This window comes from Papaver somniferum, chromosome 9 (genome assembly GCF_003573695.1).
Source record: "Papaver somniferum cultivar HN1 chromosome 9, ASM357369v1, whole genome shotgun sequence".
Lineage (NCBI taxonomy): Eukaryota > Viridiplantae > Streptophyta > Magnoliopsida > Ranunculales > Papaveraceae > Papaver > Papaver somniferum.
The window spans coordinates 45,613,956-45,685,953 of record NC_039366.1 but is presented as its reverse complement, the minus strand read 5'-3'; the positions used below and the strand labels follow the sequence as shown (position 1 = coordinate 45,685,953).

The 71,998-nt window shown below is 36.4% G+C and overlaps 4 protein-coding genes and 1 long non-coding RNA gene across 5 annotated transcripts; 2 read left to right on the top strand and 3 right to left on the bottom strand.

Moving 5' to 3' along the window:
- The first annotated feature begins 18,708 nt into the window (after window positions 1-18,708).
- LOC113309532 (1,4-alpha-glucan-branching enzyme 1, chloroplastic/amyloplastic-like) lies at window positions 18,709-26,879 on the top strand. Its single transcript, XM_026557962.1, has 23 exons — window positions 18,709-19,020; window positions 19,963-20,105; window positions 20,201-20,445; window positions 20,644-20,742; window positions 21,215-21,257; window positions 21,374-21,433; window positions 21,832-21,912; window positions 22,051-22,167; window positions 22,294-22,377; window positions 22,460-22,581; window positions 22,878-22,997; window positions 23,097-23,226; window positions 23,341-23,451; window positions 23,935-24,063; window positions 24,404-24,507; window positions 24,692-24,836; window positions 25,055-25,202; window positions 25,291-25,391; window positions 25,477-25,554; window positions 25,696-25,851; window positions 26,018-26,092; window positions 26,188-26,323; window positions 26,542-26,879. Exons 1-22 carry the CDS (start codon window positions 18,879-18,881, stop codon window positions 26,272-26,274), a joined length of 2,520 nt encoding a protein of 839 aa, XP_026413747.1. The 5' UTR covers window positions 18,709-18,878; the 3' UTR covers window positions 26,275-26,323; window positions 26,542-26,879.
- Window positions 26,880-27,050: 171 nt separating this feature from the next.
- On the bottom strand, window positions 27,051-29,473 carry LOC113309533 (growth-regulating factor 3-like). Its single transcript, XM_026557963.1, has 4 exons — window positions 29,179-29,473; window positions 28,892-29,083; window positions 28,156-28,555; window positions 27,051-27,675 (listed from the first exon to the last, which is right to left on the bottom strand). Exons 1-4 carry the CDS (start codon window positions 29,417-29,419, stop codon window positions 27,231-27,233), a joined length of 1,278 nt encoding a protein of 425 aa, XP_026413748.1. The 5' UTR covers window positions 29,420-29,473; the 3' UTR covers window positions 27,051-27,230.
- A 962-nt stretch (window positions 29,474-30,435) lies between these two features.
- Window positions 30,436-33,607, top strand: LOC113311905. The gene is made up of 6 exons (XM_026560694.1): window positions 30,436-30,457; window positions 30,890-31,081; window positions 31,197-31,345; window positions 32,007-32,863; window positions 33,067-33,225; window positions 33,280-33,607. Exons 1-6 carry the CDS (start codon window positions 30,436-30,438, stop codon window positions 33,605-33,607), a joined length of 1,707 nt encoding a protein of 568 aa, XP_026416479.1.
- Window positions 33,608-35,712: 2,105 nt separating this feature from the next.
- Window positions 35,713-37,087, bottom strand: LOC113311904 (centromere-binding protein 1-like). Its single transcript, XM_026560693.1, has 4 exons — window positions 36,441-37,087; window positions 36,244-36,330; window positions 36,017-36,163; window positions 35,713-35,917 (listed from the first exon to the last, which is right to left on the bottom strand). The coding sequence occupies exons 1-4, from the start codon at window positions 37,085-37,087 to the stop codon at window positions 35,713-35,715; spliced, it is 1,086 nt and encodes a 361-aa protein (XP_026416478.1).
- Window positions 37,088-57,634: 20,547 nt separating this feature from the next.
- Window positions 57,635-61,251, bottom strand: LOC113314212. Its single transcript, XR_003342325.1, has 7 exons — window positions 61,014-61,251; window positions 60,624-60,675; window positions 59,990-60,153; window positions 59,098-59,234; window positions 58,919-58,990; window positions 58,723-58,801; window positions 57,635-58,071 (listed from the first exon to the last, which is right to left on the bottom strand). It is a non-coding gene; the product is annotated as an uncharacterized LOC113314212 (long non-coding RNA).
- Window positions 61,252-71,998: the final 10,747 nt, after the last annotated feature.

Genomic DNA, 71,998 nt, shown 5'->3' with positions numbered 1-71,998 from the left:
ATTCACGTATGTTTGCAACTCCGAACCCAAGACGCGTATTATGTGGCATTTCCGGATTATTCGCGAATTGTTCACGAACTTTATGTATCCCGAATGATACGTCCGCTTAATTTGCCAGAAATTCTTTAGCTTTCATATTTTCAAAGGTCCTATCTTTTGGGTTTTACTGCCTCCCAAACATACACGGCTCAATATTAGACGTTGTTGTAATTTTTATGAAACAAAAATGACAGAAGAGATTTGAAGGTGAAGGTGAGAGAGATCTAAACCACTATACCACGTCCTCTTTATGACTAATGTTGTATATATTATTAATATCATTATATTAAGTTTATTTTTTCTTTAAATAACTCACATGTATGCATAAAAATTAGTCTATGACCTTATAAATATTAATTATTTATTATATAGATACCGAATTTTCATATCCGAACTCATATTTATAAATCGAGTTATACACGTACGTATGCTGTTCCGAATTATTGACGAATCACGTTCCGTTGACCGAATTTTCGATAATACTCGTACGTTTGCCGTTTCGTACGTTTGCCGAATCCCGAATTGCTAACTAGGAACTGAACGAAGTCCCTCTGTACTTTGCACTTGGAGCCTACGAGAACAACACATGCTAGCTAAAACACAAGAGAAGTAGCAAAAATGTTGTGATAACGGTGGGACCAAAGGGTAAGAATATCTTGGGATTTTTGCATTTGACTCGACCTTTGCTAAATCATTCAGAACCGTCCTGTCACTGTTAAAATCAATAAACAACCAGACTAGGGGCCACGCAGCTCTGGATCAATCAGAGGCGGACACTATACAAACAGCTCATATTAAACTTCAGGTTACACTGGGTTTACACTGCCCGCTTTGGGCATGTGATGCTCATGTACTAGTCTGGATTCTTGAAATATCTTGGTTACTTGGATTGTACTAGCATACAGATGTACGCCCGTGAGGTTCCTTCCATAAAAATAAAAAAAAAATCTTGGTTCCTTCGAAATTTGTACAACAGAATACAGAGCAGGAATATTCGGATCCATTTGGTAATTTCTACTAAAAACAAAAATTTGGTCCAGAAACCGATCACAGACGAACAGACTAAGGTGGTGAAGCGTGACCATTTTCCAGAAGGACCAAGAGGCTTGAAAGTTAGGACTCAAAAGGCAAAATTGAACGAGGAATTGATTTCAAGGGTCGGGATAAAGTTTTTAGTTCAAATTCAGAGAATCCACGTGGATGTGCCATTGCCGTAAAATTCGAAAAGGAAAATGACCGATATGCAAAATGGAAACGGAAAAGAAAATGACGATATGCCGATTGGCAATGGAACTGCCTAGCGGCAAAACCGCTAAATGTCTATATTGGCGACGACTATTTTTCCAATAGCTCTATTTAGTAATACTATTTGTGGGAATCATATAATTGTCCCTCCTTTTCATGGACTTCACAAATAACCTTATCACACAATAAATATATATCTCTCAATCCAAAGCCCATCGGGGATCCATTAAGGATTATACAACATTACGTAATTACTCACATATACATATTTAGTAATCTAAATTAAACTTCAGTTAATAATGGAAAGAAAAACGGAAAGAAAGAGAGAATTCTTCTGCCAGAGCTTGAGATCGCGAAAAAAATTCGAAAAAATTTCTGAAAATCCGGTGTTTGTTTCGGACATTTCTTACTCTTCTCCTTCTTATACTTTATGTGTATTCATAATTGAAGCAATCTGTAAATCTGAGATCTGTCGTTTATTCATCACCAACGGAATCGACAGAATTTACGAGATTTGATTTTGTTTCAACAAATTGGTAATGTTGATTCCTAATTGAAGATTCGTAGATATCTATGTTTGATTTGTATGCCCATATTTTGAATCTTAACTTGACGAGATCTGATCTTTGATTTGTATGCCCATATTTTGAATCTTAACTTGACGAGATCTGATCTTTGATTTGCATGTTTGATTTTTGAGTTTGATTTTTTGTTCCAGACATCGTTAACTTGTGTTCATTCTTCCAGATTGATTCGTCGATTTGAACTCGAGATCTTGATTCATCTCTTAAACAGGTACTTTTTTATTTTTCTCATTTTCTGATTTTTCTTGTTCGTAATGTGGTTTGCTTACAACATCTCATGAATCAAATTTATGTTTATAATTCAGAAATTTAGCTTTGATTTGTGTTCATTGTTGATGAATCAGTTCTATTGATGAGTGTTGATCCTTGTGTTTACACAGATTTATTGGATCAACTGTGATTGTTTACACATATTTATTAGATCAACTTTGATTGTTTACACATATTTATTGGATCAACTGTGGTTGTTGACTCAAAAAAATGTGATGACTTTCAGTACATTTGTGTAAACTTTGGTTGTTGATCCAAATTTCTGAGCACCACTATATCTTATGGTTTTTGCAGGCCAAAGATGGTTGTTGCAGAGTTCACATTTTGCAATCTGACCGTCTCGCATCCTGTTTCGGAATCAGCTACTCTCAATGAGATGATTAGTGTGGTGAAACAATACTGGCCTTATGTCCCTGAATACCTCATACTGTTTGGTTATACTATGGATGGGATCTCAAATGTCATTCATCATGATTTAGATTTGAGGTTTTTCATTCACTAATGCATCACGGAAGGGATTGATGTGTAGAAGTTTATTCACTACAGCATTTTTTTGCATTTTTTTTAGGTTTCACATTAGTTGGATGTTCTTTTTTTAATGCTTTTTGGTTTGGACTTGTTATGTTTTTAATGACATACATTCTGATTTATTTTATGAATGTTATATTTGTGTTTCTTAAGGATATGTCAGTTTGCAGTTTCCAGGTTTATTGGTTTTCACAATAAACAAACTTATTAAAATGTATCAACTCCTGATCTCATTTTTTGTGGATCAACTTCCATCGTTGATCCCACTTAAAGGGATCAACTTTGGTTGTTGACACTATAATCTGGAAAATTGTTCCTGGGTTCCACCTTTTTGGGTCAACTTCCATTGTTGATCCCACTCAATAGGGTCAACTTCCATTGTTGACACTCAAAAATAAGATAATATTTGCATGGTTGTATCTGTATACATAAGTGAACTCTTCCGGATATACATACCTGCAATCTTCAATGCTAACATTTATTCACTTCATAAGAAACCAACACCAATCATTCATAATAGATAGCGGTAACAAGTAAGTTTTTTTTAGTAAACCAATAATTTGTAACAAAGCAATTAACTTGTTCAGATCTTAGACAGACTTACATTTACTTACTAAGATATTTTTCAAACTACACTAAGATTTTCTTTTCAAACCATGAACAAACTATATTAGCTAGCACTTACAGACCTACACTAGTCTAATTGTTCAACTGTGTCTTGCAATTGGTCCTTGAATACAGTTAGTAACTAAACAATGAAGTTGTTTCGACTTCCATGCACCCGATTCTTTAACTTTCTTTAGCTTTCTTAATCTCTTGCGGGACATCTTCTTCTTGATGCTTCTTTTTTGTCCTTGGTGATCTCCTCAACATTATCTTTTCTCAACCAGAGTTCAACAACAATTATAGTTAGCATTCATATTTTCAGATTAGCAAATAATTTCTTGTATCAACTTAGGTTGTTGATTCCACTTATTTGTTTCAGCATTTCAGTTTTATGGATCAACTGATGTTGTTGATCCCATAAATTGGATCAACTTCTATTGTTGATCATATTTTATTTGGGTCAACTACTGTTTTTTACATCATTTTTTATTGGATCAGCTACTGTTGTAATAAATTGTTATGTATTCTTTGCTCTCAACTCAAACCTCTTTCTTACACAAATTGATTTTAGAATTTTTTTGCGTATATTTCAAATTTATTTTCCTTTTATCTTACTTTAAGTTAATCTATTATTTTTTAGAATTTTACTTCTCCTGACAAGGGGATCGAGTGGATATAGACCACTATCATGAACAACAACTAAAGTGTCTGCAGATAATCGAATAATAGGATGAAAAGTCAGATGAGGCTAGAAGAAAGAGAAAAACCATGTTGTATTATACGGGGAAAATACCTAACCCTCTGAAGCCAAACTAGTGGAAGAATATTATCACCCGAAGTTGATGCACAATTATTTCAATCATAGATGTGTGTATTCAAATCAAGATTTCCAATGTCAATCTGCATCGATCACAACTTGATAGTAAGATCATTATAGGTCTATGTTGGGTACCTCCTTTATTTAATCATCAGTATGATGCACAAAATGTTCAACATAGTCTTGAACAAAAGATTATTGTAGGCATTGGGTTTCTATATTTTTTTCATGTGGTTACCACTGCCGAGTATACTCGTATATGTAAAACAACATCATTTTATAATGTCAAAATGTTTTGTGAAACATTAGTCAATCTTTTTGGTCTAGTTTTTTACGAAGATTAGACCTAGAATATGTTAACCGATAACATGATAATGTTTCCGATAAGAGAAAGTTTGAAGAAGTTTTCTTGCTCATTGGATCAACAAGGCAGTCATTTGTTCGTATAACACAAAGTCGTTGTGTTATATTTACAGGAAAGAGTTGGCTCATCACAACATTTTTCTTGCCTGAGAGTTGGACAGTTAATACTAGTAATATGAGGAACCAGTTTGATTACTTCCTTAGACGTCCTGATAAGAATGTTATGAAGTTTTTCATTTCGTAAGCGAAAACGACATCTCCTCTCAAGATGACCTTTGTTGCCACAATAATAACAATTGCATGGAGAGTTATTAGCTTTTATCATATGACTAGTTTTAGGAGGGAGACAACCTTTGTTTGTTGAAACTTCTGCAGCCGAAGGTAAAGTTTCACTTTTTCCATCAGCGGAACTCTTTTGCTAGAGGTTTTCATTAATCATAGACAAAATTGATCATACCACAGCTTGGAGCGTCTGTTCCTTCATATCCCAAACCTCGTGTATCACGATGGTTTTTACATGCTCCCAGCATAGTAGATAATTTCGTCGAGCTAGCATTGAATTTTTTTAAGTTTTCCTCCAGAGATTTCACCTTATCAAGAGCAGCTTTTAGGTAAGTCTCTAATTGTTTTTCTTTAGTGAGAAAAACGATTTCTCTGCCACTATAACAATTTTGTTGAGAGTCATATCTTGCTTCAGATTCATCAAGTTCTTCTTTAAACTTGGAGAGATTTTGACGAAAATTTTCATATTCAGAATTCTTTGAACGCACATATTCTTCTCGGTCTTTAAGAATGGATTGTAAGAGATTATATCCACAATAATAACCTTTAAAGAGCTTTCTCATTTTCTTGCTTTCTAGACGGAGAGGAGTTAGAAACTCATCCAAACAAGATGTTGACTTATTTTTCTTTATGAGATGGTAAAAAAGCTTGATATATTGAGAGACTTCCTCATTAACATCGTATCTATATTATGAATCACTTTCATCTGATATATCATCCAACTGTTCATCCAGGCGTATTTCTCATTTATACACAGTTTCCGACCATGGAGAGGATGCGGAAGATTTCTCAGGAGAAGCAGAGCTTTGAACCAAGTCAAAACGTTTCTGGGATGCGTTGCTTGAGATAACACAATTGTCCATAGAATCAGATTGCTACAAACACAGACTTATGAGGTCTTAAACGTGTTTTCCTGCTCTGATACAAATTGAAAAACCATGGGTCTAACAACCACACCTAATATTTCGTTTAGGCAATCTGTATGGATAACTCCAATATATTTCCAAGAGAATCAACTAGACAGTCAGACTCAATCAAGGAAAATACATCCAAGAGTTATATCTCGATTTCTCAAATCAATCTGCAATCGAACAGATAGAAATCTGTGAGCCGGATTAATATGAGAAATAACTTGGATGGTACCAAAGATCAATATCCAAGTGTCACTCAATTTATATCAACAACCGAAGGTTGGATTATCTAATTGATTTAACTATGCATAACCTGTGATATTTCAATTATATAAATATATAATGCGGAAAAGAAATAACACGGACATCAGAAATTTTATTAACGAGGAAACCGCAAATGCAAAAAAAAAAAAACGGGACCTAATCCATATTTGAACAACATACTGTATTAAGCCGCTACAGACTCTAGCCTACTACCAATTAACTTCGGACTGGAATGTAGTTGAGCCCCAACCAATCTCACACTGATTAAGGTATAGTCGCGTTCCTTACGCCTCTTGAGCCACGTCGAATTATGCACACTTGATTCCCTTAGCTGATCTCACCCACAACTAAGAGTTGCTACGACCCAAACTCGATGACTTGATAAACAGATCTGTCTCACACAGAAAAGTCTATTGAGTAGATATCCCACAGAAACACATACGAGTTTTGTCCTGTGTTTTGATAAATCAAGGTGAACAAGAACCAATTGATATACCATACTTATATTCCCAAAGAAAAACCAAGTAATATCAATCACCTCACAATAATATTAATCGTATGGAAGCGAAACAAGATATTCTGCAATCACAGACGATGAGACGAAGATGTTTGTGACTACTTTTTATCTTACATAACGGAGATTAAATCTCGAGCAAATCTTAGAGAAGATAGTACTCAACATGATAAAACAAAGTAAGATCAGAACATGCAACCACATAGAAAATAATCGGGTATGGCTTCAGAATCTCAATGAAGTCTTTAAGTCGTTAACCTGTAATGGTTTTAGGAAAAACCTAGGTTAAAGGAGAATCGACTCTAGTCGCAACTAGTGTCACACGGGAGGTGTGGCGATTAGGTTTCCTAGTTGGTAGAGTTCTCCCTTATACAGTCTTCAAATCAGGGTTTGTAATCAACGTTACCTTAGTAACAAAGCATTCAATATTCACCGTTAGATGAAAACCTGATTAGAGTCAAGGTAATATATTTCAACCGTTAGATCGAACCTAGCTTGTTATACACAAATGAAATGTGACTTCATTTAGGTATGAGTAACCGTACCCAAACATGTGCACATAGTTGGCTCAACAATAGTTAACCGAAGTTAGCCATATGAACACTTTCATATCAACCTTGTTCATCTTAATCACAACTAGTTCATATGACTCAAATGAAACTAGTTATGGAGTTGCTCAATTGTCTATATTCTCATAAAGTATATATACAAGACACAATTGAAGCAAAATCTATTTTGATTCACATGAATCAATTCATGAACATTATAGTCACGGTTTGCAAAAGATTGCATTCCTTAATATATAAATGTATTGGTTCATGAACGAATCGATTTTAGAAATTAACCCACTCAAGCATGCAAACGGGTACGCATACCTAAGTGGTCGGACATAGTTTGGGTTCTCCAGTATGCGAATGGGTAAGCATACCTCCAGACTCAGTTGAATTCCCAGACTTGGACTTTACTCCGGTATGCCTACAGGTATGCATACTAAGTTCCCGGACTTTCAACTAACTAACTAGTATGCATACGGGTATGCATACTATGGTTCCCGGACTTTGAATAACTTGCAACAGTTAGCATACAAGTACGCATACTGTGATATATTCAAACAATGGTTAATCATTCTAAACTCCATCTTAATCATTGAAACATTCTTGAAAGACGGGAATAGCTGTCTCACACAAACTATTAGCTTCAAAGCAATTTTTAAGTGATCAATAGATCAATACGAAATATTCCGGGACTAGATCAAATGACTGTCTCACACAAATCATGTAAGATGTTATCAGGCGATTTTCACATGATCATCTTTTGACTTTCGTCAAGAATAAATATGAACTTGGTTAAAGCGAAAGCTTGCCAACACATATTTCGAGAAATATGTAAGCGAGTTAAACTCAGGTCGAAATATCAAATATGTATATTATAAAGTCTATATAGTTATACGAATTCTGTCTCAATAGGAGATATAATGGAAATAAACTTCTGAGTGATAGATGAGTTCAAGTCTCTGCATACCTTTTGTTGATGAAGTTCCACAAGATCCCCTCAGTAGTTATTCGTCTTCAATGGATGAACGCTGTGAAGTCTAATGCCCAACTACACATTCTATCATAGTCCGAGACATAGATATAAGTAGACTAGAAATCAAGACTTATAGTTTTGGAAACTAAACTTGACAACAAGCTTGAGATAACAACGCTTGCGAGTTCGACCGAGCAGTGCTTCTGTTGGATACTGGCTCGATTTTTAGGAAACATAGTGTGGTTTCCTAAATCAGTTTTTACTGATTTTTGGAATGTGTTTAGACTTCTATCTAAACAAGGGTTTCCTATCTTAGCTAGTTTGGATTTCCTAAATTAGAGTAAAGCTTGATTTCCCATTTGAAGTATTGTAAGCCTATAAATAAAGGCATAACCTTTAGGTTATAGGTATCTACATCATCTACATAAATCTTTTCTAAACCCTTAGGTTGTGGACATCTCCTCACAAAGAAGAGAAGTAATCTCTCCATTAGCAAGATGTAGATCCTCTCATGGCTTTTGGGCTGGGATAGTTGGGGGAGATTTGAAGGTGAGTTGAGAATGTGAAGAAGAAGAACGGGTACTGAGTGTCATGTGCATTGCGTATTCTTTGATATATGAATGAAGTGAATTTATGCTACCCGTGGACGTAGGCCATTGCCGAACCACGTAAATCTCTGTGTCTTGTGTGCTCTATGTGCATTAGCTTCGGTTGAATGTTTAGTTTTCGTTTCTGATGACGGATCCTGGAATGCCTTGAGGAACAATATGAACCTCTCAGCACAACAAACTGGTATCAGAGCAAAGAAACAAGCCATGACACTCAGCACCCGTTCCGTTTGAATGTGCTTGTTTTGCAAGCCAAGTTGCAAAGAAACAAGAGTGTTGTGTTGGAAGTACAAGTTGAATTTTTGTACGTTGAGAGAGGTAAAGATGCAAAGTTGAATCGACAAAGATCCTTAGAATTGTTCGAAGTACCAAGGGGAAAATTTGTGAATGTTACTAGTTGTCATTAGCTCGATCATGTGTCCTCTCGACTTAATCGAAGGAATTGAAGAAGAAGTTAAACTTAAGTTTGCCTAAATTGCATGGTGTAGTGAGGATTGCAGAAACGTATTAGTAGGTTTCGTGTGAGAATTATCGACTATTAGAATATCTTAGTGTTGTGAGAGCACTGGTGGAAGGTTGATAAATTCTGGTTAAAGAGTTTGATTTCACAAAGAAGTGCTTGAAGCAGGTGGCTATAAGCATATATTGTATTGTTGATGATCGATTAAAGACGCGGTAATTGGGTTTCCTATATGGAGATATTGTGTGTGGTGGATCTGTAGTTTCTTATTCTGTTTTGAAGAGAAACGATTGAAGATGAAGTCGACACAATTTTTTGGAACATGCACCTTGGGCATATGATTGAAGAAGGGTTTTCTTGAATGTGTTGAGTGTGAAACTTACTTGAAGAGTAAGCTTATGAGCATTGAATTTTCTGCAGGCTTTTGTTGTTTACACAACAATGTAGGAGTAGAGATTTTCGTACCGTTGAACACCGCAAATATGGTACGTTTGAATCATCCATTCAGATGTTTGCAGACACCTCTTTCATTTACTGTTTTTTGAATAGGAGCTAGGTGGTTTGTTACCTTTGTTGTTTTGATGATATTTGGCGGAGAATGAAGGTGTTTACCTTTTGAAGTCATCAAGTTGAAGAAGTGCAAGACCGTGGTGGAAAAACAGGTTGGTCATGTGGATACATTACGTTTTTTGAGGCGAAAACTTGGTTGCAAGGAACAAGGTATCATTGTGGCACTTCACAGTTATAAGGTACAATACTACATGTGAAGAATATAGTTAAGCGAAGAAATCGCAAACTATTTGAAGAATGTTGTATGTGGATTGAATTGAATTGAATTGAATTGAATTGCTTTTTGTCATAAGAAAATCATTAGAAAATAGGAAAGAAGTTTCAAGTTCAGACGTGGATGTTGGAACATGAAGATCTGATGTTGATGAAGAATATGTGGAAGTTCTCGAGTGTTTGAATGTTTATGTATCATGTACATCCTCTAGAGAATGGTTTCTGACTTTTAGGAGTTGGGGTTTGAAGTTGAAGATATTAAGCATTCGTTTGAAGAACTTAGGTGCAACTCGAGAAGTTTGAAGTTATTCGGTGTGTACCGAAGTTTGAATAAGAATCAAAAATCCATTTAACTCTGTGGGGTATAAAGTTGTTTAAACGGTGGAGTATTGAAGAAGTTTTCCAATGCGGTTGCAGTGATGAAAGGATTGAAGAATGGAAATCTGTATTGCTGAATATGGAAATAGAAGTATTAGATAGTGTGCTAATACATTTGAAGACTAAATCATGAAGTTAAGGCATGGAGTTGAAGAACGTATAATCACGCAGTTTAGAATTTTGTGAACATTGTGTGAAGGTGGAGAAAGAATCAAGCTTAGAGTTGGAGCAGAAAGTTCTACTTTTCTGAAGATATGAAAATATCATGAATATGACCACATATGGAATACTGGAATATGTTCACACATATGTTTGGGAACTTACTTTGTAAGGTATGAATTATTTCATCTTTGAAGAGAACTTTGTAGGTATGGGGGTACACCATACATTTGCATGTGATGAAATATTGAACTCCGCATTGAAAGACGAAGTGTTGGAATTTGAAGAAGTAGGATGGAGGAAGAGCTCAAATTTGACAAGTGAAGTGGTGAGTTGAAGTCAAAGACTATATCCTACAAGTTGAAGTAAATGTGCAAAGAATTGAATCTTGCAAGTTTGAAGAATATGTGCATGTGAAAATCTATGAAGTTGAAGATGTGTCAAGAACTCATAGATAATTGGATTTGCTGAGAAATTAGAAAAGTAGCAAAAGAAGTGGTGGAATTAGGGTAAGGACTTCCTGGACTTAATCATGTCTTTTGAGTTTGTTACACCGTTTTGGTGTATTGGTGTCTTTAGACACAATTGCAGCCCTGTCATGGATTGAATTTGTGAAGTACATGTTGAAGCACATTGTATCCTTAAAAGGGATTTGAAACACCATACGGTGTGCTGGTGTCGGTTGACACATTTGAACCTTAGACAAGGATTTTGGAAATTGTACAAGTGCAACGTCTTCGGATGAATGAAAAATTGAAGCCCATTTGTGGGAGTGCAGCATCTTTAGGATGATTGAAGTATAAAGGCATCATTAGATGATTGGAGAACTGAATCCCTATGAGGGATTGAAACATCTTCGGATGGGTGGCACCTACGGGTGTGTGAAGTATTGAAGTCCTTTTTATGGAAGTGAAACATCTTCGGATGGTTGGAAACTATGGGTGAGTGAAGTATTGAAGTCCTTTAGTGGAACTGAAGCATCTACGGATGATTGGAACCTCCGGGTGATTGAAGGCAGTTGAATATGAAGGCGTGGAAGGTGAATGTCGAGATTTCATGCCAAGGTGGAGAAATCAGAGAATAGTGAAGTTGAAGTTGTCCTGGAAATCTTGCCAAGGTGGAGAATTGTTGGATATTGGCTCAATTTTTAGGAAACACAGTGTGATTCCCTAAATCAGTTTTTACTGATTTTTGGAATGTGTGTAGACTTCTATCTAATCAAGGGTTTCCTATCTTAGCTAGTTTGGATTTCCTAAATTAGAGTAAAGCTTGGTTTCCTATTTGAAGTATTGTAAGCCTATAAATAAAGGCATAACATTTAGGTTATAGGTATCTACATCATCTACATAAATCTTGTCTAAATCCTTAGGTTGTGGATATCTCCTCACAAAGAAGAGAAGTAATCTCTCCATTAGCAAGATGTAGATCCTCTCATGGCTTTGGGGCTAGGAGAGTTGGGGGAGATTTGAAGGTGAGTTGAGAATGTGAAGAAGAAGAAGAACGGGTGCTGAGTGTCATGTGCATTGCGTATTCTCTGATATATGAATGAAGTGAATTTCTGCTTCCCGTGGACGTAGGCCATTGCCGAACCACGTAAATCTCCGTGTCTTGTGTGTTCTATGTGCATTAGCTTCCGTTAAATGTTTAGTTTTCGTTTCTGATGACGGATCCTGGAATGCCTTGAGGAACAATATGAACCTCTCGGCACAACAACTTCAACACCTTTAGATCAAAAATCAAGGCTTGGAAATCTGTTTGCAATATACAAAGCTAGCAAACCTCACAATATGGAACACTTACACTCAGTTAGCTGAGAAGCCTGGATCTTTAACCACCTCTTAAGAACAATCTTGAACTAATCAATTAACAAAAGCTTTCAGATATCTACTAAAGGAATCACAAAGTCTGAGACGAAGAGAACTTTGATTTCTATATACTTTGCCTCAAAGAGATTACGAAAACTTCGATAACATAAAAACCAAGATCAGGATTCACAAACTGTCAAGGTAAAGATAGTCAGACCTGGTTTCAAGAGTCTCCAAGTGAAGCTTTAAGTCGTAGACCTAATTATGTTTCTCATAGGAAACCTAGGTCAATATAGGATGACTCTAGCTATCAACTAGGACACAAAGTGTCAATGATTGTATTTCTCAGAACATCTCTTTCTATGGATGATCAAGGTTGAGAGTTGATTCAAATTCAAGCTAAGATAACTTTAGATTCAAGTAAAAACTTTCTATGTTTAGGTGAAACTCTAATTAGGGTTTCAAGCAAGAATGTGAGAAGTTAGTCTTGTAAATTATGTATAAGAATATACATAATGGTCCGGTTACGGAACCGTGTATAATGACCGTTCTTGGCAAATATGCCTTATGAACGATAAGTTATTTGATGTTCATCTAAACACTTAAGAGTTTACTCATGATCCACATACATAAGTGTTTTATTGATCAATGATGTCTTAAAGATGTTTCCGAGAGTCATATCAATGCTAAACGTATTTAAAAAAAATAAGTCTTTGAGCATCTGCTAGATTTTACTTGGACCATTGATAAAACGGTTGATGAACCGTAAGGCATAGCTCACGAGTCAGGGTGCTACAGTTCGTGAACCGGGTTTTCCAACCCTGCTGCGACTCGTGAACTCAGATGACAACAATTTGTGAACTGGGTTCGCCAACTGTCAACCTTTTTCATTAATATTTAAAGTTCAGATCACCATGCTCCATGAACCGGGTTCGTGAACTGTCATGTTCTGAACTTAAGGTTTGCAAACTGGCTTGTCCACCTTCACGTATTCTTGAAACTCAAATATCTATGATTTGCGAGATGGTTCACCAATCTATCCTTAGTCGAAATAATAAAAGTTCTGAATTTCTCTCTTTTATATTTTGAAACATCCCCAAATGTCATTGCTTGGGAAATTTTTTATATTTTGATATTAAAGGACCTTTGACCTTCCAATGCTTGAATCATATTTCGAGATTTTTAACAAGACATGCTTGACTCGAAATTTCTTGTTTGCAAGAAGTCTACTAGAATTCTCATAAAGATAGAATGGTAAAGCTTGTGAGTAAATAAAATGGTTCAGTCTTCACATTCCTGGTTGATGAATTTCTCCAAATATCTTTACCGATCTCCAGTCTTCGAGAGTGATGTCTGATATTCGACTACCAACTTCTATACCTAGTCCGAGACTTGACTTTATAGATTAGAAATCAAGATTGATAAACTAATATTGACAAGAAGCTTGAGATAACAAAACTTGTGGGTTCAGCCGAGCAGTGATCCGACAACTATTATACTAGTTGAACATAGACCTAATGCGCATCCAAGGTATTTAATACACCATTAAATAAAGAAACCTAATTTCGCATCAACAATGAATATTAGCACAACCGGTAGTCTGCCACTTTGGTGACGCAACTAGCGTTTAACAAATTAAACAACAACATGTTCATAAGAGAATTTATGCTAAAGTATTAGGCTTTCAGTCTCATGTTTCTTGGGCAATGATTCATGGTATTAGCCTATTAGAATTTCATCATATTGGAGATACATACAATTGAGATCAACACAAAACCAAATTACAATGTATCTCTTACCAATGTATAAAAGAAAAATTTATACCGCAAATGCTCCATGCTCGAGTTGAGCAAAGCCGATTTTAATTTGCGACTTTGCTAAACATTTTCCTAAACAATGGTTCTAGATGAATCATTAAAATATCCATCCCCGAACTGCATTTTTTCTAAAATATTTCTCAAAAGGAGAATGACGATCCTTTTTGAGAAGTGGTAGGTCTCAAACTGAATGTCATGGAACCTAACTAAAAAACTGTTGTGCGGAACACTTTTGGAAGATTTTGGTGGGACAATTCATTTAGACTTTTGTTTTTAAATACTAATAAATTTCGAGCTCATATCATTAGCATCATCACTCAATAACTTAACCACTTTACCACAACAATATGCGCAAATTCTTAGAGCAAATCCTATGGGTAGTGTCACTCTTTCAAATGAAGAAGTGCACTACCAATTTGAGCAGATTATAGGCTCCTACGGGTAGTCTTTACCCCCTTTTCCGCCAAACACGTTCATGCACTCGTTCAATTGAACGAGTGGTTGGTAGTGAAACATTAGCGGGGGACGGTCCCCCGTCAAAAAAGTTGGAACTTTTTGAACTAGAAGGGGAAAGTCCCCCGTCTAAGTAGTTTTTTTAGTTTTTTTTTTATTTCGACGGGGAAAGTCCCCGGTCTAATTTGGTTTTTAGTATCTCATGGGGGACTGTCCCCATGAATGTTTAATTTTAGTTTTTTTAAAATCAAATTTTCCCTCCAGTTGTTATTTTACTATAAAATTTTCAATTTTTTTTATAAACGGGGATAGTTATCCGTCTAGTGTTCTCTTTCATTTTTGTCCATAGTAGCTTCATTTGTTCATATGAATGAGTCCTTTCTTGTATGAAAAAGTTAGTCTTCATTTGGGGACTACTTAAAGGATACGCTCTTATTTAGAGCAACTGAGCAAGTCTTACAACATGTTTTTTTTCCCCTCTATATAGGTAGAGAGGGTTCTACATAGAGGTTTACCTCTGTATCTATATAAATATCACTATATAATGTCTCCTAAAATCATGTTTGTTTGACCACTATCTAACAACTCTATATTGTGTAGTCAATTTTATATATTTCTCATTTTACCCTTATAAAATTCAAAAAATCCATGGAGATCCATTACAACCAAAGATGTTCAAAAATTCTAAAGAAAGATATATATTAGAAAATACAATCAAAGATGTTCTCTTTTCCTGAAACGAGACAAAATATCACTTTTTCTGAAATGGGGCAAAATATCACTTTTTTTGAAAAGAGGCGAAAATATAAATTTTTTTGAAACAGAGCAAAAATATCACTTTTTCTGAAAAGGGCGAAAGTATCACTTTTTATGAAACAGGGTAAAAAAAATCACTTTTTCTGAAAATCATTTTTCTGAAACGGGGCAAAAATATCACTTTTTTCTGAAACGGAGCAAAAATATCACTTTTTCTAAAACGGGGCGAAAGTATCACTTTTTCTGAAACGGGGAAAAAATATAACTTTTTCTGAAACGGGCAAAAATATAACTTTTTCTGAAACAGGGCAAAATATCATTTTTTCTGAAACGGGGAAAAATATTACTTTTTATGAAACGGAGTAAAAATATCACTTTTTATGAAACGGGCGAAAGCATCACTTTTTATGAAACGGGGCGAAAGTATCACTTTTTCTGAAACGGGGCTAAAGTGTCACTTTTTCTGAAACGGAGCAAAATATCACTTTTTGTGAAACAGCGCGAAAGTATCCATTTTTCTAAAACGAGTGAAAATATCATTTTTTCTGAAACAGAGAAAAATTTAGATTTATTTAAGGAATTATTTTTGGACATTATAAGTTTGTTCAAGGGTATATTAGTCATTTGAAAGTTTAATAGAGATAGAGGCTCATAAATAGCATCTAATTGGTGCTATTTGATTTTCTCCATGTAGATAGAGATTTGCCTCCATCTACGTAGAGGTAGTGGAAAAAACAAACATCAATATAAATGAGACCCACCATTACATAGAGGCTAATAGAGGTTAACCTCTACATAGAGCTGTTAGAGTGTTTCTTTTTGAAGGCTATTATTGGGGCGTCACATTCCATTAGAGGGGCGTCACCTAATAGGACAAAAACGGGTCATCCAGAAGTAATGTCAAAAACCCCTTATCTCAAATAATTTTGTAATGACCGAATAACCCTTTAGTTAATTTTAATTTTATTTAATTTAATTAGATAATAATTAATTTCTACAGTTGGAATCAATCCAAACCTGTACGTAAAACCAATTTCTATGGTTGGAATCAATCAAAATATGGGCGTAAAATCAATTTCTACGGTTAGAATTAAAAGGAACCTGGACGTAAAATTGAAATTTACGGCTAGGTTGACGAAATGAAAATTTAGTAAACTAAACCTAGACGTAAAATTGAAAATTACGGTTGGAATTCAACTAAACCTAGACGTAAAATTGAAAATTACGGTTGGAATTCAACTAAACCTGGACGTAAAATCACTTATATGGTTGGAATTAAAAGAAAACTGGACGTAAAATCGGATTTTACGGTTGGAATTAAAAGAAATCTGGACGTAAAATGAGCTTCTACGGTTGGAAACTAATCCAAACCTGGACGTAAAACTACATGCAAATAAAATTTTACGGTTGGAATTAATTCTAACCTGAACGTAAAATCACTTTTACGATTTTTAAATTTTATTTTAGTTAAAGGGTAAGCTAAACATTTTGTATATGTGTTAGGATATTCCATAACTACATTTTTGGACATTATGAATCCAAGTGAAGTCATTTTATTAGAGTGTGACGCCCCAAGTAGAGCTGGCAAACGGGCGGGCCGGGGCTTGCCCGTTGCGGGTTCCACGGGTTCGGGTTAATACGGGTTGAAACCCGCGGGTTGAAATTCTTCACGGGTTGTTATTTCTTCAACCCGTGCCCGTAACGGGTTTAACCCGCGGGTTCACGGGTTAGCCCGCCCGTTTCAGAAATAAGTTAAGACACCACAGTGACCGCACTTGGTGGAGTTCGGAGATAACTCTTATTTTCTTTTCTATTTCTTCTTTATTCTTCTTTTCCTCTTTCTTCTCGTTTCTTCCTTCTTTTCTTCTGCTGATTTGAGAGACGACTGTGAGGTTTGATTTGAGAGTATCGATTGAGGAATTTGTATAATCAAAGAACTCGTGTTGATGTGTACGATGAGGTAGGTGGTGTTGTTGAATGTATTTGAACTCTGGAAGAAGAAGAAAGAAATCAGTTAATTAGGGTTACAGAATTGATTATGAGATTGAGTATAGAAATGTTGATGGACGAAGAATTATGGGTCTTTTACTTAATTAACGTTTTGATTCTTTTGAAGTTTTGAAGATGATTTGGTAGTGAATCGGGGAATTTTGGTTATGGTTCCGGAAAGATGAAATTCATTTAGGATTTGTGTAAAGATGGGGATAAAGTCGAGTAGTAGATGAGGGGTTTTCATTACTGGGAATTAAGAAGTGGAATTGATAGTTGATTTTCAGATTCGTGGAAGGTATGTAGAAGTTAGGGTTTCTGTGATGAAATTGAGAATTAGGAATTCATGTAAAAGCTCAGGGAAGGATTTAAAGATGAAATTGATGTTTTAGGAGGGTGATTACTTCTTACTGTAAATTGGAGGAGTCTGCTCATGCTACAAAATCAGTAAGTTGATATAAAATTAATTCCTTGTTGTTTCTTAATTTAGTTCTGTGATGGATTTATAAAAAAAAATGTGGAAATTAGACTATTTATTCTTTTCAATTTCAATGAATTCTTTTTTGGAGAATCGGAATTGTTCACGGATGTATTTGATTGTTATCAGTAAAAATATTCAATAAGATATCGATTTTGTTAGCTCCGATCGAGTTCGATCGAGATTTTCTGATAAAATATGGAATTGGACCAACAACAAATTGATTGATTTTCTGGGTTGTAGAAATTGATTAAGAAAATGATTTTCATTTAACTTGATTCAATTTTTATGGCTTTTAAATGATGTCTCTGGGGTGCATACTCATGGTGTATCATAGTTTTGATAGTAGAGATTAATGGAGTTGAAGAATGGTTTTACTAAACTTTGACAGAGATATGAGATAGTGCACGGAGAATTGGAGATAGAGAAAGAGAATAGTCTTCACGGGTTTACGGGTTGTACCCGCGGGTTCACGAGACGGGACGGGTTAACCCGTTTACTCACAAGTCGACATTTCTCCAACCCGAACCCGGCTTGTTTTGAAACAAGCCGAGCCGGGTTCGGGTTTCCACGGGCCGGGCACGGGTTAACCCGCGGGTTTTGACTTGTTTGCCAGCTCTAGCCCCAAGCCTTCTTCTTTTTTCACAAGGAAAGGTGAGGAAACCCAGAACAAGGTGAGTAGTGGGTACTTTAAAAAACAAAATCTTGGGAAAGGCATGGACCTTTCGTCGTACCCTCACGTAGAGATCTGTGGGGTTTTTAAAAGTTACCCAATGCCGAGCACCCAAACTTGTTTTGGGAGGCAACCAACAACAAAATAGAAATGACTTTTTTCCGCCTTCCACATCAGCTTTTCTCAGCGAGTCTTTATCCGCCCATTATCATCGAGACCGTACACTAAATAGGGGACCCATTCCTACACTTCGTAAATGGCCTCAGAGATTTGATAAAGATGCCGCATCAAAATAATCGAGACAAACACATTCCTTTTCCAAAGCGGGCCCACTTCCCTATCTCCAAAATTCATGCAACTCAGAATCACTCCACACGTAAGACTCTCTATCGCAGTATTAGCAGAGTAGTTAGTTCTACTTCCGTGTCTCCAGTCCACCCAACACTGTTTTCACGGTTGGATCCTCACGGATCCCTTGGCATTTACTAGAACTAAGAAAACTATCTTCTCTCCTCTCCTAGATCTCTCTTTCTTTCACTCTTCTGGTTCACTCTGGCAACCCTAGAAAAATGTCTTACGCTCTTTCTTGTATTCGTCTTCCTAATGTAATTCAAATTCCTAATACTTCTACTAGTCGATCAAGTTTTCATGGTGGGGATCGTCGGAGTTCTAATCTATCTCTTATATTAAAAAATGACTCAATTCCCACTAGTATGTTCTCTTCTCTGTTTTTTGTTTCAATTTTGAAGCTTATAATCATATTCGACACACTGTGTGATTCTGTAACTGGGTTTTTTATTTTAGTTTTGGTTATTCATAAAATATTATGTTTCATTTGATTATTTCCACTTTTAGGAGATCTTTCTCTTTTTTATCGATAGATCCTACTTTTAGATTTCTGATAGATTCTACTTTTAGATTCTTTTTTTTAATTGATTATGACTTAAGTTGCAGATGCTTTAGTGATGTATGAAATGTGAATCAGTATTGAACAGCCGCAAATAGTTGAGATTTTGTGAAAGAAACCTTTACATTTCTTTATATGGTAGCACTTTTGATTGTTTTATCATCCTGTTAAACAATTCTATAACCATTGGCGGGTTAGAAAATTGTGAATGGAATCCTGAAATCGGTTGGATAATTTGGTGGGAATTGCATTTTATTGGAGGAACGACTCACTAGTCTGCAACTTGTTTTCTGGAGGTCAATCAATTTCTATTTTTAGGGAGTAGGAAGCTATTATATGGGCTCCAAACATCTTTTTTGTGTGCTTATGGAAATCTAATTTAGAGTACGTTACGAATAAAAGGAAAAAGTAATTTCTGCACGCACAAACAATTTTTGATTAATCAGGTGATAGAATGTGGTCTTTGTGCGAGCTGGTGAGTTTAGATTTTTGTAGTGTTTGGGAGGCAAATGTGGTATTGTTTGAAGTCGTACTTCCATTTATTTTTTTTAGATTTTGTAATACTGATTGCTGAGTTAATTAGGCTCAGAATCAACCATACTGGCATTCAGATGTTTATTTTGCGATTTGATTTTGTACAAAATAGCTTTATTCTCTTGGAAAGCCTCTTTTTTGGTTGTCTTATTGGAACATTGTAGTTTAAGTCTCGGACTTCCTTGTAAAACTTACTTGATAATACTTTGCAGGAAAGTCTCCTTTTGATTCAGAATCTTCGTCTATAGCTGTCACCTCCTCTGAGAAAGTCCTTGTTCCTGGTGGGAAGACCGATGATTCCTCGTCCTCCAGAGATTCAGTTGAAACTTCTGAAGCTTTATTAGAAGAATCCCAGGTTTGTTTCTGAAGCATCATCTTTAAAACTTTCCATAGCAATGTGCCTTCCCTAATTTTAATGTTTTCATCATTTTTCCGTGTATCTTTGTTTAGATATTACAAGAAGTAGCTGGTCTATCCATGGAGGATGGTGAGGATTCTTTGAATGAAGATGATTTAGTTTCGTCCCAACTTGTAAGGAATGGTGCGGTTGAAAGTGCGGAAGCTTCTGTTTCCTTGTATACTGCAGAAAGTAACACATTAAATGTAGTAGGATTCATTCCTCCGCCTGGAACTGGGCAAAAGATATACGACATAGATCCATTTTTGAAAACGCATCGAGAACATCTTGATTATCGGTGAGACACTCTGTTATTTAATTTTACTTCTTTCAACTCTCTCTTCTTGTGAAAACATGATCTTATAGGAGTTTCAGTGGCAGCAATGGAAATGATATAGGGTTGATATTCAATGAGAAACATTATCTTTCAAATTTTGTTCCAAAGTTTTGGTAGGATAAGATCTTTAGCTAATTAACTACTCTTGCTTAACTACAGCTATTCCCAATACAAAAAAATGCGAGAGATGATAGATAAGTATGAAGGTGGTTTGGATGCATTTTCGCGTGGCTATGAAAAGCTCGGATTCAACCGCAGGTAAAACTGATTCTCTGTTTGTCAGTTCAGCTTGTATCACTGTGTATGCCACTTATTACTCCACGATTATCCTTCTAGGTAACATACTTCACATTTTTACTCTAATAGACCAAGGTCAGGTTATGTATCCCTGCTATTCACTCTGTCGCTTCACTTTTTTACTCTTATAGACTAAGGTCAGGTTAGGTATCCCTGCTATTCATTCTATCTCGCCTGTAAAGGAACTGTATCCGATACTCCGAGTGGACACTGGTTAATATAATAAACTTTTGTCACAAGCTGATTCAAGTCTTTTGCCTTTGGGCAAGCATGCAACACCTAATGTGGCTGTATTCATTTTGTTCACTATGTTCCTTTTAGTGAGCAAGTAATATTTTGCTTCTAAGGTATAATTATTAGTTAGTTCTTAATCCAAACTTAAATATGATTTGAACTGGTTATGAAATTGAGAATCTGATGTTTCTAATTTCAGTGCCGAAGGTATAACTTATAGGGAGTGGGCACCCGGAGCCAAGGTTTGTTAAATGTATTTCTGAATAGATGCAGTATAAAAGGATCACTAGTACTATGCTTTATGCTCTGTAATCTTGCTATTGATTGTTGGAATGAGGATGTTCTTCTGTTTTTTCAGTCAGCTGCACTCATAGGAGATTTTAATAATTGGAATCCGAACGCGGACGTTATGGCCCAGGTATTAATATATGCTTATTTATTTGGTTACTTCATAGCTTTAGAAAATAGCATTATGTGGGTTGGGTGTTGAGATATCTTTCGCACCCTAATTTTGTGAATGTTATGGAAGAAAGCATTAATTCTTCTTTCTCCCATCAAACTTTGAGGCTCATGCTGTTCATGCAAAGCTTATTCTTCTGAACATTGTCCTAAACTTAGAGTCGTACTTGAGATTACACTTTCTTTGCCTTTGTACTCGAGGGCCAATCTCCGTCCGGCCCGGGGAAACCTTTGCACGCCTCGGTTACCTTTTGGGAGGCCTACGTCCCATAGAAACTATGGAGCATCCGAGCTTGGTCAGTTATAAAGATTTCCTTCTCTAATTCCTTGTTGTCTTACACGGTCATTGATGTGCAGAATGAATTTGGTGTTTGGGAGCTATTTTTGCCAAACAATGCAGACGGATCAGCCCCAATTCCTCATGGATCCCGAGTGAAGGTAAGAACTCCTAGTTGTAATTGTGGAAAAATGGCTTGTGTAATCAATGAAAACATTCTTATCTCCAATTGACCGCATAACATCATGTTTAGTTTTACGGTATATCAACAAAGCTGAATTTTAATACTCAAAATATAGATCCGCATGGACACCCCATCAGGCATTAAGGATTCAATTCCTGCTTGGATAAAGTTCTCCGTACAAGCTCCAGGTGAAATTCCATACAATGGCATACACTACGATCCTCCTGAAGAGGTAAGTTAGAAGCTCTTAGGAATTAGAGTTACTAGTTTTCTGCAACTGGAGATATATATAAGCTGCAGCTGCTGGTTTCACTCCTTGTCACCTAATCTGGTCCACTTTATACTTTTCTCTTTACAGGAAAAATATGTGTTTCAACACCCTAAGCCTAAAAAACCGGAATCACTTAGAATTTATGAGGCACATGTTGGAATGAGTAGTACGGTGAGCATCCATTTCATTTTTCATATGTGCTGACTTGTTTATAGCACTGATGTCTCCTAATAGTGTTATCTTGGAAATACAGGAACCAAGGATAAATTCTTATGCGAACTTTAGAGATGAGGTTCTTCCTCGCATCAAAAAGCTTGGATACAATGCTGTTCAACTTATGGCCATACAGGAGCATTCATACTATGCTAGTTTCGGGTATTCTTTCATCAAGACATAAGGATTAATTTTTGAGTATCAACTGAGCAAATTATTTGTTTTATCTAAGTGTATGTCTCCTTAGTTTTTCTCCATGCTTTAAAATTCATTTTGTTTAATATGTAAATGCTTTTGTGTTACATCTCCTATGCTATTTGCTGCCGTGTTGGTAGCTGGTACTATTCCTTACTGGTATTAAGTGATACTTTAATGTGGGTGTGTAAATTCCGTTGTTTTCTTAGTTTGTAATCTGCAGTATGGTTGTTGATTATCGAATATTTTTCAATGTGCTGTAGATACCACGTCACCAACTTTTTTGCACCTAGCAGTCGTTGTGGAACTCCGGATGATCTCAAGTCTTTGGTAGACAAAGCTCATGAGCTAGGTCTGGTTGTCCTCATGGATATTGTGCACAGGTGATTTTTAGATTTTTTTCCTTCTTTTAATTCGATTTTATCTCCGCCAATATGAACCGTGCTTATAGATTTTGATTGGGATGTTTGTATTGTTGCCAGCCATGCATCAAACAACGTACTGGATGGACTGAACATGTTTGATGGGACTGACAGTCACTATTTCCACTCTGGATCACGAGGTTATCATTGGATGTGGGATTCTCGCCTTTTCAATTATGGAAGTTGGGAAGTACGTCATTCATTTGAAAATTTAAATTGTCGTACTTTGACAAAAGATATTTATTTATATCAGTTTATGTTTGTGTTTCAATGTAATGATCTTCCTCCTGTGTTCTTTCTTTAGGTACTGAGATATCTCCTTTCTAATGCAAGATGGTGGTTGGATGAGTACAAGTTTGATGGGTTCAGATTTGATGGGGTGACTTCGATGATGTACACTCACCATGGGTTGCAGGTAAATATTTTTTTGTTGTATAATTTCTATCTGCTGCTATACTTCAACAAGCTGTGGATTAATTGTTGAGGGGCATGTGACAAGCCATAGCAGGGCACCTATCCAGGAAAACTGGGGAAATTTTAGTAAGTGTAGCTGATTTGGTAGGTTGCTTTCCTGATCAATGAAGACAGCAATCGTTAATGAATTAAAAGAAGAGAAAGTACATGCTTAAACAACTGAAGTTTTCTATTGTTCGCCAGTGGGTGTTGTGCTTAATTAACTGGCAGCAGGACCAGCACTATATAAAATCTCACATGTTGTTTGGGGTGTCATCATAACTGTATCTCCTAACCATTTCCCAAACTCGGAGGTCAAACAATAACATTACTAGTGTTAAACTACCTTTGGCAACTTGCAAATGTTACTTTCTTGTTTATTTATCTGAATGTGGTAATGCTTGTCTATCTTATTTATGCATTAGCACAATGCGTTTGCTTTCAGGTGGGATTCACTGGAAACTATAATGAGTATTTCGGGTTAGCAACTGACGTGGATGCTGTGGTTTATTTGATGCTGGTAAATGATCTAGTTCATGGGCTTTTTCCTGAGGCTATCACCGTTGGAGAAGATGTAAGTGACATTCTTACATGCAACCTAAACATAAGAACATTTTTCAAGTCTTAACGTGTTTGTCTTAGAAATCCCGCCTAGGAGCTCGCTTAGTCTGTAAAACTTAGAGATCTTGGTACTTTTTCGTTAAGGTCATCAGTTCAGTGAGTTGTCCCTAATGGAGTGTTACAGTGATTTGTCCTCCGAACAAAGTGCCTCTTGGAAGACGCTATATTTTGCACAGTTATGAAGGACAAAAGCTCGTCCATGATGCGGGAAAAGCTGAATAGGAGGGTTTACATCTTGAAATATATGTTTCTTGTCCATGTTCATGATCTTGTTCAACATTCTTTGGTTTTAGGTGAGTGGAATGCCAACTTTTTGTATACCTGTTAAAGATGGCGGTGTAGGGTTTGATTATCGACTGCATATGGCTGTTGCTGATAAATGGATTGAAATTCTTCAGTAAGTACCCTGCTGAAAGCTCTGGGCTTACACCTTCCTAATTTTTTATACGCTTCTAGGGTTACATCATCATAACCAATCATTACACAGTTGTGTTGTAGATGTCATCTCTAAGGTGGAGACTCTTTTTTCCTCGGTGATATGGCACACATATTTACTCTGCATGGTTTACAACTTGTTACAGGAAAAGAGACGAGGATTGGCAAATGGGTGATATTATTTACACACTTACGAATAGAAGATGGTCAGAGAAATGTGTTTGCTATGCTGAAAGTCATGACCAAGCTCTCGTCGGTGACAAAACTATTGCATTCTGGTTAATGGACAAGGTAGTTATAGATTATTAAGCTAGTAAAATCATATAAGCCTGTCACTTAGCTTTAACAGAAATCGTGTATGTCTGTGAAATATGAAAAACAATGTTTCATATACATGTATGTGTGCATACACCTTCTCCCGTGCGTAATTTATGCACTATTTTATCTTTATTCATTTTATTTTACTGTTGATGCCCTTAGCTAATAGCTCCTTACTTAACTCTTTTCAGGATATGTATGACTTCATGGCTTTAGATAGACCTGCCACTCCAGTTGTGGATCGTGGGATCGCATTACACAAGATGATCCGGCTAATCACCATGGGATTAGGTGGAGAAGGATATCTGAATTTCATGGGAAATGAATTTGGACATCCAGGTAGGGAGATGGATGATTTATTTTCTTGGTGCGTTGGTTGTTCTTGATGCTTTATATAGTGACATTCATTATCTATTTTCAATTTCAGAATGGATAGATTTTCCTAGGGGTGAGCAGCATCTACCCGATGGAAGGGTTTTCGCTGGGAACAACAACAGTTTTGACAAGTGCCGTCGGAGATTTGACCTAGTAAGTAAGGCTTAGTTTTTATCTTGAAGATATAGCATGCTTTGGAACTGTAATCTGACTTAAATTGTTGGCTGCATGTACATAGGCAGACGTAGATTATCTGAGATATCATGGCCTGCAAGAGTTTGATCGGGCAATGCAACATCTCGAGGAAACATATAGTGTATGTTTCACCTTGGCTAAATAAGGATCTATTTTTCTGTGATTTTTATATGTTTTACTGTATCTAAATAATGAAATATATTATTGATTCTTTTTTATCCAACTATGAAACGTTTTCACATTGATGAACTCTTTCTTGCAGTTCATGACTTCAAAACACCAATATATATCACGGAAAGATGAAGGAGACAGGGTAATAACCTTTGAGCGTGGAAACCTGGTTTTTGTTTTCAACTTTCATTGGAGTAATAGCTATTCAGACTATCGAATAGGTTGCTTAAAGCCAGGAAAATACGTGGTATGGTCTCGTTTTCCTTTTTCATTTTTGGTCTGATTCTCAAGCATGTTTTAAGGCAACGTATTTACATTCTCCCTTTATTACTTCAAGTCTTCAACTTCATTTCCGTGCTTGTGTTTTAGTCAATCCCTCGTCTTCAAAATAGAATTATGCTACTTTTTCGCAGGTGGCTTTAGATTCAGACGATAAAGAATATGGTGGCTTTGATAGAATTGATCACAAAGTGGAGTACTTCAGCAATGTAAGAAATTACTCCACGTGCTGTTTTACATATGAATTTTTTCTGAAGTTACGTCCTAGTAGATTCTAAAAATCTACTTTATGTTCCGCTTGCAGGAGGGTTGGTTTGACAACAGGCCCAACTCGTTTCTGGTATATGCACCATGTAGAACAGCAGTTGTCTATGCTCTGATCGAGGACTGAATCAAGATTAGTTATGCTGTAGAGGATGCTCAGTAAATGCTACTTATATGTAAGAAACCTTTATTCGCGTTTTCCCAACCAAATATATCTAAGGTTTAGGTTTGAGTACACTACTTTAGATGAATTATCCAATAGTCTAACATTGAGTGTGATCCAAGCATGCTGGCAATCTTAGGGGTGTAATTCCTCTGGGAGAAGAAACTTGCTTTATCATGTTTTGAGTACTGCTTTGAATTTTGGTTGTGTAACACGTGCTATTTATTGTAGATATTTTGCGCTATGGTTGGCTGGTTTTGGTCCATCTCAGAGATGTAAAAAGTGCAGAGGACATGGAGAAAAAAGAAAGAAAGCGCTGCCACACGTGCGGCATGCTGCTGCTGATGAGCAAATTGATCCCCACTTTCTTCATTTGAAGCTTTTTACCCCACGGTAATGTGAAAAGGCTCCTGCCTAATTTCCAGAGAAATAAATTATGTTATGTGTAATGGATGATTGTCACGCCTCCAACTTATTTGTTTGGTGTTTACTGTATAGCATGGTGCTTATCCGCATGGGATTTTTCGTATAATAATCCAATAATATCAGGTTATGCTGCAATGCTTAAAGATGTTAAAGTATCTTTATTCATCTATGTTCCCTTCCATCTGAAGCAAGCATAAAGTGTTGGCTTTCAAATTGCAACCCTCTTGTTGTATATACCTATATCAGCAGGAGTACTATTTCTTAATTTTCCAAATCTGCTAAATTGTAGCAGGTGGTGGTTTCTAATTCATTAAGTTGGTTCCAATAGGCGTAAATCATATGAGCAGGCCAACGATATCTTGAGATGCAAAATATTACAGAGAATCAAAACTAAGAACACAAATCCAAGGCTAACGCTAAACACCCAAGAAGAAAGCAATAGAAGTTTGAAAATGTAACAACATAAAAAAAATCCTACCAAACTGGGAAGAAACTCATTTTGTGATAATACTACTGGATTCAGAACCAGATACTTGTGGAGGTGGATGAAGGACACTGGTTGGTGAAGAAGAATTCGAGGATAATCGAAGAGCCTCAGCAAGCGGACCTCCTCCCATGGAATTACTCATTCCTCCCCAATTCATCACCTGTGACCGCTCATCTCTACGATTACCTTTTCCTGATTCATCTTCAACTCCTGTTGCCAATTTCAGTGAGAAATCCGAAGATGGTTTAGGGTGTTCTTCCCCATTTTCAATTGATATAGAGAGGCAGGTGCTGGAAGTCCTTCCATCGGCACTGTTGCCTACTCCATTTGTGGGTTGGTGTTGTGATTTCTTTGGCCAGTCATCGAAGAAATGACGGAGAACTTGTCCATCAGTCCTACCATCATCTCCAAGAACGCTGCTGTCATTGCTCCTCCGTTCACTCTCACAGTATCTTTACAAGAAGAAGGAACCGACCAAGTACATAATCAGAACATGAAAAGAAAATAAAACATATCCAGTTTAATATGAAGACAAATCAACAGATTTCTAATCAGCAGCTTGTAAGGGTCATAATCTGGGTCCTAGCCACTAAATCAACAACTACTACATGTGCAATTCATGTACTATATCGCATATTAAACTACTGTTCCAAGTGGCCATGTCCACTCTTCTATTACATGGCCTTGTGCTGGGCCTTGATTAATCAAGGAAGCTCAAGATGAGATGTAAACATTAATCAAGGACTTCCCAAGATGGGGAGGAATCTTTGGGTTCCTCATTGTTATTCCTCAGAAAAGCATTTTCAAATCTGCTTCCCACCAAACACAAAAAAAACCATTCCCACATGCAAAACTTAATGCTAAGAAGAAATAGAAAAACAATAAAATTGTAAAATTAAGAATTTTTAAGAAAAACATTGAATTTGTTGTACCTTTGGTTTAGGTGAAGCAGATCCATTGAAGGTGAAGAATTTGAAGAAGGACCACAACTGATAACAAAAGCGTTTCCACTATTTTTATTAGTATTACCCATTGCTGTTAAAGGCAATGCTGCAACAGGTGCGACAGTGTTGTTGGTTGATTTAATCAAACCGTTACTATTGCCAACGGAAGCAATAGTAACACTGGAAGACGGGTTGTTAGTAATGATGGGTCTAGTTGAGATTTCCACAGGCTTTCTTGAACGGTTACGGCCTCGATGCATGTGTCTTTCGCAGTATTTCTGACCAGACACCACATCTTTTGAGCACCTCCATTTCTTACCATCTGTTCTTCTGCATCTACCAGGTTCTGGATCCACTGATGTTCTTCCCCAGTAGCCCGATTGCAACACTGTTCAAGACATACTACTTTTGTTAAAAAAGAAAGAAAAAAAACCCCACACACACAATGTGTTAACAGAAACATAATTAATAAACTAAGAAAACTTTAATAATGATGAATTGGGTAAAACCCATACATTGTCATCCAAAAATTAAACCCCATAACAGGAAAGAAAGCTATCCAATTTGGATCCTATATTCCTATTAGGGATCTTTGGTTACACCTATGCATCAACTGATAATATTACATAGAAAAATCAAGAACCCCCATTTCACAAAATTGTTGTAAGATAAATTAGATCATGAGTCATGAAAGAAAGAAAGAAAAGTCAGAAAGTTCACTTACTATTTGGTTGATAATGCTGATATTGTTGGTGAAGAAAAAATGGAGAAGGAGGAGGAGTATTGAAAAGGCTTTTCTTAATAATAGGTTGAAGGAGTTCAGATGGAACCGTAGCACCAGCCAGCATATACTTAAAGATCAAAGCTTGCAGTTCAAGTTCTTGCCATTGAGCTAGACTGAATGAACCTATCATTCCTATACAAACATATACAAAATAAAACATTAGTACAACAAAAAGAAGAAACTCTGAAGAACCAACAAGAATTAGTTAGGCAATGTGATTTGCTTACTGGAAACTCTAGAAGGATTTGTTGAATCTGGGAATGCTGACAGATTACTGATAATACTCCTATTGCCAAGTTGCTGCTGGTGGTGGTGGTGTTCATGATCAGGTACAAACAATGGAAGAGCAGAAGAAGATTCAGATGCGGCTTCTTGATGTGGCTGGTCAAGGAAGAGTCTAGGTATCTTTGCAGCATGATCTGACTCATGCTGTTGGTTTCTCCAATCTCTTAGATGGTAGTAATCCATAAGAGAACCAAAAGAGAAAGTCAGAGAAGTGTGATAAAATGTAAGAATAGAAAGTAAGAGAGAATAAGTTGGTTGTGTTTTGTTGGTTAAATAGAAGTAGAAGAACCCAAGGGTGAGGAGGACTGAGGAGTGTCTGAGAGAAAGGTGAATAATAATAAGTGAGTTAGACTGTTGGAGACTTTTTCAGATGCTCCAGTGGAGACTATGCAGAGAGCAAGAGAGAGGGAGGATGTAGTGCACTTAAATGCTAGTCTGACATGTAGCTCTGATATGTTTGTTTTTGGCCAGTGGAAATGCCTCGGGCACTTGAGAAAAGACTGTCAGACAAGACAGTTGAGAAATGAAAATATTGTTATAGTAATGCTTAAAAGATACTCAAAAAAACATTAATTATTGAAAAATCAGAGGGCGGAGGAAAGAGGAAAAATATTACTCTTCTGTCTTTGTTTTTCTCTGCTTTGCTTGGGAACTGAGAAACGAAACGAAACGAGGAGCAACGTGACCAGGACTTTTTATATGGAAAAAAAAAAAAAAAGTAGAAATTGACGTTTGGTCCCAAAATTACTGGGCTTAGGACGCTTTAGTCCATCCATCTGAAGCCCAGTACAGTTAGTCCAAAAAAACTCCATCCAAAACAGATTAGTCCAAACATGGACGAGTTAGTCCAAAACCACGGACGAGTCCCGGTTTTGCGAGTTTTCCATATACCATAATTACCCTTGAACGATTCCTGTTATATAAAGCCTGATTTTGAAATCGAAATTTTTGGATCTGAAACTTGAATTCAAAACAGGATGCAACTCTGAGATGATTTGGGAGGCGATTTAACAGTTTCAGAGAGGATTTGATCGTTTCTTCATCATATCTCAACTCAGGTTACGTTCGAGTGTGTTCTAGAGTCGAAAATTCTTAATCTCAGATTTGAAGAAACCACAGAGTGAGAGATAGATCGTTCCAGGTTTTAATTCGGAGGTGATTTAACAGATTCTAGGAGCTTAGATTGGATTTGATTGCTAATGGAGCAGAGTTCAGCCTCAGGTTAGTTTTCTTTTGGTTGTAATTCAATCTAATTTTCAGTTTTTCTGATTTTATGAGTTGATGGTATCAATTCGTATGATCGCGAATTGATATTTTGTTATATGCTAGCTTTTGATTCTCGTGATGATGATGATTTACTGTTAATACTAGATAAATTCGATTTTTGTTTACTGTTGTTTGATGTTGATTTTTTAGTTTTATGATGCATGATATGAAATCAAACTGATACTAGATTCTAGTCTTCTATTTTATTCAATTATGTGTTCCGGTAAGATTCTGGAGCTTAATTGATGGAGTATTTTTATCTAGGTTTGCTGTTACTTGATGCTTTTGGCTTTGATTGAATGTGTACTTTCATGTACACGGTTTACTTTTTAGGTTGTATGAAATTGAAGCTTCAGATGATTTTAATCATTTCTTTGTAATATGTAGGGATACCAAAGAATCCTGACAAGTTTATTAATGTTGTTTTGAATCATGGTGAGTATTCTGCGGTTTTTCGTGTTAATACTAAAATAACCGTAGAAGAATTGAATCATTTAGCATGCAAGCAGTGGAGGTCTTTGTCCCCTGGGAGTATATGTTTCAGTTATATGGACAATGCTCAAGTAGTTTTTGTGACAGGTGATATACAACTACAAAGCTTAATTGGTTTCATGATTCTTATTGATAATGAAGATGTGTATTTGCGTGTGGGTATGATTCCGAATCATACTTCTCTTACTAAGTCTGGTTGTAGCAGAAGTTTCTGGTTCTAAGTCTGGTTGCAGCAGTAGTTCTGGTTCTTGTTCTAAGTCTGCTTGTGAAACTGAAAGTCCTAAGATGGTAAGGGTGTTAGATCATGATGCAGACAAGGGGAAGCCTCTTATTATCGATGAATGGAATTATGTATTGACGAGATTGGTAGAGAATTCATGGGTGGTGTTAAAGCTGTTAGGATTGATCTCGATAAGTACAAGATGGCTACTGGTCACAAGATTGTTATTCTTAAAAATGACACAACTCGTTTTACTGCAAATGCGAAGAAGATGGTTGTGCTTGGAGGATTCACTTTGGGCCTGTGAATGGTGATACTTCTCGGTTCGTGCTGAAAGATTCTAACGCTCACATGTTAGTGGTTTTCATACTAGTCCACATTATTTATGTTTAGGCTTTTTGTTTTATGTCCATAGTGGTGGACATAGTTGTGCATCTCATATGTGTATATTTGTTTTAGGTGTACATTGGGGTGCACTATACTTGTTGTACTCTTAAAATACATGTTCTTGCTTGGTTTGTGTGTATGTTCATAGTGTTGGTTTTGAGATCTTTATTAGGTGTAAATTGTGGTGCACATTACTTATTCCAGTTTTTTTTTTTTTTTTTTTTTTTTTTTTTTTTTTTTTTTTTTTTTTTTTTTTTTTTTTTTTTTTTTTTTTTTTTTTTTTTTTTTTTTTTTTTTTTTTTTTTTTTTTTTTTTTTTTTTTGTAGTTGTGGTGTTGGTTTGAGGTTGAAGAGTCCTGCGGTGACAACCAAGTTAGTCAAGCATTTGATCGCTGACAATATACAGGGTGATCCTAGCTTAAAACCCATACAAATCATTTCTCTATTCAAGAAAACTTATGGGTCCAATATTAAGTATCACCATGCCCGTAGAGGGAAAGAAGCTGTATTTGAAGAACAGTATGACGATGATGAGAAGTCGTATAGTGATTTTACTTGGTATGTCAAAGCAATTGAAGAAACTAATCCCGATAGCTATATGAGGTTTGAAGTTGAGGATGAAACCAATAGATTTCAGAGGATATTCGTTTGTTACGGTGCTTGCAAGCATAGCTATAGGTATCTCAGGCCCATGATTTACTTGGACGCTACTTTCCCTACCGGTAGATACAGGGGTACTCTGATGGCTGCAACATGTATCAATGGAAACAATGAGTTTTACCCATTTGCTTTTGCTATTGTTTCTTCTGAAAACAAAGATAATTGGTTTTGGTTTCTGGAGAATCTTCAAAAACTTGTCGATGGTCGTCCGATTGTTTTCCTTAGTGATCGTGGAGAAGGACTTTTACAGGGAATTCCAAAATATTTTCCTAATTCACATCACAGCTATTGCTTTTACCACATCAAATGCAATCTCCCCATTGGATCAGGTGATGCGAATTCGAAGCCCGTTCTTGATTTGTTTTACAAAGTTTCGTACTCTTACACACCAGCAAACTTTGAAGAAGCTTTGCGGGGCACGCATGCAATTGGATGTGGGCATGTTGCTAACTATATCAGGACTATTCCAAAGGAGAAATGGGCAAATGTATTTTTCCCTGTATGCAGATATGGTGCTCACTCTTCAACTCTTGCTGAGTCCTTCAACAACTGGGTTCTTCCTTTCAAAAAGTTGCCTGCTTTTGTTCTTCTCGATGCGATACGGTGGGTTTTATGTTTAGTTTTTTATTTATGTAAGTCTGTTTACATTATTTGCATACATGGATTTGCTTTGATCTGTAGATACTTGTACACATATTTTTATTTGTGAATCTGCAACTGTGTGTACATTGCTGTACACATGTTTTATCTGTATTCCTTTTTGGATCATGTTTTTGATTTTATGTTTTTTGTTTTTATTATGTTAGTTTGATGGTTATGGAGAAGATGTCTGAGAAAAGGATACTAGGTCTAGAAATTTTCAACACTAGGCTCACTCCTGAATATGAGGCTTTACTAAAGGAAAACATTGACATTGGTCGTACTTGGACTGTTGTTCACTCTATGGAAAGATTGTATGAAGTCAGGTCTCCCCGGACTCATTCTGTAGATCTATTGCAGAAAACTTGTACATGTCACAGGTGGCGAGTTAATGGTTTTCCTTGTGCCCATGCTTGTGCTGCCATTCAAGCTACGAGAGAAGACATCTATTCATTTGTTGAGCCATACTTCACCACCGAATGGTACAACATGACATACCAGCACATTATCTTTCCAATCCCCAATTATGACAAGCCGAAGTCTTATGATCCTAGTGATAGGGTTATTGTTCCTATTCCTGTTCCTCCACCGGGTAGACGAAGAACACATCGCATCAAGAATGCATATGAGAATCAAAAGAGGGCTATGATGTGCACAAAGTGCTTCACTCTTCGTCACCACAACAGAACTACCTTCTCCATGATTTGATGATTTTTACTATGTTTCATTTGTTCAAAAGATTCTATGACTTTTGGTAATGTCTTTTCAATTTTCTTTTGGCTTGGATAATTAGTGCCAGGACATGTGTACCATTATGTACACCTTCCTGTAAACTTCAGTTTTTCTTACCTGTCTTTTTACAGGTGTACCTCTATGTACACCTTGGTGTACAATGGATGCTTCTAGTCTATTTTTGCTTAGTAGTATTATATGTTTTCAGATATGTATAATTAGTAATTACTTTTGCTATTTAGAACCATTATGTACACCTTCTAAACATTTTATGCTCTTGTAACATTAATAGTAACTGTGCACAATCAAGTACACCTTAATATTTCAAAACCTGGTGAATGAGATAAGTCAAAAACTTGTAACATTAATATTGAAACTAATAAAAATATATTAATTCAAGGTCTTTATAGTAGTGATAAGTCATAAAAAAATTGATAAAAACTGAAATTTGAAAAGAGATAAGTCATAAACAAAGTGACAAGTCATAAACAAAGTAATAAAAACTGAAATTTGAAGAGTTGTCTGAAGGATAGAAAACTATTAGAAAAGACTCTTCTTCTTCCTCAACGGATTCTTTTCCATACTCAGGCGCCACTGCTTGTGCTCTTCATCCGTTGCTACATCCCACACCTTTTCAAACACTCCAACTTTTTTCAGCATCTTTGCCACCAATTTCGCTCTCATATCCTGAAAAATTATTTCGGCCCTCTGCTGATCTCTTTCCATACTCTTTCACTTCTTCATACCTCGTTTTATAAAGTAACAAGTGTACATGAGGCAATATGGATTGATTCCTTGTGTAGGGCACTGCATGATGTTTATTTCGTGCGGTTCTATAGGTGCATCACCATTTAGCGCTCTCTTCATGTTGAGTTCCAACTGCACCACATTTGCCAGTTGTTGTGCATCTTTTTTATAGTCCTCATTTGAGTGCAGTGAGTTGTACCACTTCCACTCTTCAGCTATGAAATCAAACTTCAAAAGCGACCAGTGAAGTCCTACTGCCAATTGTACTGTAGAGTGATTTATGGGATTAGAAGAACTTCCAGATTGTCAGGCATGTACCGTATGAAATCTACCACAAGCCTTTGTACCTCGCTGATGTTGTTGTTCTTCACATAATACTGAAATTAATAATTTGCTGGAAAATAAAATTAATTAGGTATACCTAAATCAGACCTATATAAAATCTAACAATCAACCATTCATGCAAACACTTAACATAGCATTCGTCAATCATATGGCATACTGGTGTATATCTATGTCCACTCCTAAAGAAATCTACAAAGGCATACTGGTGTATATCTATGTCAATCAGGTGTACTAGTATGTACACATCATTAAATTATCTATACATGACATTTTTTATTTGTTTTTTGAGAAACTTACACATGCAGTAGGACTCATAATTTCGCATCTCATGTACTTTTGATCATCTGGATGACGAATGCTGTCTCTGACCATTGCATTGCAACGTCGATGGATGTAGAACTGCAGTACCGCTTGATGCAGATACTTGTTGAACATCAGTTCAACAAGTACTTTTCCCACAATCATAACATCTTCCCTGATTCTTGGATCTTCGAACCTTGTTAGTTCCCAAGCTACAGAGCTGCGGAATCATAAAGGAAATGTTAACATGGTGTACATAGTGGTGCACATTTTTCAATAAGATTTAATCATTCATATAGTGCGAGGTATTGTTTTGTGAACTTACGTCAGGCTTGCATAGTCAAAGAATTTCTGTACCCTTTTTTTGTCCTGTCCTGCGTCCATGGCATGGTAAAGTGATGATTGACGGATATCTGGCAGTGGGCGATAAGGATGATACTCATTGTCCTTTCTCCTTTTAGGTGCATGATACAGTTGTTGTTCTTCCTATTTTTGGACCCCCTTGCCTTTTTGATCCACTTTCGTCCTAACTTGTCTGTTTTTACCCTCGGCAGTGAAATCATCAGGAAGTTTTTCTTTGCATTTCTCTTTGGTGGTGTCTTGGACACCCTGCCAGCAGCTATTGTCTTCAACATCTCTGCTTCCTTCATCTTCCCAGCTCTTGTCTTTGCTGGTGGTGTCTTCTGCTCTTATACTTCTTGACTGCTAAAAAATGCATCTCCATGTTGTTGGATGAACTGCACTGCTTCAGCAACGATCCTTTCTCGTACATCATCATTGGATAATGATCTTTGCGATGACTCTTCTTGAGGATCTTCTTGGCTCAACAACTGAAAGTTTGGACATTCGTGGATCACGGTTGCCATCTTTTCCTTCACGTCAGATGCTGCCATTCTGTAACAACCTTTTTCAAGCTTTATGAAAACACTTTCAGACAAGCTATCTAGGAGGTCCTCAATTGATGCATAAGGATCATTCTGCTGATCTTCTCACCGTGTGAGTAAAAGCAGATCTTCTTCAACCGACAACATGCCTTTAGGGTCCAGCTGAGATATGGCTTCAGCTGCGATTATAGTAGCCTCATCAATTTCAGCTGTTTCAGTGGCATCCTTGTATGCAGCTGTCTCTGGCAGAGAAGTTCTGAAAAAATGCATTTTTTGTTAGGTTTACACCTTGGTACACATATATAGAAAATGAAAAGAAATGAGATCATTTTATACCTAGGCTTCTTAGCAGTTTCAGACTCAACACCTTGCCTTGTTCCATCTTTGCCATCCTTCTCTTCATTTGTATTTGACAAAGGAGTGCTAAAAGATTCAAGTTTATAGAAAGGGTATGAGTTATAGCATACTGGTGTACAACTATCTACACACATAAAAATAAATGACCGCCACATTTAATAAAAGTGATTTTATACCTTCGCTTTTCAGATTTGCCACCCTCGTCATCACCACCTTTGCTACCCTCTTTGTCAGTTTCATCACCGCGCATATCACCACCTTTGCCACCTTGCAGATCATCATCATGAATATCACCGCCTTTGCCACCACCCTCCTCCTCATCCTGCTGATTATCACCACCTTTGCCACCACCTTTGCCACCACCATCTTCCTCATCCTCATCACCCTCCTCCTCCTGATCCTTATCACTTTCATCCACATCATCATCTTTGCCACTTCTATTGCCTTCCTGACCTTCCTCCTCCTCATCATCATCACTATCATCATCATCACTGTCATCCACATCACCAGCTTTGCCACTTGTCTCACCTTTCTCACCTTGCTCCTCCTCCTGCTCATCATCATCACACTCATCCTCACTTTGTAATTCTTTGTTTAATGAAATGATTTCTTGCAAGGTTTCAACAAATAAATCAACAACATCCTTATCATTTTGCACATTCCTCAGATCAGCTTCATAAATTTTCTTGGCTTTTTCTTCAATGAAGCTAACAAGCTTTTGATGTTTAACCTGCAAGTCTGAAAGCTCTTCCAATGCTTCATCTCTTTGCTGTTGTGCTTTGTACAGCTTTTCCTTCAGTGCATCTGTGCTATTTTGTTGCATGCTCTTCCTTTACTCTTCAATAACTTGTTGCTGCTCATCACTCCAAGGTTTTACCCATCCAGGTTTCATCTGAAAACATGCCAAAGTATCAACATGGATAACAGGTGTACATCTTTTTACATCTATGTTACAGGTGTATATTGTTGTACACATGACAAAATTTTGTCACCATTTTGTAAACCTTATCAAGGTATATATCTAATGTACACATCTAGGAAGAAATCACTATCATAAGAAAGTTATCGAGTTACCTTTTTCATAGCTTCATTAATGTCTTTCTCTATTGTATTGCTGATGTCACTTATCACCCACCTTAGAAACCTAGGAAAACCTTGTTCATTGCTTGGCTCATGCTGTTGTTGTGTTCAGCAAACCAATACTGCATTGACAAACATGTAAAAGAGTTAGAAATGTTAGGACCCAACAAATATAGTGAACAAAAGCATGTAAATTGGTACAACTTAAAACTTGTGTAAAACGATGTACACATGTAAACTCACCAACATGTAAACCATACAACCATTAACTTTAAGTGGTTCCTCAACATTTTTCCTTATGCTATCCATTAAATATTTATGTATATGCACTGGCCAGTTGGTTTTTTTCATTCTTTCGAACGATTCAAAGTAGGGTTCAAATTTGCTCTTGGTAATCCCGCTTCCATTTGCTGTGGTAAAAAAAAACAGTGATGCACAGATACATCGCAAACAACACTACCAAGTCCTCAGCATTCCTCTCAATCTCGATATCCAACTTTGGTTTTAACTTCATTATACGCAAGATTTCATTCTCGACATCTAGTTTCCCCAACTTAGATTTTTCCTTCAGTTTCAATCGGTTTATTAGTGAATCGAATCTCTGCTCAGCTCTAGTTTTGGTGCATTCTCCTTCAAAAGGTTCTGATCCCACCATTTGTAATTCAAAAATGAAGAACAAATCTTCTGGCATACTCTCTACTTCCACAAACTTTTTATCCTCGACAGTATTGAAAACAAATAAATTTCTTCCTGAATGATCATGGCGGAACTGGTTCACAATCTTCAAGATTGATTCTGGACTCTTGAACCACATATCTCTCTTCTTCTCCTGTTTCTTTTCTGAGTTTTCCTCCTCCTTATTTTCAGCTTTTTTGTTAACAAAGACATCAACTACAGGCCAAAAAGAGCTCTCCTTTTGTTTCTCTAACTGAAATTCTGTGAACCATACTTTGTCACGTCTCTTTTTACGCACTTCTCCATCCTTTTCAAAGTTCTTGTTCACAAACTCGTTGATTGCATTAAAACCTGATCTATAAGGTTTGTTTGTATCTACGAAAATAGACAATTGGGAATAAGAAAAGAGAAGCATAGCACATGATACTCATACAAAAATGCTGGTGTACATACCAGTACACTGGTACAGATAATGAGTAAAAACCAGTACACTGGTACAAATAGTGATTACACTAGGAAAGATATGAGTAAAAAGCACATAGCATGCAATGAATCACATTTAAAATGGATACTGTTTAACATGCCATTAACCATAACATCACATTTAACATGCCATGAAGCACTGCAACAGCATGGTGGTGTACCAGTATTTACACACAAACAACAATTCTCATAAAAATCGCTAAAAAACAGACACAACATGAAATGAAGCACTACAACAGCATGGTGGTGTACCAGTATTTACACACAAACAACAATTCTTACAAAAACAGAGAACATGAAATGAAGCACTGCAACAACATGGCGGCAACAACACACATTAAGCCGGAAAAATAAGGGTGAAATAGCATGCTGGTGCAAAGGAGTGTACACCAGTAAACACAAGTGACGACACAACACACATTAAGCCGTATGAAGGTGAAATAACATGCTGGTGTACAAACCAGTAAACTGCTACAGAAACATCTTTAAAACAGACAGAACATGACATGAATCACTGCAACAGTATTTGTGGTGTACTAGTGTGTACACACCAGCAACAATTCCAATAAAAATTTCTAAAAAACAAGATAGAACTAGACATGAATCACTGCAACAGCATTGTGGTGTACTAGTATGTACACACCAACAACAATTCCCACAAAAATTTCTCAAAAATAAGATGGAACTAGACATGAATCACTGCAACAACATTGTGGTGTACAGATCTGTACACACCAACAACAATTCCCACAAAAATTGCTCAAAAACAAGATAGAACTAGACATGAATCACTGCAAAAACATGGCAGTGTACTAGTATGTACACACCAACAACAATTCCCACAAAAATTTCTCAAAAACAAGATGGAACTAGACATGAATCACTGCAACAGCATTGTGGTGTACTAGTATGTACACCGATACAAGAAATTGAATAAGAATTGCTCAAAAATAGACAGAACTGGACTTGAATTGTTACCTTTTTTTTTTTCTTTTAACAGATGTTGAAGGATTTGAAGACTTTGGAGGCTTTGGAGGCTTTGAAGGCTTTGATTTCTTCTTAGCTGGTGATGTTTTTGAAGTTTCTTGTACTGAAATTGATGGCGAATCTTCTAATGATCTCTTCGATCTCGTTTTTGGTCATGTTGATTTCCTAATTTCTTATGCTGGAACTGATGGAGTTGGGGATGAAATTGGGGTTGAATCTTTTAATGTTGACTTTGATCTCGTCGTTGGTGATGCTGATTTTTGAATTTCTTCTACCGCAACAGATGGATTATCTTCTTCACTTGATGTTGAATCTTCCACTGTTGGTGTGTTTGTCTTTGAAGCTATTTTTTTTCCTTTCAACATTATGTTACTGATTGTTCAACCATCTAGTTGTTTCGATTAGTAAGATTTTAGGGTTTTAGTCTGTAAATTTTCTAGGGTTTGTCTGCAAATTTTCTTCTGAATTTTTTTTTGCTTTTTTTCTTCTGAAGTTTCTGATAAAGCAAAATGTTGCAGTTATTGAATTTGTCCATTACGCCACAGTTTTAATCAGTTTTTAATTCAAGGCTAACGTGTCGCAACCACGTTCATTGTGTCAGTTACAAAAATGATTCAATTCATTGCGCGTGTGCTATATTAAAAGCGTGTGAAGGGTAACATCGTCTTTATACAATTCTTGGATTAAATTTTACCTAGTCAACTAGGTCTGGACTAAAGCGTACTATTATGGGAGGTTTTGGACTGAACCGTTTTTTTCCCAAAAAAAAAAGAGGCTCAACATTGTTGGTTGGTTGGTGCCTATTGACCAAGCTTTTGAAATTCAATATGTCGGTGCCCATATTAATGTTCACTTGAGTGGGCTTTTTTGGATTCCAAAAACAAAAAGGGTTAATAGCGCGTTTGGATGTAATTTTGCTTCTGATTTCAGAAGTCAGAAGTCCAGATATTTTGCTTCATAAAAAGTCGACTTTTCTGCTTCTAGAAGTCGTTCTGAAATTCTACACCCAAACTGACTTCTAGAAGTCATAAAATTACTTCTAGATGTGTATCCAAACGCACTATAAGTGTAAGATGATGTGGTTTAAAAGCAAATTACCCATTTTTATTATATCCAGTTTCTCCTTGTACATCTTGAGTTGCCATGACATCGAACTTTTAAAGGGTCAAACTCAATCCTAACATACATAGACACAGTACTTCCCGGTGTTTGAATGAAAACGTTGGTGAAGGTACAATAAGCCATGGTTGAGAATATTGCTTCAAGAATCAGACAGGTATCCAGTTTTTTTGAGCTGAAATTTTGTCTTCGGAATTTTTCATAGTCGTGACTCGTGTTCATATGTATATTATCTAAAAACTCAACATGGTTATTTCTTCTTCTTTGTCAGCTGCTACGTCCGATCGACCCAATCATCGCAATTCAGATACCACATAGATAAATTGTGTGTTCGTTACGAGGGAATTTTTCCTTAAATATGGGCCCAAGAAGCAAAAATATACGACTCTAGTAGTACATAACATCGATTTCCAGTAAAACAAAGAGAGCCAAATTTTGATTTTGGGGTAAACTTAAAATAACAACCATCCGCGGTAGCACAACACTCAAAGTCCGTGGAATCCAAGAAGAGCTCATCAAGGTACTTCTCTGCTATTTAATTCTCTTTCTGGATGTTTTACAGAATTGTGATGTAGCCCTTACACTTCCTATGGTATTACAATATGATCCTCTTTGTTTTTTGGTTTTTTAGGCATCTCTTCGTTTCATTTTGCATTTTCTCTTTTAAGTCTTATCCATTTTTGTTTTCAAGATATTCCAATTTGTTCTTTTAAGCTTCTTAATTTAACTTGTCCAAAATTTTTGGACGACGGATTTTCACTATGGGGCCAAAAATGTAATTGCACGCAACACATTTTTTCGATTTTTCATCCCAAAAATTGAACGTCGATCGGTGTTTTCTCTACGAAATTGGATCGAAAATCGGAGAGTCATCAACCCCGACTATGGTTAGGCGCAATCAAAACGATCGGAAGTCTAGCCGATTGACGGTAAATGCGTCATGAAAATGGCAAAAAAAAACCCGTCACCTATACTCTTAATTTTAATCCTGACCACTGATTACCAGAAAAATTCAGCCGTTATTACAAATCTGTTACAAAATAAGTATCATATAAATGTTACACTTATAAATGTTATTAAACTATGTTACCAAAATTGTTACAAACACTGTTACGAAATTGTCATAAAAACCATCCCCTTAGAATTCCATCGTAGCACTCCCAAACTTCGGTTTCCCCCCACCCCCACCGCGTTGCGGTAATCTAGTCTTAATTGAATTTCAATAGCTTTAGTAGAAACTGAATTTGTGCAGCTTAAGTATTCCATTTTTATTACGTAATTAATTTTTAAATTTGCATGGGAGAAAATTTAATTTGGTATTGTTATGATTTTTTTTAAAAGAGTTATTCTGTTGTGCGTCGATATGCCGTAATAATAGAAGCATCTAGACGTTTGATAAACTAAAAATAATTAAATGGCCGCATGCGGTGAGAGTCGGACGAACATGACGAGAAACCGCGAGAACCATCTATGCAGTATGCAGTCATATCCACAATCGACTGAAAGAATCGAGTAAAAAAGACTTTAACCCATAAGTAATTGGGTGCGAAATTCTACTACGTAATGTCAGAAGACCAAAAACTGTTAAAATGCCGGCCTCAACACATCTACCAAATTAAATTACTAGATGATTTCAAATTTATATCTAAATCGGAAAAATAAGAAGTATTGATATGAATTGAACTCGAAAATGGTATGAACTGAAATCGAAATTGGTCGAATGTTTCAGTTTGTAATGGTGGTGATGGTGTTGCTGGAAATGAAGGAGGTGGAGGTGATTTGTCTTAGAAGTTAGAAGTTAGAACTAACAACAAACAGCTTGCAAGCATTAATATAATCCAATTAATCCCTTACTGTCACATCTCAAATGCAATTTCAAATAAGCAGCTACTTCCATAACAAAATTGACATAATGTAGATGAAATCCATATTGTATTTTAAGTAACAATCATAAATCATACCTTCTTAGAACTGATTATATGTTGTTGTCGTGCCAACACTGACCTAGACTAGTTTCATTTCATACCTTTTCTATTTTTCTATTGATAGTATTTCTTATTCTACAAGTCTTCACAGTTATAAATACTGCATCTAAGCTTTGTAAAAGACTAAGAAATTAATACAAAAACTCTTCTTCTAACTTTATTCTCTTCTTAATCTTCTCAATTCTCTTATTCCCCAATTCAAAGGGTTTTCATTCGAGTTTTGTACCTATTTAAGTTACGTTAACCTTGTGTTTGTTCTAGAACCCTAACACCTGGTTCAAAGCAGGTTTACATCATACCTAAATTTCACCCATTTTTTTACGATGACTTACACAAAAGACTTGTCACTCCTGAAGCAGAGCATTGAATGAATTACAATCAAGATCGATACTCTTGTTGAAACTGTTAACAAGAATCATCTTCTCAGTGAAGAACAAATCACAAAAAATCGTTTTGAAGACAAGCAGCTGCGCACTGAGGATAGAGCTGATCGGAAGTTGGATCTAGCTGAGCATACTGACAATCTAACAAAAACTTTGAGCACATGGCTTACTACAAAACTCACATAAGCTTTAGGCACTGAAACTCACAAGATCCTTACGTATTGTGTTTGGTGAGTTTCTTCCTCAGTTTAATTCTCATGGTACTGGACCTCAATCATCTCATCATCGTACTGGTCCTAACCCTAGTAATGGTGATGGAATTCTTGAAACTCCTATTCGTACTGGAGCTATTAGTTTGAAGTTTCCTACTTTTGATGAAGATGACCCTGATGGTTGGATATTTCAGGCAAATCAATATTTTGCATTACTGCTAATAATACCATGAAGATTGCAATATCTACTGCACATCTTAAAGGTGATGCCAATGCTTGGTATCGTTGGAAGAAGACCACGACTAATGTTACTACATGAGAGGAGTTTTGATCTTTAGTTTGTACTCGTTTTGCTCCTGAAAAATTTGTCGATGCTAGAATGGCATTAAGTACCATTAAATATCAAGGTACTGATCGAGATCATATACCTGAATTTGAACGTCTTTTGAATTTTTTCTTTGACTTTCCTGGAGAGCACTTGACTAACCTTTTTATTCACTCATTGAAACCTGACATTGGTTCTGTGGTGAAATTGCCTGGGCCAACTACATTGTCTGCTGCTTTCAAAAAAGCACTCAATCAAGAAGATGCATTATTGGCAGCTTCAAAACAACTTATACATTCTACTCAGTTTAAATCACCGGTTAACCCTAATGCTACTCAGTTCAAGAAGAATCCTTTACCACCTGGTTATAAAAGGCTCACTTAGGATGATCAGAAAGAACGGAGAGACATGGGTATTTGCTTTAATTGTGACCAACTTTATCATCCAGGTCATTTATGTTTGAAGCCTAAACTGTTATTGTTAGATGTACCTCCAAATTATGTGGAAGTTCATGACGAGCAAGATGATGAAGAAGAAACTATTGTGATTCAAACTATTCTTTCAGAGGATTCAGGGCCTACAATTTCCTTGAATTCATTGTTGGGTTCTCCTTTTCCTAGAACTATGTGCATTCTAGGTTGTACAAAAGCTCAACCTTTCTCCATATTGATTGACTCTGGATCTACGTATAATTTTCTTCATCCAAATATAGCTAAGCAGTATGTTTATCACATATAACCTGAAGATGTGGCTCTACAAGTTACATTTAGTGATGGTGGTCAAATACAAACTCGTGATTCATGTCGTAGCATACCAGTTAAGCTTCAAGATTATTCCTTTACAACAAATTTTCATCTTTTTGATATCAGTGGTTATGATGCAGTCTTAGGAGTTCAATGGTTACGTACATTGTGGGTCCAATTATATGGGATTTTGCTAAGCTGACCATGCAGTTCAGAATACAAGATATGGATGTGGTATTAATTGGAAATAATTCATCCAGCATAATTCTCTTGGACACTTAATCCATGCAGCATTTATTATGCAGAGAAACTTTTGCAGTTTTATTCCAAATATCTGCATTAAATACTTCAATTAAAGCTACACAGCTATTCCACCTAAGCTGCAAGAACTGATCTCTTCCCATGCAGATGTTTTTAAGACTTCCACATCACTACCTCCTGAAAGATTGCAGGATCATCGTATTTCTTTAACTCCAGATTCTGCACCTGTCAATGTAAGACCCAACTGTTATCCACACTTTCAAAAAGATGAGATTGAAAAGATAGTTTCTGAGTACAACAGGCTGGTTTGATCCGACCTAGTTATAGTCCTGAATCTTATCCAATTTTGATGGTGCGAAAGAAGGACGACTCTTGGCGTATGTGTGTGGATTATAGAGCTTTAAATAAGCTAATTATCAAGGATCGTTTTCCAATCCCAATGGTGGATGAGCTGCTGGATGAATTGATGGTGCAGTGATAGGTGTAGAATACACCTTGATTTAATATCTATTCATTATGATTTCTTTGCTATTTTTCTTGTAAATTATGTATTTTACGCTTGTTTTGAGTTTTGTAGCTACTTTGGAGTTGTACGGAAGAAAAGAAGAAGAAATCACCCTATTTAAGCCAAAAGGGCAGAATGGTCATTATTAATGTAAGTACTAGTAGCAGTGGAGCCAAGGTTAAGGGGCAACTATATTTGAAGGAGTACTAAATATAGTCCAGCCAAGGTTAAGGGGGTTGCTAGCAGGGTGGTTCTTATTCAGTGGGGTGTGTAAATCCACCCCAATCATTCCCAACCCTAAAATCGATCTTCTTTCATTATTATATCTGAAATTGAGACGCAACTTAAAGTTCAGAGAGATGAAATTGAGAAAGAAAAGAGGCAGCAGTTGTTGCAGTCATTGCCGAAAAGAACAAAGAGAAGGGGATCTTTGGGTTTAATGGTTTGATGTTGCAATTGATTTCAGAGGAAAAGAATTGAGTTGGGTTTCAGCGAATTAAGCTGATTGGCAGCGAAGAACTGGTGATGATTGAACTCGAGAATAAAATGGAAGAAGAAAGGTGGTGCTGTCTTGCTAATAAGAGCAGATTCTGTGAGATAAGAAAGAGACAATGTTCATAATTCGATGAAGAAGGCGATTTGGTGCTACTGTTGAATCCAGAAGAAGAAATGGATCTGGGGACAGTCTCTAGAGCCGAATATCGAGTCTGTGATGATTTAAGGTAATGGGTTTTGATTGAATTCGATGTTGGTGGTTGGGATGAACGAGATATTGAATCTGAGAGTTATTGAAGATGGTGGTGATGATAAAGAAGATGGGTTTGATTCTGTGATGAATTTGAGGTTGTCTGCTGTGATTTGTGTTGAGATTATCAGTCTCACATTGTTGGGTTATATAAGATCCTGTGGTTTATAATCTTTTAGGGCCTCTCCACTCATTGCCAATTGGTTTTGAGTTGGATGCCCGTGTTCTAACATGGTATCAGAGCAGGCTATTTGCGACGAGTCATTTGACCGCGCCTTTAGCGTCACCCGATTTAATTGTCCACGTGTTAGACCCAACGAGGCTACACGTGAGGAGGCGTGTTGATATTATTAGTCCCACATTGTTGGGTTATCTAAGATCCTGCGGTTTATAATCTCTTAGGGTCTCTCCACTCATTGCCAATTGGTTTTGAGTTGGATGCCTCTATTCTAACAATTTGAAATGAGGAGAAGGAAGATATGGTGGCGGCTATTGCGATGAATTAATGCCTGAAGTACATTAGATGAATGTTAGGATTATTACAGGGAGGAAGAAAAGGCCGGAATTTTGCATGGGAATGTCAGAAAACAAACGAAATCGGATTTTCTTTCTGACGAGTTAACTCAGCTACCGATCCAGATCTGTGACTCAGACCCAGTAAGACTGAGGCAGAACATCGGAATGAGTTGATTGGACTTCTGCCTTGACCGCACTGACTAACGGTTGACCACTTGACCGTTCACTTTAAGGAAATCCCGGCGGAATATTTCGTTATCGGAGAAGAAGATTCCAGGCGACTGCAGACACTACCTGGTACTTTTATGGACAGATTCTGGTGGAACCAGTGAATTTTCGGCGACCCAATTTGTGAAGAATTTTCTAGACTCATCTAAACTCATGGGTTGGAGGAATTTGACTTGAATTTGGAAAGAGAAGATGAAGGATTTGATAGATACTTGGACTTGGAATTGGATGAAGAATTTGGCTTGAATTTGGAAAGAGTAGATGGAAAATTTGAGAAAGACATTTGGAAGTGGAGCTATAAAGGGAAAGGGAGTCTATTCCTAAGAGGATTGCTAGCAAATTGAAGCCTATAAATAGAGAGGTTCTCTACTTTACACCTCTACACACACAACACTTCTCTTTTGTTTATTCTTTGTGAACTCCAAACCATGAGTAGCTAACTTTCTTATTGATTGAGGATAAATTCCTAGTTCTTTACATGTTTTGAGTTTTGTTTTAAATCTACTTTGAAGTTTTCACATGATTATCGTTTGTTTTTACTAATATGAACGTTTATGATTGACTGATAGATTGTTTTTAGTACACGCTAAATTGATTTGTTAATTTGATCTAAAGCTAGTGAAAGTTAGGGAATACATAATCGTTTCTTGACTCTTTACACAAGTAGAAAACACGAGACCTTGCGGAGGGATTCCGTGGAGCAATTGTGTGTGAAAACAACGCTAGAAAGTGATGTAATATTAAGATTGCGGTAAATACGGATTCGTTGCTCGGACTTGAATAGATTTAAAAACAAAAATATATACAAAATTGTCACAGGATCAAGAGATACTAGGACTCAGGATTTCACCAATTCTTATACTCATGCGATTCATGTATTTATTCTAAACAGTTATAGCTTCTAAACATCGACTCTTTATTTGCCAAAATAGATTTTAAAAATATTAAGTGTAAATATTAAGCATGGCCTATCAAAAGGATTAGTCCCAAGCATAAACCATCAAATGAAATCACAAATAATTAAGAAAAATCATAATTCAATTCATAATAATGCAAATAGTCATAAAAGAATTAAATAAAAATTATTCATGCATAAAGAACGATTTCCTCCATCATCCCAGTATTGAGGTTTAGGTATTCATATCAATCACACACTCAACATATTATTCAAAGCTCAAAGTGTGATTAAAAGAGTCAAAAGTTATAAAATAGTAGTTCTGAGACTCACAAAACACGTCCAGAAAAGAACGACAACAGAAAACTGCAGCGAACTGCGACACCTCTCTTCTGCTGTTGAGCTGCTGAAAATAAGACTGTTCTGGAGCTGCTGAAAAAAGACTGTCCTGGAGGGTCTGTTCTTCGTGTTCTTGAAGCTTTTTAATGGCAGCAGCAGCAACAGGTGAACATTGATGTTTTTCCTTCTTCTTCGCTCCTCCTGGCTCTGGCTCGACCCCAAACTCTTCATCCCCTTTCTATGACGTAAACACACTCTTATATAGCCCTCAAATCCCCCAAAAATCTCTACTAACAGCGACCATTCTTTTTATTCTTCTCCGCATGCAGTTGAGAGAAAATCTCTCCTGTGACTCTCTACGCGTGTTGTTAGCTATGAAATAGCAACCAAACTATTCTTAGGACTTGAACAGGACCAAATACATGTATATCCAGCGTGAAAGTCTCCCAAAAATTTCTCACAAAATATTTGAACGTGAACAACAACATACGTGTCCTGTTTGGACTTTGATTTCTTCTCCCGGTCATTCCAGCCACTTCTGGCCCTTAAAATCACCCCTGTTAGCTTCCTATAAGTCCATAGAGTAAGCCCAAACATTTCCAGCCCTTTAATCGCACTATAGCTCCTTCAAAAATTCCGATCAAAAACTGCCAGTTAACAAACTCACTTTCCCGCCAAAACTTCATTTGAAATGTGAAGAAGAGATGCCCCCTATCCATCTCCGGTGTCCCTTTAGCAGCTGCCTGGAAATGGGTCACCCTTTAGTAATTAGGTTACCCCTTATCCAAAATTGAGGGTCCGTATAGTGAGTTTTCTGGGACATTTTCCGCACTTTTTCGGGGTTCCTCCGAGGTATTTCTGAGGTGCTTCCGGTACTCTATCAACGGAGGTCCAAACGCCGCATTTTCAGCCAATTTCGCCGCAAAACCTTATTCTTCTAAAAACACCTACACATAAATAAAATACCATAATAAGTACAAAAATGGGTACTAACAATATATACAATTGGGCTATATTAGACACATAAATGCGTCTATCAGAAAGTGGACCGAGTGAACCGAGTTTAACTACTAGTACTAAACCTAAAATCATAAATATTAATGCGTTCATCGAATTACATCTTGTAAGCGAACCTCAAGGTGGTTCTTTAGAATAGAATCTGATAACTAAGCGGACCTGTTACTCAGTGAAATGAGGAATTTTGGGGTTAGCTAAGCGAACCTGCTATCCTACGGTTGGTGATAATCCGTGATTAATAAAAAGTGGAAAAAAACATAACTTGAATCATTCTTTTGCAACGAAGAAGGATTCCTTGATCTTGTCTTTCTTATTGATTTCAACTTATACTTTTAATCATTATATTTACTTTCTTTTGTTTTCAAATCTAAAACCAAAAGCCCCCATTGTGACATTATGAGACAACTAAAACCTCTTGCTCCTCGTGGGAACGAACTTAACTACCACCATATTACTTGTTAATTAGGTGGAAAAATGTTCACTAATTTGTTGTGCTTACGACACGCATCATGCAGGTGTCTTTTCCAAACTGGATTTTCGATATGCTTATCATCAAATACAAATGCACAAACCAGTTATACGAAAAACATCTTTTCGAACTCATGATGGTCATTTTGAATTTTTAGTTATGTCGTTTGGTCTCTCGAATGTACCAACCACCTTTCAAGGACTCATGAATCATATTTTCAGACCTTATCTTCGCAGGTTTGTATTAGTATTCTTTGAAGATATCTTAGTTTACAGCTAGAACATGATTGAGTATATCCAACTTTTATCTTTGGTGTTTGAATTATTACGATCACATCAATTAATTGTCAACGAGTCTAAATGCACTTTTGCATAACATTCAGTTAACTATCTTGGCCGCGTAATTTCTTCTGAAGGAGTTTCAGTTGATCAAGATAAGATTCAAAACATTCTATCATGGTCTATTCCTATTATAATCAAAGACTTACGAGGTTTTTTGGGTTTAGATGGCTATTATCGTAAGTTTGTTAAGGATTTTGGCAAGCTTAGTGCACCACTTACTCGGTTGCTGAAGAAAGATGCATTTGTATGGAATGACGATGCCACTGTTGCATTCAAATTACTTCAAAAGGCTCTCAATACCACACCGGTTTTAATACTTCCAGATTTCTCAAAGGAATTTTCTCTTGAGTGTGATGCTTCTGGCAATGGATTAAGAGCTGTATTAATGTAGTCTGGTCGAACAATTGCTTATTATAGCAAACCTTTAGATGGAAAGAATTTGAATCTCTCTATATATGATAAGGAGATACTTGCAATTGTATCTGCAATTCAAAAGTGGCGACCATATTTACTTGGTAGACACTTCAAGATATACACATATCACAGGAGTCTTAATTATTTTCTTGATAAAAAACTATCTTCTATGAAGCAACAAAAGTGGTTATTGAAATTACTGGGGTATGATTATGAGATTATTTTTCGCCAAGGTAAAGAAAATATTGCAGCTGATGCTTTGTCTCATAACACAGGCTCAAACTTTAGCCTCATTTTTCTGGGGTTACTGAAATCATCCAAGAATATCATTCTGGCGTTGAGCTAAGTATTCTTATTCTACAACTCATTGATACTCCTAATTGCAAACTCAATTGCTCTTATGTTAATGGGGTTTTACGCTACAAAGGACGTATAGTAGTGGTACCAACTTCTTTATGGTTTTACAAACTTCCTGAAGAGTTTCACTCAAATCCTATTGGAGGTCATTCAGGATTTTTGCGAACTTATAAGCGTTTGCAACATAATTTTTATTGGAAAGGCATGAAGCGTTCGGTTAAAGATTTTATTGCTCAGTGTGATGTGTGTCAACGGAATAAGACTGAAGCTATAGCTCCAACAGGATTATTAAACCCTCTTCATATACCTACTGATGTATGGATAGATATATCAATGGATTTTATTGATGGATTTCCATCATCTAATCTTAAAATTTCAATTCTGGTGGCATTAGATCGTTTAACAAAATATGCACACTTTATCGCTCTCACACATCCTTATTTTGCTATCTCTATTGCAGAGATATGTGTACGTGAAATTGTTCGTCTTCATGGGATGCTAATAAGTATAGTCAGTGATCGAGATCCCATATTCATGAGCAACTTTTGGGAAGCTTATTTTACTCGGCAAGATACAAAACTCTGTCGTAGCTCAGCGTATCATCCTCAGTCTGATGGACAGACATAACTCACCAATAGAACATTGGAATGTTATTTGAGATGTTTTACTGATATGAAGCCAAATGATTGGTTGAAATGGCTACCATGGGCAGAATGGTGGTATAATACAAGTCATCACTCATCCATCAACATGACTCCTTACCAAGCTCTCTACAGTCGTCCTCCACCAACAATTTCAGCTTATCTACCCGGTTCTACTTCTGTGAATGATATTGATTTGAACTTAAAGGAAAGGGATCATATACTCAAAATACTGAAATCACATTTACATGATGCTCAAGCTAGAATGAAAGCATATATCGATGCTCATCGTACAGAAAGAGAGTTTTCTATAGGTGATTGGGTTTATCTTCGTTTACACTCTTATAGACAGAGAACAATGACTAATCAATCATTCTCAAAACTTTCTCCAAGATTTTATGGTCCTTTCCGTGTTATTGAAAGGATAGGATCAATATCATATAAGTTGGAATTACCAGAAGCAAGTCGTATTCATCATGTGTTTCATGTCTCTCAATTGAAACTGAAGTTAGGATCAGCTATCTCTGTTGAGCAAGTTTTACCTTCTGTTATTGATTATGATAAGTGGGAACCGAAAGATGTTTTGGAGCGCAAGATGTTCAATAAAGGTTCATATGCAGGCACTAAACGGTTAGTCAAATGGGTGGATAATCCACGTGAAGAACCAACTTGGGAATATGCAGATGAGTTAATTCTTCGTTTTTCAGGATTTGAGGCTTGAGGACAAGCCATTTTTCGAGCAGGGTGGGATGTTGCGGCGCCAACACTGACCTAGACTAGTTTCCTTTCATAGATTTTCTATTTTTAGCTTACTTTAAATTCTCTGTTTAGTTAAAACTTTATTGATAGTATTTCTTATTCTATAAGTCTTCACAGTTATAAATACTGCATCTGAGCTTTGTAAAAGACTAAGAAATTAATACAGAAATTCTTCTTCTAACTTTCTCCTCATTCAAAGGGTTTTTATCCGAGTTTTATACCTATTTAAGTTACGTTAACCTTGTGTATGGTCTAGAACCCTAACATATGTACTCAATGAATTTCTTCTGTTGCGTTTTAACAAACGAAATTCAAAACCACTGGCTTTAATTTGTAAATTAATATGATCTTTTTCATCAAATAAGTCTTCTTCTTTGAATGCTACACTGTTACTCGCACTACTTCTACATCTAACCACTAGAGAAGAATAAGAAAAAGAAATATAAATCAAATGATTACATAACTGGATTATCAACCTTAAAAATTGAATATGGGTCGAACTGTTTGTTTATGGGTCTGGTACTGTTTTAAATTGACCCGAGATTTCATCTTCTTAACCCGACAGTTGAAGAACACTTTTATGAAACAGATATCTGCTTAGCGTCCGAATCATTCGATCGATCTAATGATTTTTATTATGAATAGTTTTAACTGAAAATATATTTTTTTGACGGTATATGAAGGATTTTTGTCATCAATTGAATCAATCGTCTCAAAATATTTCTCAAATTCCAGAAATTAATATTTTGTTGTTGTTTTTCTGCGCACAAAAACTGTGACAGACAAACAAACATTTTTCATCCCTAAGAGACTCCTTCCTCTGGTCGTCGTCCTAAAAGTAAATATGAATATCAATCGTGTACCCAGTGGAAAAGAAAAGTATTTCCACATATCAGTTTTTTTGGGATGCACAAATTTGCACTTAAATCTTTAGTTTTTTTTAGCAAGAAGAAATGAGTTTTATATCTTTTTTTTTAAAGGTTAGTATAGTGGTCAGTTGTGGCCCCTAAATACTAGAACACCGCTGCCACAATGGGGCGGGGGGGGGGGGGGACCGAAGAAAAACAAAACAAATAACAATTTCCGCAGGGTAGGCGTAGACTACCTCCTTTTCAGGAAAAGTGATATTTTCACAGTTTCATTTTTGCCTTAAAATAGGCCAAATTGAAGAAAAAAAAATGAAAGTATCACTTTTCCTGACATGGAGGGAAATTGATCCTGAAACGGAGTTAAAGTATCTTTTTTCTGAAACGGAGTGAAAGTATCACTTTTTCTGAAACAGAGTGAAAGTATCTCTTTTTATGAAATGGAGTGAAAGTATCCTTTTTACTAAAACCGAGTGAAAGTATCACTTTTCCTGAAACAGAAAATTAGTTGATGCATAAACCAAAATATGACTGCATAATGTGGTATGCATCCTTTGAAAATTAGTTGATGCATAAACCAAATATTTTTGTGGTGGTATGCATGGCTATGCATTCAATTTTCGAAAATTGTGCCTAAAGTGAAAGTATTACTTTTCCTGAAACGAAATCGTTTTATTAGTACCAACGGAAATATAGTTGATGTATAAACAAAAATATGGATGTATAATGTGCTATGCATCATTTGTGGTGGTTTGCATAATGGTTATGTATTCAATTTCCGAAAATTGTGCCTAAAAGGATAAACACCTCCGAATTTTTCGTAAAAACTCTAAATTTAATATTGTTGGTTGTACTCATTACGTAGATTTCGTTAAAATCTTTCCAACGAGATAAAATTTGTAAAATTTCAAGGCGCGGATTTTTAGATATGTTATGTTCTAGTTTGCTTTCCAATTATACCCCTGAAAAAATAGGATACATGGTAGGTTGGGAAACCTATAATAATATACTGCAAGTGCACAGTGTCTACAAGTACAGGTCGTTCCCATGAGGAGTGTAAAATACCACTACCAATTAATATCAAAAATCAACTTACCAAATTCAATATTTTAGAATGTTTATGGAATAATGAAAGCAAAATAATACTCCCTACGTTACTTTATAATAGGCTGGTTTCTATAAATAAATGTTTCAAAAAAATAGGCTGGTTTCCTAATTGGAAAAGTCAAATGTTACTTTAATTTTCTGGGACCATTTTTCTCTTAACTTCTTTTGATGACAAGTGTCATGTGGACCATTTCACTTTACTTCTTTTGCTGACAAGTGTCATGGAGACCATTTCACTTCACTACTTTTATTGACAAGTGTCATGAGGACCACTTTCAATGATTAATTCTCTTAATTTCCTTAAATTTCTCTGAAAACAAAACCATCCTATTAAAAAAGAACGGAGGGAGTAAAACGTAACCAAAGATGTGAAAGGTGTAAAGGTTCCAGGAATCCGTTGTAGGTAAGTTATTTGTGTTCAATCACAAAGGTCTCGAATTTACTCATGTAAAATAGCAAACCTAGCTACTAGTACACGGAAGATATTTCATTAAGAACCATTGACAAGAATTATCGAAACGGTAGTTTGCTCTCACCTTAAAGTAGAATTCAGAAGCACTAAATATACATGGCATAAATAGTCAAAAGATATTCATAAATTGATTATTACTAAGGTTCAACGAGTTCTTCTACTAATCTAACTATGGATTATACATGGCATAGAAAATGAAAAATGTAGCTAGAAGATAAAGCATTGAAGGAGAATCACAAGCATTAACATTAAACTCAAATTATTGGAACCCATTGTTTAGAACACAAAATAAATCAGTTTACAACTTCATTCTTTCACCCTAACATGAATTAGATAGACATGGTTTTCTTAAAAGCCATAAATCAATGGAAATAAAATCTTAGCTAATCAAAACAGAAGAATGAAACAGAACTTCAAACCCTAAACGGCTGTGTGCCGCACCTCCAACTCCAGGCCGCTTCCCCCTTTCTTCTCTGTTCGCTCCCAAGATGCAGAAGAGATTCTCCGAACAAACGGGCCAAGCCCAACCAAAACTCGGCCAGTGGAAATGACTCACCCATCTATCTCAATTTGGCACATCTCCCACCCAAGTCCGACTGCAGACTCAACAAGTTTCACCGATTCAGCTCCAAACAAACCCCCCATAATCCACCAAGTTGCAGATGAACTCCAAGTTGTCTTCCCAGTCCCCAGAGTAATTGAGCACCACCACTTCTTCATGTTGCTGTGTAATCGACATCGAAATACTGAGCTCCATCATCTGTGCATCCGTCGTCATCAGCAACTTCAATCCCAGCAGCGTCCTTACAAAACTCCAACCGGCTGCAATTTCTATTGGCTGACCATCTAACTTCAGATTGCATTTCACCCATTGGCTCACGACTCCAACTCGACTGCTCCATGCGACGAGCCTGTTAAGCCTGACCCAGCACCGTCATTGTTGCTGCTGCTGTAAAGAGTTCGAGAATCACCTACTGCCTCATCAGTTTCACCTGTTTGATTTCATTGCCACGTTTTGTTAAGCAACGGACTCGCATCTCTCGAGAAGAAACCGGAACAAGACTACCAACGGCAACCACTCTTCTTGTCTGCTTTCTGTCCGTCCAACTCTCGACACCTTCCTGCATTCAGTTTAGACCAATTGCGAGCAGCACCATCTTCATTTGATTGCGAAACTGTAGACAACCACTATTTGATAACATCACTGCCTCAAATCGACCAAGACACGCAGAAAATGGAAGCCAACTGATTCGCTTTCATAACGTGTGCAGACAATCATCACTTCCATCTCCACTTCTCTGCCATGCAAACGTCAGTCCATACACTCCTTCCAAAACTCTGTCCAACTACCGAGCGCAACTTCACCTTCTCACCAAGGACTGGACATAACTCGATTCACATCATAAACCCAAGCCAGCAGATTCATGAACTTCAGTTCATTACCAGCAACACCGCCAACTCGAGCTCAAGAGCAAAACAAATTAGCACCCATTAAACCCAGTTCCAATCATATCCACAAATCACCAAGATAGAGGCCATGTAATATAACCCCACTTGAACCTTGCCACCCATAAGATTTGTTGTTGTCGAACCATCACCAATCTCTCTGACCCTGTAGTGTGACTTAGGTGCTGCTGTTGACTTGGCAGCTCACATCAATTAAGCGGTCTACCCTGGTGCCATATCTAACTTTAGTGACTGTTGTTGCAAACTCCATTAAATGGTTCAATTAACGGCTTAATCTTTGGGTGATTGGATTTGGTCGTACTTTCTACAAAAACACTAAAACATTATTATTAGTTAAAATATCGAGTCCTACCTAATATAAATATGGATATAAAATATAGTATTTACGTGTTTATTATCAATACATAAGAAAAATTAGGATACATAAGGAATTATATGAAAAGGCTTCACCAAAAAAACCTCATCAAATCCATTTTTTTAATCAAATTGCACATTTGTGTTAAGTTTCATTTTACAAAAAAATGGCCATAAAAGGGACTCCCTCCCTTCGCACCCTTCGGGCCCTCCAGTAGATCGGCCCAACTACTAACAATTACAAGGTCCAGGGTTCGAACCCTTACCTCCTCCAAGGTAGGGAGCATGAGAACCCTCAGGCCGCTTGATGGTTCTCAAAATAGGTTATATATCAAATTGTAAAACTTAACACCATTTGAAAATACTGGGGATACCAAAATACACCATCAACTTTTTCGTAGGCAATCTGTATGGACAAACTCAACACAACTCCGGGGGAGTTAAAACTCAATCAAAGAAAGTGTCTAGAGTTATATCTCTATCTCTTTTGTGATTAGAACGTTTACAGAATCGAATCCGTGAACCTAATCACAAAGAGAGTTCTTGGACGGTACCAAAGACCAATGTCCAAGGATCAATCAAGTCATATCCAACAAACTAGGTCGGACATATCTACTTTGATTGATCAACACACAACCTGTGATATTTAAATAATAAAGATAAACAATATAATGCGGAAAAAGAAATAACACAGACACCAGAAATTTTGTTAACGGGGAAACCGCAAATGCAGAAAAACCCCGGGACCTAGTCCAGATTGAACACCAAACTGTAAGCCGAACAGCCACTAGACTACTACTAATTAACTTCGGTCTGGAACGTAGTTGAGCCCGAACTCATTCTCCCACTGATTCAGGGACATTCGCGCTCCTTACGCCTCTTGAATCCCAGCAGGACTCTGCGCAATTGATTCCCTTAGATGACGTCACGCCAACTAAGAGTTGCTTCAACTCAATTGAAGACTTTAAACCAAATCTGCCTCCCACAGATTAAGCATATATAATTGATTTCCTGATTTACGATCGAAACGGATGATCAGATCAAACGTATGATCTAGGTGATGGAAATCGATAGCAACTTGAGTGTGGCTATCCTCAAAATTCGTACTTATCACTACACCATTTTTCCAGAATAGTAACAGCTGTACGCTGTTGCAAAAGGGACTTGCAACAGCAGCTAGACATCGCGAAACGTGGCGTTGCATATCTTTTGCAACAGCTCCTTAGTCGTTGCGAAATAATTTTCGCAACGGTTTTCGGTTCACCCAATTATTTTCTGACTTTGCAACTGTTGTTTCTGTTGCTATATTATTGTCGCAATAGCTTGAAGCAGTTGCAAAGTTGAAAATTCGCATCTGCTCTACATCTGTTGCGAAATTTAGAACCAAAAAAACTTAGAACGGTTAAACTGAGCCGGACCGGGATTTATTATTCTGGTTCTAAACTTAGTAACAGTGTATGGCCGTTGCTAAAGTTTTGCAACATGAAAAAAAAAAGACAAGTCAACATGAATAAAAGGACACCATTGACTCAAGAGTTCCCTGTAACATTTTCAGGCCAAATCCAGGCCAAAAAAACACTACTGAGAGACGCATTGAATGCGCACTAAACAACAAATTCTTCCATTCGAAAATTTATTCATGCCAATAACATACAATCAATATACCCAATGAGTTCAGTTTCTAAACTCAGGCCAAATCCAGGCAGAATACCAATGAGGGACACATTGAGTGCCACACTGAACATGAATATAAATGGGCTTTGAGTTAGATTTCTACAACATATCTAAGTAAATGGACGAGTCAATTCTTCTTGACATTTATATAATTATATGTTCACAACCTTCATCAAACGTGCAAGTTTAATTCTCATAGAGTATGACATTATGTTATCGAGAATTGTTATAATTTCAAACCTAAACGCACTGTCTTCTTTACTCCCTTGTAGTCAGTTGCACATTGTCACTTCTCCCTCCAAAAGATGATTCAGCAATCTAAGCAACACTTCAAGGTCGCCAAGCTTTAAGTTCCTTATACACTTCCAAGTGCTCCTTTTCCAACATCCTGGAAAAACACCGGCAAACCCGTGAAACGCATTGAAGACAACTGAAAGTTAGTCATCATGTATACATTGTGAACACAAGCATAAGGTGACCTTCCAAGTACAGGTTAATTAGCACTTATTTGCTTGTGATGAGAGCAGGTAAATAGCAGTTCAGAATTTCTTGTGCTCCAGGGTAGGTCGGTACTCACAACAACATGCATTCATTAACTGTAGAAAGTCTCCTACAACAATTTGGAGACTAGCAACAACACAACACCATTGAGCCTCAAGTGCCGCGAATAAGATTAACTATTCAGTCAGTCAACTAAGAAAGCAATAAGATACAATTTTCGCGATGCTCAAGCATGTTTAACACTGAAATGCAGTCGATAAAAAGTGCAATAAGATAGTGTTACGCTTATTATTTGAAGCATCAGATTAGGCTCCACCAGTTAAAGTTCACAAGGTTTAAATTTTTCATTCAATATTATGAAAAAACTATATCCCTATATTATGAACAATGCTTGAGTTAATGCTGACTTCTATGTTAACCTTGAAGAGTTGTGAATGTATGGCATCCGAGGAGCTCGTACTATAAGCCTAATATGTATCACATCGAGAAAAGAAGCCTTAAAATGCAAGTCGATACGAGTAAAAAATTTAGAATTTACCCGTATACTGGTTTCATCGAGAAAAGTCAGCCTCAAGGACAGGCCTTTGTGCAGCTTCTGGACACCACTTTGCCGTGAGCTGCTTAAAGACACCAGTAATATCATAATTTAACACCATAAACCGCCTATCATAACTAAGAGATAAATGAAAAAAGGAAAGAACATATATAGAATGACTCGGACACCATCACTTAACCTTTTATCAATTAGTACATTCAAAACACCCACGAAGAACGCTTTTAGGAAGGAACGGCCTCGGAGGAAGATGCTGCCAATAAAGAACAAAAATATTCAAATCACAGCAATCTGATAATAGTGACTTTCATAATGTGAAGGCCAATTAGATTTTTCAAAATTTCAGTACAAGCCTCAGACCCTCGCTCATGTCACTATCACAGTCCATCTCAATGTTGCACATCATATTCCATCTCAATGCTCATGTCAGCTCATGTCACTATCACAGTCCATCTCTTCTTTGATAGAAACTCTTTTGCATTCGACCCCCATCAATGCTGCACATTACAAGAACGGTAAACAGTAAACATTACATGTACATTGAGGCCATAAAAGCAAGATATATACTGACTAACCCACACTACAAACACTCATTGAAGGGTTATGCAGAAGTAACGAGTATGTGAATGCATCCATCAAACTTTGTTGTGTCGTAGAGCTTATCACAATTTCTATGGATGAACAACAAAAGCACTGAGGTTTAGAAAGACAAAAAAAAAATGAAATGCCCTGCATATCTTGCTACTGAGATTCAAAACGGAAGCCAATGAGTATGTATCAAAAGAAATCAATACCGATTTTCAGGTCATTCATATACTGACAAGTTAGTGTTTCCTCCATTTTTAAGATGTTATGATCTTAAAGTAAATGATTAATCTAATTTCTTGTTAATAAGTCCCCTCTTAAACCTTAATACTTCTACATACTCATATTTCTCATTCTTTCTACCATGTTCTATAATCCCCTTCCTATACGTAATCAGTTCTTGCACATTAGATAATCATAGATAGTGATTTTCTGCTGCTGAGGCTTGCAATGATCACATGGCGAACCAGGCAACACCTTATCATTGAGTCTACATATTTCAGTACACTTTGAACCATTCCAAAACAATGAGCATAACAAATGCGATAACATATGGGATAAGGTAGACTGTATATACAGCATTTCTAAGATTTAAATAAACTAAAATTAGCCAACACAAAACATAAGCAAACATAAGCCTATATGTCTAAACAAATGAGATAATTACCTTCTTCCGCGACATTGCTATCTGCAGAAGCATTGTTGCTATTAGGAGCTGCCATTCCATGTGCTAGAATTAGTGCTGCAGCAGCAGCCTTTTCCCCAATAGTATTAGGTTTCACCTTTACAATGGTAGTGGGCACATTCACCATTCCCTTTGGAAACTTTCCACTGCATATGAAATTTGATATTGGTAATGAGATTTAAGGAGGTCATGTAGTAGATTTTGGCATTGTAATCTATGTAGAAGAGAAAAGCCCACAGATTTAGTACCACCATTCACGACTACGCATATGTGGCAACCAGTAATTCAAAAGGAAAAATTTGTATAAATTTAGCATACTCTAATACAGAAATGACACATTCACATATATAAGACATTGCTATATCGGTTTAAGACCATCTCATCAAACATAACAGTGACTGCTGAAATCTCGTACGTTGTCAGCTTTCCATGTAACATATTGAATTTCTAACCATATACAACATCCCTCACAGTGACACATTCAAGTATATCTTGATGGGTCTCTGCAACAAATCCATGACTGATTTAAGTTTGTTAGAAACCAGATGAAGAGAGTAATAGATAACATAGAGTTCCAAACAGTAAAGCTTCACAATTAAGATGAAGATCAGATGACCTGATTTTAGGAGCCAAATACATGATTGAGTAAACTGTGTATCTTCTATCACCTGTATCCGAGCAATAATCCAACTCTAATTAGTTAAGGACAAATAACACACAAAATTAACAAGCAAGTTTGAGTAGATGATAACTCTAAAGTAAAAAAAATAAAAAAATCAATCATGAATCCTAGAAATTTTTAGGTAATTTTTTTCGAAAATATTATCTCAAAAGAAAGATCAAGATGAGATTAATGAATATATCAACTCTTATCATGAATCAGAAAAGAGAGACAAGATGAAAACGAGGCTATTAGGTTACCGACATGGATTTTTTTTTCTCTGAAATTTCAATTCTAGATGGATAAGTTAATATATTGAACTGATACTATAAGAAGAGACTATACCCATCTTTCGATTCATTCTTTGTTGATGAATCTTCGTTTTATGTTGTTGATGATCTTCGTCGAATCTTCTTCATCGATATAGAACATATCTTCAAGAATTGATGTTGTTGATGGATCTCGTTGAACAAGAAGCTGAAGTAAAACCTGATAAATTACGATTCGAGTGATTAAGTCGTGAGAAGAAGAAAGTAAAATATCTCAAGAGTACGAGCAGGGGGAGAGGAGGAGGAGGAGGCAGTTTTTCTGGAATAACGAGAATGGGATAGAATGATAAAATTTAGGGATTTAAGGTGTTACCTTGCACACGGTTGGTTCGCACGCCTGCAATTCAGGTGTTACTCTGCACACGGTTGGGAAGCACATGTGGAATGTTCAGCCGTTGCGAATTGCAACATGGCTAAAACATTCGCAATTGCAGCAAGAAGTTGCGAATTTAGTTGCGAATTCGCAACTGCGTAAGAGCTGTTGCAAAATTTAGTTGCTAATCGGGAAAAATGGTGTAGTATATGCAACCCAAAGTGCAGCCTAGATTATTATTCACCTCACAAGTATAAAACTTGCGGAATCACAAAGTCGAGACTACAAGAACTTTGTGATTTCTATCTATCTTGTTCAAGTGATAAATCAATAATCGAACAAGATCAGGATACTCAAGTTATCAAGATAAAAGATAAGTGGAGCTGGATTCACGAATCCCAATGAAGTATTTGATAGTCGTTAAACCCTAAAAGGGTTTCTAGAGAGGACGATTCTAGATACAACTAGGGCACACCAAAAAGTAGTGTCGGGATTCAAAGATCCCAGTCGCCAAGAGTTCCCCTTATATAGACTTCAAAGCATATGTTACTTTAGTTTTAAGCTAAGATAGCTTCGGAACCAAGCATACAATATTCACCGTTAGATGAAAGCTTCGAATCTTATTCACATAAACAAGATATACACTCTGGTTACGTAAACCGTAACTGAACCGTGTACAAGGACTATGTTCAACATGGTTAGCCGAAACTAGCCGGTTTGAACTTAAAAGTTTAGTACTCATTTCCATGAACACAACTACATTAATCTTGAGTCACAATCATGTGATCAAATAGAGAATTGTTAGAGAATTGATCAAATCTTGAGTCTAGTGTTAATTAGAGAATTGGTCAAATGCAAATCATCTCGTAGAAGTAATTTAAACGCATTTGATCACAATCGACATAGTTTGTAAATGCACAAAGTACAAATACATGAGTCGTTCATGAATCGGCTGAGTCATGGTACGCAGACCGGTTTGCAAACTTATGAGAAAAACCGAGTTCCAGATTTGACATAACTTTTCAGTCCATACACCGGTTTGCAATAGGTGCAAAACTGAGTTCCGGAGTTCACAGAACTTTTTCAGTTTGCGAACAGGTTTGGAAATATTAAGACTTTACCGGTTCCGGAGTTCACAGAACCATTTCAGTTTGTGTACCGATTTGGGTACTAAACTGGTTCAAGAACATAGAACTTTATTGGTTCGCATACTAGTTTGGATACTTAAACCGGGTTCCCTTACCATAGTTCCAAAATGGTTTATATATGAATATACATACCTATCTGGATCACGAAATAAATAGATTTTCCCATGATGTGCATACGAATATGCGTATCGCACAAATCTGCAAGTCGATATATAGCTACTCCGCTACGTGTACGAGTACATGTAATACAACTTCAGACATATAACAGTTATCTCAGTTTGTAAGACTGATAACATTGTCTTGTATTCCGAATATAGTAGTTATATATTTCTCTAAATCAATTTCAAACATTCCTGAATAACATCAATGACGCAAATATTTGCTCCAGGTTGTTTTGGAATGATAAACTTGAATCATGATTTGGTTCCGAACAATAGATTGTTCTCCACCGAAATTGATCAAGTATGAACAAATGTTCATTAAGATTAGTCATTATATTTCGAGAAATTCGTAAACTAAATAATTAGTTCTCGGCTCGAAATTCTTGTCAATGCAAGCTAGTACAAATAGTTATGCGACAATCATATCAAGGATAGAAATGTGAATATAACTTGAGAAATATGTGGTTCAATCTTCACTTACCTTTTGTTTATGAAGTTCTCCAAAAGTTTTGGTTGATCTTCACCTTCAAACGGTAGAACACAAATGATGACTGGTTCGTTTCTCAACTACCTTTATCCTAGACCGAGATTTAACTAATTGTAGACTAGAAATCAAGATATAGTTTGGACAACTAAATTTGACAACAAGCTTGATATAGCAACACTTGTGAGTTCGACCGACCAATGCTCTAACACCATGTTTGGAAATTAAACACAGAAACAATCTTAGAAAAAATTTTATACGAATTTTTTTTTATAAATTAGGAAACAAACATATGCATATGGTAGGCTACATCAGGATTATGCCTTCTCCTAATTGTTGAGCTTTTTGTTTGTCAATAATTAGAACATCAAAGATGGATCCAAGAGTGTTAGAGCACTGCTCGGTTGAACCCACTAGCGTTGGTATGTCAAGTTAGTTGTCAATTTTAGTTGCCAAAATGCATTCTTGATTTAGCATACTAAAGATAGTTTCGGACTAGATTAGGTATAAGAAGTTGAATCGAAGCTATCCTTAAAGGATGAAGATTGAAGACTACAAGTAGACATCAACAAGTACTTCATCAACAAAGGTATATGACTGATTTCATTTGGATTCTTGTTCAATTCTACCTTTCTAATCTATCAAGATATATGCTCACTCTATGGAACAATTCCGATGACGGTAAATATACATGTTTGTATATACTTGAGGTTATTTGATTCATGACCTTGGAGACAATAACCTTTATCCTTATAAAGAATCTCATGTTACAGTGAATGAGGTTACGAATCCAATGAGCCAAGAATCACCCAATTCTGAGTTATAACGATGAAGTTATGAGTGATTTATTAAAGTTCCTTAGTAATAAACAATCCATGGGCTGTTTGTAATAGTTCATGGACTTGAGCCCAATTCGTGACTAAAAGCTATTTTTGGTCAAGTTGGTGATGTTTCCTTGTCTAGGCAAGATGGATATTAATCCAAACATATTTGATTACCATATTAAAGTGTTTGTGATAACTATTAATTCCTCCCTAAGTTAAAATGTGATTTATTCACATAAATAAATATTTGCTAATTAGTTATTTATTTAATTATTTATGCATAATATTCATAACTTAGGAAAGACTCCTATAATTAGGAGAGTCTTGAAAAAGGAAATTTTTTTTGCTTAGCTTCCAAGCTATTGTTCACTATAAATAAAGGGTTCGTGAGTTTACACGTTTTTCATCCCCTTTGGAAAATTGGCGTAAGCTTTGCAGGTTGTTTCCATGTCTTTTGTTCTTCGTGAACAAGAGTGAGATAAAAGTCTTTGTATTGGGGATCACAAAGCCAAGTTGGATTTAATCTTCGTGATTGATCATACAACTTGTAATCTAGGTTTTTCACCTCTTGTCTATTCTAAGGTTTTCTCTTCTGATATAAAACCATTCAAGAGTTATTGATCATAAACCCTAGGTTTTGATAGATTTCAGTTTCCGATCGTATACCAACACTTGTTAGTCGAAATCGGAGCCTAGAAAGAAAAACTTATATCGAGGCATCTCGTAAAAATCCTTGAGAAGTTTTAAACAAGATATATCTAGATTTATTTTAGTTGTTCTTGTTGTAGAATTATTAGGGTTTTCTTAACTTGGAAATTGATCTTTGGAATCGCCCAAGTTCACTTACGAAAATCAGGTTCACGGACTCCTTGTGTGTACGTATACTGATTGTAAGATAAAACCCTAATCTACAAGTTTGTTTTGATATTACTTTTTACCTAGTAATTGTTTTTATCAAAATAAACACAAGATTTCCAAAACCTTGATTTACATCTAAAGGGAAATCAAATCGGTGTTTTGTGCAAACAAAATATCAAATCGTATCAATCGTGTTGGTGTATCTTTTAAAGAGAACCTTGGGTTCTGCTAGAAGATTTGCGTGAAGAATTTCTAAAGAGAATCGGCATTATTCTAGGAGTTCTACAAGTGCTGAAGGAGGTATTACATCTTTCCGAATAGGTAGTAGGAAATTGGTGTAACAAATTTTAATCAGTGTGTGTTTATTCTGGACTAGGTCCCGGGATTTTTCTGCATTTGCGGTTTCCTCGTTAACAAAATTTCTGGTGTCTGTGTTATTTCAATTTCCGCATTATATTGTTTTATCTTTATAATTGAAATAATACAGGTTGTGCGTTAGATCATGAATTAGAGTAATCCAACCTTTGGTTATTGATTGTTATTGATTGATCCTTGGATATTGGTCTTTGGTACCATCCAAGTTATTCCTTGTGTTTGATTAAACACTTGCTGATTTCTATTAGCTTGAGTACATCAAAACAAGAGAGAGATATTAACTCCTTGAGATACTTTTACCTAGATTGAGTTTGACTGTCTAGTTGATTCTCTAGAAAGTATTTCGGAGTTAGTCCATACAGATTGCTAAGTGAAATATTGGGTGGTGTTGTTAGACCCCCGCTTTTTCAAAGAGAATAACCAGTAAACCTACATATTGCATTTGTATTGTAAAGTTTTCCCGGTACAATGCCCACCTGATTTACAACTAGCATTTGCTTTGAGCTCTTTTAAAAGTTTTAAAACATTATTTATTGTCTTTAATTTTATTTTAAGCTCTTTGTTAGCTATTCTAAAAGTTTTAAATTATTTTTCCTCGTCTTCAATTCTGGTCATTGCTTTCCAGATCAAAAAAATATTTCTTTCCATTTGATGATTTAATGGTGCCTTTACAACTTCCTTTTACCTATATTATCGTTTCGCCAAGCATATTTATCAAACCGATTGCTTTTGTAATGGTTTGTGCTTTCACTTCATTCAAGCTTTGAGCTTTGCACGTCAAAATCCCAACTTCTCTATACTAACCAGAAGAGTACTTTAGAATTAAGTCAATAATATCCAAGTTTGTAGCCTGATTAAACCTAACAATTTAGTAGCTTAATTTAACCTAACAACAAAGTTTTTTGATGTTTCCAAAGGATAGGACAGTTCAGCTTGTTTCCTTGCTGTGACGATTAAAGCGTGGTTGGTGAAAATACGAAGGTCTCGAGTACACTACCAATTCTTTTTTCGTTTAACCTATATCCGACAAACCTTTGATAGTATAATATTTATTCGAGGTGGAACATATTAAAAATCACTAAAGTATAATTAACGTACTAGTAAAGATAAACAATATAATGCGGAAATAAATTAAACAACACAACCGAAAGATTTTGTTAATGAGAAAATTGATTGGTGGAAAAACCCTAGAACCTATTCCAACTTCGAATACTCTCAGAATTATGCCACTACACACTTTCCTACTATCCAACCTCGTGCATTTAAGGTTGAATAAACTAACCCCTAGTTACTCAGCTTCCCCGATATCTCTGCACCTATAACCAATTTGTCCAACACAGGCGAATCCCTTAACAAAAAGATAAAATGGGCCATTTGGACAAAAAAGTATAATTCCGGGTTGAAACAGACGAATAAACTTTCGCCTGGGTTATATGGACGGGAATTAATAAAACCGTAAACTGACTATCATACCATTAAATCATATTTAGTTTCTCATTTTATTTCTCTTCCAGATACAATATCCTCTTAATTTCTATTTCTCCATTGTCGGTACAAAACCCACCTGAACTTTTTCTCACCATTGATGGAAAAACTCATTGGTACCGTCTTTCACCATCGAAACCATCTTCCTCTGCTGCCACCACCACAAACACCTTTTCATCACAGTAATCTCCACCACCATAAATACCTTGTCAATCATTCTTGCGATTACGGCCGCCACCACAAACATCAACACCAGTCTCATTTCAGTCGGTACCTCCACCACCATCAACAACTAAACCCATTCTAATACCCTAATTTTATTAAGATTTCTCAATTTCATAAAAATTAGGGTTTTTCCTTCCATCAATTTCATAATATGTGAACCTGTAAGTTACCTAACCCTAATTCTCCTTTTGATTTTATTTTCTAAACTCATCAATTTCACATGCATTGATCAACCTGAATTTATGAGATGAATGATGTTATATGAATTATGGAATTTTGGTATGTTTTTTTGCTTCCATAAACACGGTGAAACTGGTACCATCTTGAATTATACCTAAAATCCATGAGATGGATCGATGATTTTATGAAATGAATAATTTTATTTTATTTTAATCATGGATGAAACCGTTATCATCCTGTCTTAGACCCTATTTTTCTTGTGTAAACATGGAAAAAACTGTTGTCATCTCTTTGAATTTGGTTGAATTGATTTTCATCCATGTTTAAATAAGTATGGAACTTGTATCATCTTGTTTTAGATGAAACCGGTATCATCCTGTCTTAGACCCAAAAATTATGAGATGAATGAATTTTAGACTTTTTTTTTTCTTATTTCTTAAACAGGATGAAACGGGTATCATCCTGTTTTGAATTTGGTTGAATTGGTTTCATCCATGTTTAAACTAGCATGAAACTCGTATCATCCTGTTTTAGATTTGGCTGAATTTGTTTCATCCATGTTTAAACCAGAAACTGGTTTCATCCTATTTTAATATGGTTGAATTTGTTTACGCTCGTGTTTAAATTTGTATATGAAACTGGTTTCATCATGTTTTATATTTAGTGGATTTTTTTTTGCATCCATGTTTTAACTAAGGTGAAACCGGTTTCATCATGTTTTAGACTGAGTTGAATATGAATGAACTACATTGTCAAGATAGTTGCACAAAAAGTGTTTTGAGATTTGCATAATATATGATTACCTTCGGGTGATTGAGCATAAGATAGATCTAGACCCGACGAAGGAGTTTATGTTAAGATAAACAGAAGAGCCTTTGTCTAACTCATATCACTTGGTTGAATAGAGTTGTTACCAAACAGATTTCTTGTTCCTTTACTGTTTGGAATACGAACCAAAGGGATTGTTCCAAGTACGTGACTTATTTATAAGTTGGAGGCGTGGGAATACAGACGGAACTAGGTGAACTATAGGATTAGTTACTTGGTCTCAACTATACGAAGTTAAGTGTAATTTTGTGTAGTGGATTAATCCTGAGAGTATTCAATTCTGGACTAGGTCCCGGGGTTTTTCTGCATTTGCGGTTTCCTCGTTAACAAAATCTTGATGTGTCATTTACTTTTATATTCCACATTATAATTATTTTATTATAATTAAAGTAAATTACATAAACGTTAATTCATATTTACTTGATAAGCAATCCTATTGTGTTTGGTTAAGTCCGAACCTTTATATCAAGTAAACATACTTCATTGTTGTATTGTCTCGATCTTGTATCCATAGACGATCACACGAAGTGTGAACCGATTAGTTGCATTGTCTTGACTCATTCCATAGACAATCACTTTCGGATATAGGTAGGAAAAGTTTTAACTTGAGGTATATTTGGGTACCCTCGCCTTTTCAGCAGCAACAATAAAGATCCTCGGTTACGTTACCTATAGGAATCATGACTCCAGTACCCTTTCTTACTCCGGAAATAAAAAACTTCCCAAAGACTCAAACACATGCAGTTACAATGGCTCCAAAGACACCATGACCGATTTTGAAAAATACTCGAACCTATCTATGGATTCTACTCAATCTTTGCCACATGTTTTACCGTGATTTTGGAATTTTTTTTTAAAAAAGAAAATGATTTGATCTTTTGATGCTCGCCGGTATGCAAGCACGACAGCCTGTCCAACTACTGCGCTATAATTTTTATAGATCCGCAAATTTTAGACGGATTGACACGAGTGATACCAAATTTGCGGGCACAAACGAGGACAATTGTCCCCCCTATTTTAGGAAATTAAGTAACTTAGTTAGGAGTTTTTGGATTATAAGATAATTGTCCCCATATCTTTCATGAAAATAAAAGATTACTAGGATTTTTTTTTTTTTTTTGGTAAATCAACAATTTCAATTTATTCAAATCAAGATGTGATTACATGATCGCTTACAAGAATTACAAAAACATCAAAATACAAGAGAATAAAACATTAATAGGAAAATAAATAGAAGGTAATAATTAGCCTTAAATAAGATAAGAATTTTATGTGTTTATCCATATTTTGTATGGACAAAATGAAATGCATCCTAATTATTAAATCTAATTCCTAGTTGGAACATTTTTAATGGTTGTTCGACGCATTACTGAAGCCAAAATATCAGTATGCAAAAATGCTTAAATTTTTTGCCTAAAGCCGGTTCCTATGGGAGATGGCTAAACCCTTCATATGCCATGCCAGCTGGCCTGGCAAACTAGCCGCGCTACTATGGGAGAAAAGGTAAGCGGTCGAGTCTTCACCGAACTGTTGAGACTACACCGTCAGCGGTGTAGACTCAACTGCTAGAGGTGTAGTCTAGACCGGTAACTGTATAGTGTCAACCGTTCGGTGGATTTGAAACCTCCAACGGCTCTTTCTCCACCGCTATAAAAAGGGAAAAAAATCACACAAAAATTACACCAAATTTTTTTACTCAAAAAATTTCCATCTTTCTATCTTATTATCTTTCAAAATGGAAAAGTTTGAATCTCAACTTGACTTGGATACCCAACTTGATTTTTCTGGAGTGGTGCTTGAATCCGCCCTTAATAAGATATGTGAAGGTTTTAAAGAAATAGGTAAAAATCAAAGAAGTATAAAAGTTTTGGATATTAACCAAATCAAACCTCCAATTAAGAGAAGATCAAGAAAAGTTCAAGTGAAGGAAAATTTCAAGGCAAAGAAAAATATAACAAAGGAGACTCCGTTCATGAGCACATTGATTGGAAGTTTGGTCAAATGAAGAAGATAAACAAGATGAAGAACATTGCCCCAATTTTTTTACTTTTAAAGTCTTTATTGTAAGTTATGTAATTATCTAGATGAATGAAAGAGGCACTAATGTAAATTAAAATTCTAAACTTTTAATGAAAGATGCACTAGTTTTATATTAATATCTTAAAATTAAAATTTTATATAAATGATAGTTGCATCATACAAATGAAAGATGCATCATATTTGGGCAATTACTCTAAACTGATCATATTTGGGCAACACCCTCAAGATAAGATAACAACCCTCAAAGTGATTTTTTTTTCCAACTCTGTTGCGCCATTCGAGCCGACACATTTGCTCCACATCATTTGCGGTTTGGCCATTTTATCGGTTTCGATAACCTTCAGCAAGTGCAGCATCCCACAACTTCACATCCTTGTTGATTATTCCGAAGTGATGACACAATCCATTTGCATTTTGATTATTGAGGTTCAATGTTTCTTCTTGAAATCTCTGAAATATGCGAATCCATGCAGCCCCTTGATGTTGATTTTTTCCACCATCGACCATATCTTGCGTAACAAAAGCATAATGCATGCAAATGGATTCATCTCCGGATGTGCTAAATTTGCGAGTTCGAACTCGAACTGACATATTGGATTTGTGGAGTGAAAGAATGGAGATTGAAGAAATGGTGTGAGTTGAAATGAAATTTGATATTGTATTTATAGGCAGATGAAATGATGGTAATTGTATAAGATGATACGACCGGTCTAGTCTCGACCGCTCGGTAGAAACTTGACCTGGCCTGGCTAAGTGGCAAATTTTCCACTTAGACAGGTCGGTTTGCCACCTCCATAGTGGGTGCATAAATGGCAAACATTCATGTTTGCCACACCCATAGGAAGTGGCCTAACGCCACTAATTTTTTAATAACGTATTTGTCCCCCCAAGCAAAACATTTTGGCTCCGCCACTGGCTCACCTCTACGCGTCGGGGCAAGCTCTTGCTAAGATCAGAAAGAGACGGGACGAGCAAACAATCTAGAACCACATAAAATAGATGAGTGTTTAGTTTCTTCTTACATTCATTCTCATCTTCACTTTTCTTCTGTTCTATTCCATGCTTTGCCTCTCCTCCATCATCCAAATGTTTTACATCCCTTTCTTCATATTTGTAACAACGAAATTACAATTAAAAAACAACAAACTTAGAACTAAATGAACAAAGATACAGCCGCAAATCGTGGTGTTCCAACCCTAGATCTAGAATGAAGAGATAAATCTAGAACTAAATGAAAAAGGAAACCCTTTCTGTTTCTCTTCGAATTGTATAAAACCATAGCTCTAGATTATCTCTTCTTTCTTTAATTAGTTGCAAGCATCAAAAAATTTCGTATCACAAGTTTGGAATTCCTACCAAAGCTAGTGGTATGAAGGAAAGGCTGGCATAGACTAGGCGCGACCAGATTAAGGTTTTTGGGGGAAACCGCGGTGTTTGGTGTTGGGTCGCAAGTTTCCATGCGTTTTGGTGGCGAACTTGGAGGGCCGAGATATGCATCTCATATGGAAAGGGTGGATGTTGATCGTTGCAACCCTTCGTTTGGCAGGAAGCGGTATAGTTTAGGGTCGACATGGCTTTGGCATATAGTAGGCGCGGCCAAATTAGGGTTTTTAGGAAAACCGCGACGTTTGACCTTGGGCCGCAAGTTGTCATGCGTTTTGGTGGCGAACTTGAAGTGCCGAGATCTGTATCTCAGATGGAAGGGTGTCCGTTGATCGTTGCAACCCTTCGTTTGGAATCCAGCTGCATATTTTAGGGCCAGCATGGCTTTGGCATAGAGTAGGTGCGACCAAAATTAGGGTTTTGGGAAAACCGCGGCGTTTGGCCTTGGGACGCAAGTTGCCATGCGTTTTGGTGGCGAACTTGGAGGGCCGAGATCTGCATATCAGATGGAAGGGTAGCCGTTGATTGTTGCAACCCTTCGTTTGGCATCCAGCAACATAGTTTTGGGCCGGCATGGCTTTGGCATAGAGTAAGCACGGCCAAATTAGGATTTTTAGGAAAACCGCGACGTTTGGCCTTGGGCCGCAAGTTGCCATGCGTTTTGGTGGCGAACTTGGAGGGTCGAGATATGCATCTT

Coding starts and splice junctions, on each gene's coding strand:
- LOC113309532 (XM_026557962.1), top strand. CDS start 18,879: ATGTCTTACGCTCTTTCTTGTATTCGTCTTCCTAATGTAATTCAAATT. Junction 20,446..20,643: donor CGAGAACATCTTGATTATCG/GTGAGACACTCT, acceptor GCTTAACTACAG/CTATTCCCAATACAAAAAAA. Junction 22,168..22,293: donor ACTACGATCCTCCTGAAGAG/GTAAGTTAGAAG, acceptor TTCTCTTTACAG/GAAAAATATGTGTTTCAACA.
- LOC113309533 (XM_026557963.1), bottom strand. CDS start 29,419: ATGGATTACTACCATCTAAGAGATTGGAGAAACCAACAGCATGAGTCA. Junction 29,084..29,178: donor AAATCCTTCTAGAGTTTCCA/GTAAGCAAATCA, acceptor ATGTTTGTATAG/GAATGATAGGTTCATTCAGT. Junction 28,556..28,891: donor TCAGCATTATCAACCAAATA/GTAAGTGAACTT, acceptor TGTCTTGAACAG/TGTTGCAATCGGGCTACTGG.
- LOC113311905 (XM_026560694.1), top strand. CDS start 30,436: ATGGAGCAGAGTTCAGCCTCAG. Junction 31,082..31,196: donor TCAAGTAGTTTTTGTGACAG/GTGATATACAAC, acceptor GTCTGGTTGTAG/CAGAAGTTTCTGGTTCTAAG. Junction 31,346..32,006: donor TTATCGATGAATGGAATTAT/GTATTGACGAGA, acceptor GACAATATACAG/GGTGATCCTAGCTTAAAACC.
- LOC113311904 (XM_026560693.1), bottom strand. CDS start 37,087: ATGCAACAAAATAGCACAGATGCACTGAAGGAAAAGCTGTACAAAGCA. Junction 36,164..36,243: donor GAAACTGCTAAGAAGCCTAG/GTATAAAATGAT, acceptor GCATTTTTTCAG/AACTTCTCTGCCAGAGACAG. Junction 35,918..36,016: donor GATCTGCTTTTACTCACACG/GTGAGAAGATCA, acceptor AGGTTGTTACAG/AATGGCAGCATCTGACGTGA.